Below are 54,206 nucleotides of genomic sequence, written 5' to 3'. Positions count from 1 at the left end.
ATAAAATCTTCATCCTGATCTTTTCTTGTCTTTTGCAATTTACTTTTTCCTTTTCTTCAAAGTTGTTCCGTAGCTTGACACCAGAAATAGATATACAGAAACGTTCGTCTGTTTAATCTTTTAAAGTTATGTTCCCCTCTTAATTGATAACCTCCCTCCCGATTTCTAAATAAATTTTGTATATTTTCTGGTAATTGTTTTTTTTTTGGCTTGTACATGATAATTTCTGTTCCGTAAGATACAATGTCAGTGATTTCAGGAGTTCTGATTGTATAAAAAGTGGATTTGTTCATTCCAAGTAGCTGACCTTGTGAATAGTCCTTATTGCTCTTTTCTGCAGGATAGTAAGTGACCGTAAAGAAGTTTTGTAAGTGTTTCCCCAAACCTCAGCGCAGTAATGTATATATGGCCAGGTGACAGTACAGTGTGCGAAGAGAATTATGATCCAATTGTTTTGCTTTGTGTATGACTGCAATGCTTCTTGAAACTTTTGACTGAACATGTTTGATGTGTGGTTTTCAACTCAGTCTGTCATCCACTATAACCCCAAGGAATCTGTTTTCATGCACCCTTTCGATTTCAACACCATCTAATTCTATTCGCACCTTTGTGTTCCATGTGCATTTTCCAAACAACATGAACTTAGTCTTACTTACATTTAATGATAATTTATTCCAGTCAAACCATGTCTTTAGTTTTTTCATTTCCTAGTTTATAACTGTTTCCACTTGTTTAATGTTTTCTCTTGAACCAAAAAATATTTGTTTCATCCGCGAAATTGTTAACCACCTAGATACTTTACACATCTATCTATAAATACGAGTAACCTCTGTCTGTCTGTCTGTGTGTGTGTGTGTGTGTCTGTGTGTGTGTGTGTGTGTCTGTGTGTGTGTGTGTGTGCCTCAAATATCTCTGTGGATCAGGATCACACTGACCTGAGAGTTTCAACATGGCTGCTGCGTGGTTCAATGGTTTGATATTTTGCATTTGTTTGGACTGCAATGATACCGTTAATAAATTATTTCATAAATGCTTTACAAATTCCATGAGCATTGTCCACCGGAGCCACTACAGTCACGTGCGCACCAGAGCCAATCACTGCACACCGTGGCCACACGCGCAAACACAGCCTCATTTGGCCATCCATGAAAAAGCTCCTTAACCTCCCACTTTTTATAGGAATACACTTTTCTTACGGGCACTGCACTAGTATCATTGATATACAGGATAAACAATTTTGGGCCCAATACTGACCCCTGGGGGACCCCGCAAGCAATGTCCAAATATCTCAAGCAGTGATTACTCAACTTTACAAAGTGTTGCCTGTCATAACTCTGGTTTTATGTCTCGGTATTCATGTTGTTGTGTGTCTTGTGTCTCATGTTTTGATTTTCCATGCCCTCTTGTGTCATGTGTCCTTTAAGTTTTCCTGTGTATTTTCCTAGTTGCAGTCTGTCTCCCTCTGTCTGTCAGTGTTTTGTCCTCCATGCTCCTCCCTCTCGTTACCTCACCTGGGCTCCTCTCTCCTCACCTGTTCCTTGTCTGGTCATTACTCTGTGTATTTAGTCTGTGAATTCCCTGCACTCCTTGTCCGTTCATTGTCTCTGCCAGTGTCCATTTATGCGCCTGTCCATGTCTGCGTGCGTTCATGTTCCTGCCTTGCCTCCTTTCGTGTCTCGTGGTATGTGTCGGATTTTGAGTTTTGCAATCTGCCCTTTTGCTTGCGCTTTGTTTAACTCTCTTGGTTGCTACTTTGCTTTTGTCTCGTTTTTGGTCTTGCTCCTTTTGGTTTTTGTACTTCAGCTTTAGTTTTATTAAAGCTCGCCTTTCGTTCCCCTCATTGCTGCCTCTTGTCCTCTGATTATCTGCGTTTGGGTCCAACTCCTATATTTCCATAGTTTTCCCCTTTTTACCCTGACCTGACAGAATGAACGGACCAAAAATGGACCCAGCAGTTGATGGCTTGGCAATAATTCGATGGTACCAAGACTTCATGACAAATTCGGCTAGCAGGGCTCGTCAAATTGCTGCTAGCAACCTTTTTTTTTTCAAGCCACAGCCAAGCTACCAGCCGAAACCCATGCCACAGCCACAGTCAAAGCCACAGCCAAGCTACCAGCCTCAGCCCATGCCTCAGTCTCATCCACAGTGTCTGCCAATCCTGATATATCCCCTTTCTGGGGAACCCGGCTGGCCTACAAGGCCCCACAGAGAAAGCGACGAGCCCGTCCACGTCCTGGCTCCTTGAAGTCTGGCAATGGAGCCCCAACTCCATTGTCAACTGCCCAGCCAGCTCTTGCTGGGTTTGTACTGCTAAAGGTGTGGCTGACACCCACACCTGCCCGTGGCCCTCAGTCGGTGGACTGGCCGACACCTGCCCGTGGCCCTCAGTCGGCGGACCGGCCAACACCTGCCAGTGGCCCTCAGTCGACAGCCCGGTCGACACCTGCCTGTGGCCTTCAGTCGGCCCCCAGCTCTGGGAACCTCTGTTGGTGGTCCGGCCAAGACCCATGAGGGTTCCCCAGCCAGCTATCCGGCCTCAAGAGGGCTTCAGCCTTTGCCTCCGCCGCCGGCCTCCAGTGGGTCCCAGCCCACGTCTTCGCCGCCGAGCTTCTCACCCTATCTCTAAGGGAGACCCCAGACACCCTGCGAAGAAAACCTGTTTCCACTTGTACTCACGATGTCATTCTTTCGGCCATGACCCATTGCTCATGACCATAGGTGAGGGTAGGGACGAAGATTCACCGGTAGATCAAGAGCTTTGCCATCTGGCTCAGCTCCCTTTTCGTCACAACAGTGGTGAATCGCATGCAACACCGCACCTGCTGCTCCGACTCTCCTGTCAATCTCACGCCCCATCATCCCCTCACTCGTGAACAAAACCCTGAGGTACTTGAACTCCTTCACTTGGGGCAAGGACACATTCCCCACCTGGAGGGGTGGCCTAAATCCATCGGTTTCCTACTGAGAACCATGGCCTCAGATTTAGAGGTGCTGACCCTCATCCCTGCCGCTTCACACTCCGCTGCCAACTGATCCAGTGAGCGTTGTAGATCTACAGCCGATGATGCCATCAAGACCACATCATCCGCCAAAAGCAGTGATGCAATCTTCAGGTCACCGACCTGCGCCTCGAAATCCTATCCATGTATATCACAAACAGGATTGGGGAAAGGCACAGCCCTGGTGGAGGCCAACACCCACTTGGAACAAGTCCGACTTACTTCCGAGTATAGGCACGCAGCTCTCTCTTTGAGAATATAGGTACTGGATGGCCCTGAGGAGGGACCCCCTCATCCCATACTCCCGCAGCACCTCCCACAAAACATCCCAGGGGACCCGGTCGTATGCCTTCTCCAGATCCACAAAACACATGTGGACCGCGAGATTGTACTCCCAGGCCCCCTCTAAGACCCCTGCCAGAGTAAAGAGCTGGTCTGTGTTCCACAACCAGGACGGAATCCGCATTGTTCCTCTTCAATCTGAGGTTTGACAATCGGCCGGACCCTCCTTTCTAGCACCTTGGAGTAGACTTTCCCAGGCAGGCCAAGTAGTGTGATACCTCTGTAATTGGCACACACCCTCTGGTCCCTCTTCTTAAAGAGAGGGACCACCACACCTGTTTGCCACTTCCTCGGCAGCGACCCCGACCCCCACGCAATGTTGAAGAGGCGTGTCAACCAAGACAGCCCCTCAACACCCAGAGCCTTCAGCATTTCTGGTGCTATCTCATCGATCCCTGGGGCTTTGCCACTGTGGAGTATTTGACTACCACAGTGACTTCACCCAGGGAAATCGGCAATGATACCCCATCATCCTCCAGCTCTGTCTCCATTACAGAGGGTGGCTGAGTGGCATTCAGGAGGTCACCAAAGTAATCCTTCCGCCGCCCTATGATCCCCTCAGTCGAAGTCAACAAGGTCCCGTCCTTGCTGTACACCGCTTGGATGGTTCCCCCTTTTTCCCTTCCTGAGGTGGTGGACAGTTTTCCGACAGAGCTTTGGCACTGCCCGAAAGTCCTTCGAGAATGGAGAATGGAGAATGGAGAAGATAAACGAGTCGTTAACAACAAATCTGTCTCACAATCAGTCAAATGGTCAAAATGTTCACGACACTCTTTCTTCTTCAGTTGCTTCAATGTTTTTAACACATCAGTTTGACTGAAGGAAGCTAAAATTCACGTATTTATGGGTTCTGCTACAAACTCAAAGTGACGTCAGCAGTTTTATTGTGAAACTTCACCTGAAGCTTTAATGTTTCACCTCCATCAGTCACAGATGATCTCTGTCTGTATCTGTGTGGATCTGCTGCCTCCTGCTGGTCACTCTGCAGTCTGACACTCTGCTGCTCTGCACCAGCTCACATCAACCACGTCCTGTTACTGACCGAGGAACCTGAAGAAGAAGGAAGGCTCATCACGTCACTGGATCTCTGGTGTCAGACTGTGGTGACGGCTGTATTGAAGTCTATGGGAGATGATGGAGAAACACAGTAAAACACACAGAAGAGGAGCTGAGAGGACTGATAGAGCTTCATCACATGGTGCAACAGCCATCACCTGAAGCTCAACATCAGCAAGACCCAGGAGGTGGTGCTGGACTACCAGAGGAACAGGAGACCCCCTGCCCCCATCATCATCCAGGGGAGGAAGTGGAGAGGGTGGACTCATACAAGTAGCTTGGGGTCCACATCAACAATTAACTGGAACTGGACAGTCAGGAGACGGTGGCTGAGAGCAGGATGAAGGAAAAACCCATCTTGGATAACCCGTCTCAGCCTATCCACAACCAGCTGCTGCAGATGTGCAGCTCATTCAGCTGTCACATCGTCCCACCAAGGAGCAGAACTGAATGCTTCAGGTACTTCTTTGTACCCAACAACATCAGACTCTACAACAGCAATGGAAGCTACAGTCTGTCATCTCACTCATCTTATATCGATGTCATATGACTTCTGAAAATACAAAGACCAAAACAAAAGCTAAACAAAGTACAAATCAAGTGGACCAGGAGGCAGGGGTACTGAGCAGAGAAGTGTGGTAGTCCACAGAACAGTTCTGGAGCTTCACAGTAAGCAGCTGAGACTTGATTTAAAACAGAGAAACAACCAAAGAAACATCAGATGTCTCCATACAGCTCGTGTGCTGAGATGTCTGTAATGTAAAGTGATGTGAAAAGACATTATTTAGATCAGGAGAGACACGTGAATGAGAAAGTCAAATGTTTATTCTGACAGATGATGTGAGATGATGAAGTGTTGACAGAAAGTCTTTGGCTCTTGGACTCTACAGGGAGATTTTGTAATGGAGGTCCGTCTGCACGTAGCAGCAGCTCTATCCACTCATATACACATATTTACACATAATAACTCAAAGAAGACAAATGACAAACTTCAATGATGAATGACACATCAACAAAATACAACCTGTCTGAACAAAGATCATCATCATGATTATCTATATGCATGTGTGTGTGCAGCCTGATTTTATTGTATATACAGGCTGATTGTTGTGAGAAAACAATCAGATCACAAAGTTCAGAAAACTGAAATCTGAACGTTCAAAACAGATTTAAAGAGATTTAAAACCACTGATGTGCAGCACATTGACCAAGAAGAGACAAAACAACTCAACCATTTATGTTACTGTGATTTACAGAGAGTGTGTGTGTGTGTGTGAGTGTGTGTGTGTGTGTGTGTGTGTTTGTATGGCTATCTTTGTGAGGACTTTTTAACCTTGGAGTGAGGACCATTTTACAAAGTGAGGACATTTAGGCCGGTCCTCACTATCTTCACTGTAATAGCGTCCAGAGGCTGTTTTTATGCTTCTCTCAAAGTTTCAGATAGGTCCTCAGAAAAGTAGTAACATTTTGCTGTCTGGCACCTTAATCCTCCGTCTGTCTTTTGCTGCACCACAGCAACTAAAATTATACAGAAACAGTTGGAGGTGTTCATTCAGTCAGATCAAATACTTTTGCAAATCCAAACTGAGTTTCCTCTTCATGTACAGGCTACTTGATTAATGTTTGTGATTTTATGGTCAGACTGTACAAGCCCTGTTTTACCCCTCTGCATTTAGTCAGTGTAACATAACAGATGTGTAAACTGATATTTCAAATCCTCGTATACCCAAGTGAAGAACTGCCCTTTCCTCAATGAAATATTTTCACACCAGTCTCATCGTTAAAATTTGAATAAAAAGGACAAAAAAATCTAAATTCCAGTAGTGGACAGTTGATGCTTTTCTTGTATGTACTGTATGCATGCATGTTCTGGAGGCATTCACGTAAACACTGTAAGCTCATTTCCATCATGATTAATAACAGTAATATATCTCTTGTTATTAATATATTAAACGTAGACACTTAGTTTCAAATGGATGCCTTAATATTTCTGTAGGCCTTTGACTCACTGGGACTATAACCAACCCTTACAATAGAATTAGGCATTTAATCAGAACCAATCCAACACCAGAACACTTTTTTGGTGCACAGACATTTCATTGTGATTAGAGATCACAAAGCTAGTGAAAGTAGCTAAATCAGCATAAGTGCTATATTTCCTAACATAGCTAAGATAACTTGACTTTCTGCCCTCTGCGTTTCCCTCTAGTCATGTAATTTTAAACCATAATAGTGCCATGGCTCTTTGGCACTGTCCGTTTTTGGTCATTCACTTTGGTTCAGACTGAAATACCGTATGTCAACAACTATCAAATGGGTTGCCATGACAACCTGTTTTTAAAGGAGGTTTTGGTTTTAAGTGAAATGTCTCCGTCGATGACATTCCTATCAGCCTCAGCTGTACTTTGTGTTTAGTGCTAATCAGCATGGTAGCATGCTAACATGGTGAACTAAGCTTGTAAACATAGTAAACATTGAACCTGCCAAACATCAGCATGCTAGCCTTGTTATTGTGGGCATATTAGCATGCTGACATTAGCATTTAGCTGAAAGCACCACTGTGTCTATGATTATTTATTGGTTTATTTAATAGGAACAGTGGGAATTAATTACACTGGTATAAATGAATGTGAGTTCACCACAAAGGCTGATTTTCATCAATAGACCCACAAATGTCACAGAGTCACCATTCTCTACCTGCCATAGTACAGCCTCATAGAGCTGCTGTAGACTCCGAGTCTGGTTTGTCCGATTCTAAATGCATTAATAAAAACTAGAATTCCTTACTATAGTATCTGCAGAGAGAAGAGAAGTACTACATTCATACATTTCTATAGTTCAGTACTGTTTTTCCACATTTGCACAACTTACACTAAACTTCCAAGTTTATTGAGATTTAAGCAGCTCAAATCCTGTGATCAGCACACAGCAAAATTGGCAAACTGACAGTGCTAATCAGTAGGTGATACCCTTCCCCGACACACCTATGTACATGTCCCAAAGGACATTGTTGCAGGACGCCTTAACCATAACTGTGACATTTCTTATTCTACAATTCCATTTTATCCAGTTATCTTCCTTCTCTCCCCACTTCAATTGTCTTTTTATGACTGTATTAAAATAATGAGTAAATACACCTTTAAATTGTATGCAGTAGACTGAGTTTATTCTGGCAGGGTTTTCTCACGTTTCTCGCAATGACCTTGTTGAGTTACTGTCTCTTATCTGCACTGACTTTGATTGTGTGTTAATTGTTGGTGACTTTAACATCCATGTCGACAAGCCTGAGGACAGATGGACTAAAGAACTGTGCTGTGACCTTGATAACTTTGGACTCACTCAGCATGTGACACAGCCCACACACAACAGGGGCCACATCCTGGACTTAGTTATCACAAAGGGTCTGAACATTTCTAAGTTTCTGGTATCTGATGTCGCTCTCTCTGACCATTACTGTGTTTTCTTTGAGAGTGATATATCAGTGCACACAAATCTTCAAACTGAGGTTGTCTCAAAGAGATACATCACTGAAAACACTGGTGACATATTCATTGATGCCTTCTCTTCCACACCACCCCTCTCTAGGTTCTCTGTCAATGACCTTGTACATCATTTAAATTCCAAAATTACAAATGTCATGAATGCCATTGCACCCACTAAAGTGAAGGTGGTCTCTGGTAAGAAAAAATCTCTTGGAGAAACGCAACGCTAGTCAAGATGGAAAAAAGGGAATGTCGAAAAGCTGAGCGCAGGTGGCGAAAAACAAATCTCCAGGTTCATTTTGACATTTATAAAGAAAGACTTTACATTTTTAATTTAGAATTTAAAAAGTCAAGGCAGTCCTTCTTCTCAGACATTAATAATAATGCTTGTGCCTTGTTTGCTACTGTCGACAGGCTAATAAACCCTCCTGAGCCTCTGAACCTCTATCCACCAGGGCCTTTGAAGAATCTGCACCGTTCACTGCCAAAATTCAGAACATGACACAATTTGATCCAATCAAATCCAATCAAAAAGACATTATACAGCGTTTGAAAACTTCCTCCTGCAGCCTGGATATTTTACCAGCAGGGTTCTTCAAAAAAGTTTCACACTGCATGATTCCAGATCTGCTACAGATTGTTAACACGTCTCTTCTCTCAGGTGTCTTCCCCAAAGCCATTAAGACTGCAATCATTAAACCACTCCTGAAGAATTGAACTCTAGACACATCAGTAATGAATAACTATAGGCCCATTTCAAACCTCCCGATTTTAAGTAAAATAATTTAAAAAGCTGTTTTTCAACAGCTGAACAATTACATAATAATAAATGGCTGTTTTGATGTTTTCCAATCAGGATTTCGACCACATCACAGCACTGAGACGGCTCTTGTTAAGGTCCTCAACGACATTCATTCAAACACAAACAGCGGAAAAATCTCAGTCTTAGTATTACTGGATCTCAGTGCTGCGTTTGACACAGTCGACCATAATATACTACTGGACCGACTGGAAAACTGGGTTGGACTCTCTGGTACAACACTAAAGTGGTTTAAATCTTATCTAAATGAGAGAGATTACTTTGTGTCTATTGGTGATTACACATCTGAACGTATGAAAATGACAAGCTGAGTACCCCAAGGCTCCATTCTGCACCCACAGGAAAAGCAAGGCATTAAATGTTTGGAAGTAGCTCAGTTAGCCCTTTCACCTGCTCCTGGAAACAGGGCACGACCACAGCTCCTGATCAACCAGAAGATGCAACTGGTAGGAAAAAACAGCTTTTAATGTGGATGATGTGTTGAGGTCATGCTTCCCCATGACTGTTTGTTGACTTAGTATGTAATAGTTTAAGTTGGATAAATTTGATTAAGCTAATTTAAGCTTATGTATTTTGTTAAGACTTTGTGAACCTAATGGTTAAGCATGTATATTGGTACTTTAATCATTAATTGATTTGAAATCCTAGGTTAATTTAAATTACTTTGTTTGAAGATCGGGTAATAGTAACATTTTATTTAGGAAAACTTCGAGGGAAAATGATTATTGGAATTTATTTTGAGACTAATGCATGTCTTTTCTGTCTGTCTTGAAGGTTATCAACCTATTCCATTTCATCATTCTGTTTATGTCCACTGAAACCATCAAACCCAAAACCATCTTCAAGAAAATAAAAATCAAAGAATGAGAAGAATTGAGTTGTCCTTTGCATCCTTCAAAAGTTGACCAAGCAGTTTTTCAAGTTTAGGCAGAGTTGTGGTCAAAAACACGCAAAACTTGACAGGATCCAAGGAAGAATGACTTAAAGTCTCTGCTCAGCTTCAGTCTGTAATGTTGAAAACTACAGACCAAGCCAGAAACCTCGGTGTAACTATGGACTCAGACATGAATTTCAGCAGCCACATTTAGACAGTTATAAAGTCAGCCTACTATCACCTTAAGAATATATCCAGGATAAGAGGGCTTATGTCTCGGCAGGATTTGGAGAAACTTGTTCACGCATTTATCTTCAACAGACTCGACTACTGTAATGGTGTCCTTACAGGACTAAAAACTCCATCAGACAGTTGCAGCTGATTCAGAACGCTGCTTCTCGAGTCCTAACAAGAACCAAAAAAGTAGATCGCATCACTGCAGTTCTTAGATCTTTACACTGGCTTCCTGTCTATCAAAGAATAGATTTCAAAATCCTGTTGTTGGTTTATAAAGCATTGAATGGTTTCGGGCCAAAATACATTTCTGATCTGCTGCCGCGTTATGAACCATCCAGACCTCTGAGATCGTCAGGTACCGGTCTGCTTTCAGTCCCCAGAGTCAGAAGTAAACATGGAGAAGCAGCTTTCAGTTACTATGCGCCACATATTTGGAACAAACTCCCTGAAAATTACAGGTCTGCTCCAACACTCACCTCTTTTAAATCAAGACTTAAAACATTTCTTTTTGCCACTGCTTTTAACTGAAGCAATTCAAGTCTTTGAACTGCATTATTACTCTGACTCTACAGTCTTGTTTTTTTTTAAAGCTGATGTGCAGCACATTGACTAAGAAGAGACAAAACAACTGAACCATTTCTGTTACTGTGATTTACAGTGTGTGTGTGTGTGTGTGTGTGTGTGTGTGTGTGTCCTACAGAGACACGGAGGAACCAGGCCAGAACCATAATCCAGGATAAAGAGGTTGAGTGAATGTGGTGTTGAAGGTGTGGATGTGGATCAGTGAGTCAGAGACTCTGTAGAAGGACAGAGTGCCAGCAGGACAGTCCACATACACTGCTACTCTGTTAGAGACAGAGGAGGAGGAGGAGGAGGAGGAGGAGAAGGAGGAGGAGGAGAGGTCTGTTCTTCTGTTATTGTGCCAGACAGAATAACTACCACCATCATCATCACCAGAACAGCTCAGACTCCAAGACTGATTATTGCGTCCAAACAAACAGTTAATGTGTCCTCTCCTCCTGATTCCTCTGTAACTCACTGATATCTCAACATCTCCTCTCCACTCGACCTCCCAGTAACAGCGACCAGTCAGACCATTTCTACACAGCAGCTGGAAACAGTCAAACCTTTCTGGATGATCAGGATATGGCTGATACTCTGACACATGTGTTACCTTCCTGTTGTTGTCAGACAGTTTGAGGTTTCTGTTTACTGTGTTTGTGTCCACTGTGAGTTCACAGACATCTGATGGAGAGAACAAGACACAATACAGCAGCAGTTTATCATCTAACACAGCTGATGGTTTATTAGTTGCTTTATTAACAGACTGACTGTTAATTAGATCAAAACTTCACAATGACTCATCTTTTTGGATCTTCTTTCAAACTGACAGTTGAATGCAGATACACAAGCTTTAGATTTAAACTACTTTAACATGTGCTGCCTTGTTTTCATCAATCAAAGTGAACACACACTTACACTTCCTCAGACCAGGTTTCAGCCTCTGCTCTCCACCATGTTCCACCCTGGAGGAAGACACAGAGTCAGAATGATCCTTCAGAAGCTTCCTCATCAATGATCTTCATAAATCTTCACTCAGATCACCATTACGACAAAACAGCTATAAAACACACTTCCTACACACACTCAAACTTTACATCAAACATTCACAAACAACTAAATACTAAAAAGCTGGTTGACTGAATAACCAATAAATACATTCATTTTCCTGACATTTAATAATGTGAAGTGACAGAATTGACCGCAGTGGAAAATATATTAAACATGAAATAAAACTATGACTGAACTTTGAACCTTGACTTTTAATACAAAATAAACGAGACGTCCTTAAAGTGTTCAGAAAGAAATCATAGCAACTGGACAAACTCCCTCTGATGAATATCAAATCAGATTAGGTATCTTAACACTTTCTGACAGCAAACTTGATGCTTTTAAACATCTTTTAAAGAAAATCAAAGAACATTAAAAAACCTTTAAGAACTAATGAATGCATGTTGGAGCTGGTGGATATGAAACGATCTTGTTGACCTGAATGAACTGTGTTCTCCTGTTGTGTCAATCATGAAACAGAAACTCTTCACACGTCTCAAACTAAATCTTAAATGTCTAAATGTTGTAGCTTTCATTCACAGCTGGCTTCAAATAATTATCTTCAACAACAAAAATGTGTAAGTAATAAACATGAAAACAATATCACTGCAGAGCACTACAGCACGTTAATACTGACAGGCTGTTAAAACCTCTACATGTGAAACTGAACACTCTTATTTCTACACTGAACTTTATAATTCTGTTATATAATAAAAGCTTCAAATCACTGATGACAATACACTGGTTACCTACAAACAAACTCTGGTAATTGTGTGAACGTGTGCCACATGTTGCCATCAGCTACATCACCAGAAACTACAACACAAACATGAATGAGAGTTTAAGCATTCAGTGTTTGAATGTTGCAACACTTCACACACATCAGCAGCTCTGCTGAATCACTGATCATCTGAACTAACATGTAGCACAAAGTTTAACTAAATAAAAGATGTCGTCCAACTTCAGATCACACAGATAATTACAACCAAACAACTCAACACTCACAGAGAACTTTCAGACTGTCTGACCTTCAACTGTCTGACAGCAAATGAGATCACATCCTCACCAAAACTGACTGTTATTCTTTGACTTTATGAAAATGAGTTCTCTCTCTTTTATTTAGCTGTTAACATTAACATCTGCAGTTGTGGACATATGGTTTCTCCACTTCATCTGTTAAAATAGTTCATTAAAGTTCAGTGAGCTCCTGCTGAAGAGGTCACCAGTTTAAAAAGACCTGACTTCTCTAAGTTGACTTTGTTGTTGGTCACTGTGGTTCTTTGTTCAAAGTGGGCAGTCCCATCCAGATTCTGTTCAGAACAAAAATGTGTAAGTAATAAACATGAAAAACAGTATCACTGTGGAGCACTACAGCACATTAATACTGACAGGCTGTTAAAACCTCTCCATGTAAAACTGAACAGTCTTATGTCTAGACTGAACTTTATAATCCTGTTATCTCACAATTAAATATGATAAAAGCACTGATGACAACACACTGGTTTTAAACATTCAGGGTTCAGATATCATAACTGGTGGAGTCTTTGCTGTCTGTCCTGTATGGGGCAGTGCTTTTCATAATGTAGCTCTACTTAGAAACAAACTCTTGTAATTGTGTGTCCGTGTGCTACAGTTTCATGACCGTCAAAAACATGTATTAAATTCTACATGAGAGCTGAAAGCTGTCTGGCCAAACACATAAAAGAGTTGGGAAGAAAGTTAGACTCATCAGTGATACATAGCTTTTATATTTGCATACTTAACATTAAATAATGTGACTTTTCATGAGTCTGGTCATTATCTTAAAATGTAAGAACTTTCACAAATAACACAATAAATCTCCAGAACAAGTATTTAATGGACGTTGACCTGAGCTGTTTCTCAACTTGTTTCAACCTGTTTCCACGATCAAGAATCAACTTGATGAGATTTTATTCTGGTTAATCAACACTGAACTATATTTAACAGAGTGTGTGTTATAGTGTCATTAAATAATCAACAGCAGATGGTGGCGTGATGTTTGTGAGGAGGTCAGTATCAGTGTGGACAGTGACTCTCAGCACATGGTTCAGACTGTGAACCGATAGCTCTCAGCTTGTCAATCTGACTGAGAAACAGTGTGTGAGCTCTTGTTATCTGAAATTGCATGCGATTTCGACATGAATTAGCATTTCTTATCATTTGATCCTATTAAAGAGTACCTGTCAGAAAGATGAGGAATGGGGAATAGCAGTAGAGACGTGCCCTACATCATAGGGAATAAGGTGTGAGTGGTACCACAGTATTATCACCCTCTCCACAGCCAGCTCATCATCTCTTCGTACCTGAGAGTGTCCAATCTCCAGCCTGGATCCTCGAGTCCAGCTGACAGCAGCTTCACTCCTGAGTCTCCTGGATGATTGTAGCTCAGGTCCAGCTCTCTCAGACAGGAGGGGTTGGATCTCAGAGCTGAGGCCAGAGAGGTACAGCCTTCCTCTGTGATCAGACAGCCTGACAGCCTGGACACACACACACACATACACACACACACACACACACACACACACACAGGACAAAATATATTCATTAATGTATAGAGACAGACATCCTGTGAACTGTGATTTTCTTGTTCTGTACATGCCACATGTACTTCCTGCATGTTGGTTCTGGGAGAAGGATCCTCCTCTCCCTGATGTTTTTAAAACCTGTTAAAAGGTATTTTTCAATATTGGAAGTTTGCTGAATGGTCGAGGGGCAAAAAACACAGGATGTCGCTCATGGTACAGATTGTAAAGCCCACTGTGGGAACGTGAAAAACATCAATAAAATGTTGAAAATACAGTTAGCTGCACTGGAAAAGTAACCACATTACAAATTGTAAAATTGTGAGAAGTAAAAAAAAAAAAAAAAAGAACACTAAAAAAAGGTATGTTAGATGCAACAATTCATAGAGCTGGGGGGCAACACAAAGTAGTTTGATAAAACCCTGTTTGTTATTGACACCTGTTGTATTAAACATTTCATGCACAATTCATGAAAAATAACAGATTAGAGCTGACATGGTGATTGATGAATATAACTTTACTGTACGTTAAAATAAATAATACATTCCTAAGGACATTGTATACTGTTTAAGAATAATACACAATGTCCAAAACGGCTACAAATGTTTATATAAAGTATCTTAAGCTAATTTTAACCAGATGCCAAGAAATATGTGAGTAGTCATTTAACAGAAAGTCAGACCTGAGAGTCTTCAGTTTACAGTGTGGACTCTTCAGTCCAACAGAGAGCGACTTCACTCCTGAATCCTGCAGGTCATTGTTACTCAGGTCCAGCTCAATCAGATGAGAGGACTGGGAGCTGAGAACTGAGGACAGAGCTTCACAGCTTCTGTCTGACAAATTACAGCCACTCAACCTGAAAGAGAGTAAATGATACTGTTTCTGTCATCCACAATACAAAATCCATCACATTTTTGTAGAAACTGTTATTGTGTTGATGATTCGAACAATCAAGAGTCTCGGGTGATCAGTAGATGTTTTGACATTTAGTATTTTTCAAACTAGCATTTCGCATTTGTGAAATGTTCAGGAGGGTCAACTATTGCATTTCTGTCAATATCAGTGATTATATCCTCATGTTCAACTCGTTTTCCATGTCCTCTCTAAAACCATGGAATGCGCAGTTTACAACCAACTGTCTTCATATCTTTGCAGAAAATGACCTCCTTGACCGATATCAATCAGGCTTCAGGACTGGTCACTCCACTGAGATGGCCCGTCTCACGGTGACTGAGTCGCTCAGTGCTGCCAGATTCTTATCCAACTTGACAGTCCTCATTCTCGTCGAATTATCCTCCACGTTTGACACAGTCAACCACCAAATCCTCCTCTCCACTCTGGCTGAACTTGGCATTGCTGACTCTGCTCTAACCTCTATAACTGATAAATGGCACTTTTCAGGTCACAAGGAACAGCACCTTATCCAAACCCTGCTCTCTGGAAACTGGTGTCCTTCAAGGCTTAGTATTAGGACTGCTTCTGTTTTCACTATGCACTAGAATCTAGTGCATAGTGAAAAGTGATCTAGTGACTAGATCACTAGACTCTGCAATCACATCACATGGATTATCCTATCACAGTTATGCTGACGACACCGAACTGTTCCTCTCTTTTCCCCCCAACACCCACGTTGCGACACTTCGGAATGTTTGGCAGACATCTCCACTTGGACAGCTGCGCATCACCTCAAACTCAACCTTAGTAAAACTGAACTCTTCTTCATCCTGGGGAAAGACTGCCCTCGCATGGACCTGTCAGTCACAGTCGAGGATGTCACGGTACCACCTTTGTTGATGGCGTGAAACCTGGGCGTAATCCTCGACGACGGACTATCCTGCACACCCAACATCACTGCGGTGGCCCGATCCTGCAGATTTGTCTTCTACAACAGGATCCGTTTTTTCCTCAAAAAAGATGTGACGCAAATCCTTGTCCTAGCACTGTTCATCTCCCTCCTGGACTACTGCGACTCCCTCTTGGCTGGACTCCCAGCCTCTTCGACTAAACTGCTGCGGCGCCTAGTTTACAATCTTCCCGAATTCTCCCATGTGACCCCCCTCTTCCGTGACATCCACTGGAACTACGCCCATCTACCTCTAAACAACTGTAAAACCACATGCCTCAGCGAGAGCACTTCGCTCCTCTACATCAGCTGGCCAGTGGTACCCCGATCGCTGAGAGAAAATAAATCCTGCTAAGTCGTGTCTCTTCTCTGTTTTGGCACATTGGTTTGGCACCAAACCAATGTCAGGACAGCAGAATCACTCTCCATCTCCCGCAAAAGACTCAAGACTCACTTGTTGTTCAGACTTCACCTTACATTTATCTTATCTGATTTAAAGACAGAAATACCTCTAAAACAAAATAAGAATTTATTTAAACACTGTTCAAAGAGAATTAGGAAAAAGTAACATAGGACACAGAAATTAGTAACAGAGAGAGAAACTGGGAAACAATCTGTGTCTCATTATCAATTGTCTCAGTCTTTGAGGTCTTGTGTTCTGAAGCTACTGCTCCACCACCTGGTCACTGCTGGTACCAGATTGCATACATCTCTGTCAGAAGATCGATAAAATGTCGACTGATGTAAATTGTCTGAAACTCGAAACTCAAGGTACTTTTACCTCCAAACAATACTTGGCTAAAATACTTCAGTACATTCATTTTGTGTAAATGTGTTGTGTTGTCACATTAAACTGCAGTTCAGTGTTGACCACTTAATGTTCCTCTGTACTCTCAGTACTGATGTGTGTGTTTAGCTCCACTGTGAGCTTTTAGTTTTGTCAACTGTTACCTCTGTTAGCTCTCATGCTAAAGGGCTCGAAAACAAACAGTGTGGTGTTGTCCCCGCACTGGGGCTGACAGAAAATGACTTACATGACTACTTACAATGAACAGACAATCTCAATTGATAAATATAGTTTGTTTTGCTTCAACTATGACAAAGTGAAATCCACTTCTATGCTATGTTTGGCTATTTGATCAAATATCAACAATCATGCTCCAGAATGATTCATCCCACCTTTAAAAGAACTCAAATACAACAGATTTATTTTTCTTTTATGGCTGCATTAACATGGAGACCTACAATGAAACTAAAGAAACAATGCAGATGTTTTATTCGATCAATTATCAGAATGAAAAAGATTTCTAGCTGTTGACACAAACATACAGTAACTAGCAGATATAATTTCACTTACAGAGCTTTGTTAGAAGCTTTGACCACTGGCAGCAGCCTCAGAAGAACCTCCTCTGAAACAGAATATTTCTTCAGGTCAAACACATCCAGATCTTCTTCTGATGACAGTAAGATGAAGACCAGAGCTGACCACTGAGCAGGAGACAGTTTATCTGTGGAGAGACTTCCTGATCTCAGGTACTGTTGGATCTCCTCCTCTAGAGAACCATCATTCAGTTCATTCAGACAGTGGAACAGATTGATGCTTCTCTCTGGAGACAGATTCTCACTGATCTTCTTCTTGATGTACTCAACTGTTTTCTGATTGGTCTGTAAGCTTCTGTTCTTTTTCAGTAGTCCTTGAGGGAGAGTCTGATTGGTCTGCAGTGAAAGACCCAGAAGGAAGCGGAGGAACAAGTCCAGGTGTCCGTTTGGACTCTGTAAGGCCTTGTCAATAGCAAACCTGTGGACATTTGTCACAGACGTTTTGCTGAAAAACATTCCCACATGTTTGCCGATAGTTTGAGCTAGCTCTGACATCACATTCTTGTTTTTGTTAATGAGTGACATCTCTACATACAAAGCTGCCAAAAACTCCTGAACACTGAGATGGACGAAGCTAAACATCTTGACTTCATCATTCTTCCTGCCACGTTCCTCTTTAAAGATCTCTGTGAACACTCCTGAGAACAGTGAGGCTCCTCTGACATCAATGCCACTCTCTTCTAGATCTCTTTCATAGAAGATCACGTTGCCCTTTTCCAGCTGGTGGAAAGCCAGTTTTGCTAATGACTTAATGTACTGAATGCACATGTTTTGGTCAAACTTCTCATTTGTCTGATGATTCTGAAAACTCAGGAACTCTACATACATCTCAGTCAGGGTCTTGGGCAGCTCTCCTCCCTCTCTGGTCTTGAGCAGAACTGTGGCAGTGATCCAGCAGAAGACTGGGATGTGGCACATGATGTGGAGGCTTCGTGATGTCTTGATGTGGGAGATGATTCTGCTAGCCTGCTCCTCATCTCTGAATCTCTTCCTGAAGTACTCCTCCTTCTGTGGGTCAGTGAACCCTCTGACTTCGGTGAACACGTCAACAAAATCAGAATGAATCTGATTGGCTGCTGCAGGTCGTGTGGTTATCCAGAGGCGAGCAGAGGGAAGCAGATTTCTCTGGATGAGATTTGACATCAGCACATCCACTGAGGTGAACTGTGTGACATCAAAGTCTGTTCCTTTGTTTTTATTGGTCGAGCAGTTCAGTTGAAGGCGACTCTCATCCAGTCCATCCAAAACAAACACCAGTTTGAATTTACTTTTGTCATAGTTGGTGTTTCCTGATGACTGCAGAGTCGTAAAGATGTGATCAAGAGCCTCCTTCGTGATGCCTCTGGTCTCTGTGATACATTCATGAATGAGTTTTGTCAAACTTAACTTTTCATCCTTCCATAAGTTGAGCTGGCGGAAGGTAAAGGGGAATATGAGATGCACATCTTGATTGTTTTCTTTGTTAGTCCAGTCCAACACAAACTTCTGGACAAGAAATGTTTTGCCAATTCCTGCGATGCCATTGGTCAGCACTGTTCTTATGGATCTTCCTTTACCAGAGGGGGGTTTGAACATGTCACAGGGTTGAATTGATTCCTCTGTTGTTGGCTTCACCTCCATCTGAATGACCTCATGCTGTTTGTTAATGTTTACGTCACCCCCAGCTGTGACGTACAGCTCTGTGTAGATATCAACCAGAAGTTCCTTCCTCTGTGCCCACCCCTCTTGTGCACGATTAAACCGATCCTCGAGGTTTGACTGAAGCATTTTCTGGTAATATGAGATGGGTTGTGGCTTTGGTACTGGAACAATCTCATCTGAGTGACAAATAGAAACAAAAAACAACTGAAATGCAGGATTTTAAATTTACAGTTGGAGAAAGTTGTCTATGCAGACTATTGTAACAGTATGATATCTGTAGTTGTGTTATAGTAAAGTATCTTAACATTAATATTTGATCAGATCATTCTCTCATGTACCCACACAACATATGAATCTATCCAACAGGGAGCTGGTCAGTACAACCAACTCTGGACTGGTGACCACTGAGCAGCTGTTGGTGTTGCTGCCATCTTCTGGTTGAAACTTCATAAAGATGAGTCCTGTAGCATCAGTTTTAATATTCAAGCTCAAGCTCTCATGCATTCTTAACTTCTTTCACTCTTTCTTCTTTTGTTAGAATACCTTGATGATGTTTAAACATGTATATAATCTAAACTACTTCCAATAAAGAAAAAACAAAGCTGAGCCTGGTGGCTCCGTACAGACCATAATTTATCTGGCTTCTTTGGTTTCCACTCAACAAAACAAGGATGCAGGCCTTATCTGAACCACAGGTGAGCTCAACTAGCTTTCCACTGTCACTCCACTCTGTCCTCACAGTTATCAACCACTTTGACTTCATGGTCAGGTCAACTCCAAATCTGAGTTAAAAACCATGAACTGAGCTGAAGTCAGTTTCAGTTCATTCAGTTTGACAAACAAACACAAGCTAACAGAAATGGTTCAGAAATAATGGTTATTATTCAGTGTCCATCATGGCCTCCATGAAAAGAGTTGCTCTCTGATCTCTTCTTCCTCTTCACTCGACTCCATCTCTGCTGTCTAACCTCTGGCCTGCTCATACTACATAAGACCCGCCCTCTTAAGAAGAGCAGCCAATCAAAAATTACAAATGACCTCCTGCAACCTGGTTGCTGTAGCTGCAGTAGAGACAGTTTGATGCAGATCTGATGGTTTGACTGAAATACCTCATAAAAAGGATTAAACTGCCTCCTTCAGCTCAATCCACTGTCACAACAGTCCCACTGTAGTTTTAATCCTCCTGACAGCTCACAGCCACACACAGAATAAAACAAAAACTGATGTTACAGTCTACGGTAGCCAAGAAAAAATATTCTAGACCTTGTCAGATGGATTTTTAGACTTCTAAATAGCTTTGAGTGTCTTTCTGAAGAAACTGAATCAATACTTTATATTCAATGTCTTTCAGAGTTGCAGATACTCTGAAACTGCTTCAACTAAAGATCATCAAGTACTCCTGTCTCTGCTTTCACTCAGTTATAATGCAGTCAGTCTTACTAACTTTTAACTTTTCCAAACTAACAGCTAAACTTTGTCTTTCAGGGCTTCTGTACATTCCAGAGAATACAGCAGCTTTACCTTCACTCTGAGAGGAAGAAGGTCCTCTGTTCTCTGGAGTCTCTCCAACATCACCCACATTCACTGACACTGAGAGAGGTGAAGACAGAGATTATGGCTGGGTTGCACCAACAAGGATTCATTTAATCTAAAATCAGATCTAATCTGAGTTTAGTAAAACTAGTTTGAAATGAATTAATCCAGATTATTGATGCTTCAACCTTTTCTCCTCATTATGAAATCAGCCTCTTTGTTTCTCTTTGCTGAAAACAATGAGCTTCTGTACTGAGAGGCCTGTTCCTTTACAAGTATTGTGTGGTCGACTCACTCTCTTCTTCTGAAAATGATATTAAAATAAAGACTGTGACTGACCTTCTGGTCCTGAGCTGTTGGCTGACAGACTCTGCACCAGGTCATTCCTCTTGATCTTCTCTAAAATCTTCTTGGTCACCTTCAGAGCTCCATCAAGTGTAAAGGTGTTCACCATCAGATCCACTGTGTCCCGTCTTTCTGCTCTCTCCAGCCTGGACTGTTTGATGGGTTGGTAGCCTTCCAGGATGTCAGGCAGCTTCAGATGCCATTTGAAATCCTTGAATTCATCAACTTTTAGATCCTCCAGAGTGTTGAAAATGTCCTCTGGTGTCATCGTGGCTCCCTGCTAAAGACAGGCAGTGTTATCAGCTGAAGGAAAACCAGCCAGACTTCCATCAGCTGGGAAACATCAGGGAAGACCGGTCTGAACTGTTGAGAAGCTGCTGCATTTATGACCTGACACACTGCGACCTGTACTGACAACATACACAAACTGCTGACCTTTTTATTCTCTGCTCTGCTGGCAGAGATGATTCAAACACAGAAACATGACCCTGGTTGTACAGACTGACCAATCAGTGGTCTGCACTGTTTTAACTCCACCTTTTAGTATCAGATCAGTGTGCTAGCTACGTCAACAGGACAGTTACATGCACAGCTTTCTTCTCACCTAAAATGTCTTTAGAAATTTCACTTAGCTATTTTAGATATAGAAGAGAAAGTTTCTGTAGACAGTTGTGTTACACTGACCACACTGTGTTGCCGTTCCTGGCAAGAGTCTGGCGAGAATTAGAGAGTTTACAACGGGATTTGAGTCTCTCTCTGAAGTTGTTGTACACATGGTGGCCGTACCTATGTTTTCCTGCTGGCTCCTACTGTTATGAAGAAATGTCGTTCAACATTTCACATGACTCTCAGTCATTAAACAACAGTTTCCAAGATGATAGAGAGTCCAGGATGGCGGCAGAGTGACACCGACTGTTCTCTCCGAGCGTCCATAAATGGATTAAATACCCTAACGCCAGAGGGTTTTTTTTCTCTCTCTCTCTTTTCGATGCATCACTGTAAGTAAATGAGCGATACCTGAGATTTAATAAGAAGGAAGCGCAAACATTGCACAATTGATGCGCAATGAGCCAACTTTCCAACGCTGCTCTTGACTGCAAAGACTCTGAATCACTTGCAAAATTCGTTGAAACTGTGCTGTCCAAGCACTTTCAAGAAGCGGATGATGTAGTGATTTAGTCGGCTAGAAAAAAAGTCGACACAATACTACTACTACTACTTCTACTCTGAATCGCCAAGCTGAGCAGCTAAAATCACTGCATATTGCTGTGGGGAAGATTGAATCCCGTGTGCAGAAGCTCGAGACAGATTGTGCACAAAATCAGACTAAGCTGACCGAATACGAGGACAAACTTGTCCAGATTGAAGATTGAGCATGTAGAGATAATATACTCTTGATAAATCTCAAGGAAGGAATCAAAACATCTAACGCCAGGCAATATCTGTTTGCCAGTCTCTCAAAATGGTTTCCTGCACTGGCTGAGCAACCTCCAGAAATAATGCGTGTGCACAGGGTTGGTGCGCCGAGAGATGCATCTTGAAAACCTCTATCACTAATCTTAAATTGTTTTGAGATTCACTGACCGGGACAGAATCCTCAACAAGTCAAGAAGGCAGCCAGTCACGGTAGCTGGTCGTCAGATAAAATTTGCGCCAGACTACAGCGAGACTACATCCAAAAGCAGCAAGCCCTGCTACCCGGTCCTAAACAGGGTGCGTCAGGCCGGCTTCCAGGCTTTTCTGCTTTACCCAGCGAGGATCTCTCTAAACCGGTGATCTGCACCTTGATGCAGCGGTAAGACTGTTGCTGGATTTCCTGCTTAAACTACTGATCTGACCTAAGTGTAGACAACAATAAGGCGGAATAACTATAAACAATACTCTATGGTCAGAATTTTGTTAGTTTATTTTATTTTTTTCCCCTTTATTTACATATCTGGGAAACGTTTGGACAGCCGAGGAGAACAGATTATGGCTTATATCCCTATGAACAGGTTTGTGTTTGTTCTTTGTTTGTTTGTTTTTTCTCTGCTTTTTTCTTTAATGTGTATTTATTTGCTGTTCTTTTTGTCTTATGTGTGGTACCTTCTATGTGTGGTGTGTGTGTTGTGACGTTCACGAACGAACCGATTCTATTGAACGGCTCATTAACATGAACGATGGGATCCAAGTCGCAACTGGGAACCGTTCTTTTTTTTTTTTTTTTTATATCAGTGTGCTCCTCCTTTGCTCCTCTCCTGAGTGGGACAGAGAAGTTACATGGGGAGGAGCGCAGCCCAGCTTATTAGATATGCAAATGTAGCATTAGGCCACCTGAGTTGTGTGCTGCCTTTGCTAAAAAAATAAAAATAAAAAAACAGAAACACATGACTGTCCTGCCTCCGAGAGCAGAGCAACTGCAGCGTTCTTAATTAGGAGGAAGACAGTTTTGTTTCATATCTCACCCCATCATACCTCCCAGTGATTATTTCCAAGATAAAATGAGTTACCACCAGGCTGGCTTCTTATAACATAATAAATGTAAAAATCAGTCAAATGAGCCAGTTTTATGAACGGCTCTTTGAAAGAAACGGCTCACTAAGATCCGGCTCCCCTCAAAGAGCCACAAATCCCATCTCTTGTGGGAGTGGGTGCGAGGAAGGACGGGAGGGGAAAAGAGAGGAGGGAGGGATAGGCGGGAAAATGGAAACTAAGAAGGATGTTTTTTGTTTTATCGATATGTACTTGGCAATGACAAGAAGAAATATATACTTTCTTTAGATTAGTCGAATGAATAGCACGAAATTGAGAATTATATCCTGGAATGTGAACGGAACTAATAATCAGGGTAAACGTGGTAAAATATTAAAGCCTTTAAAAAGATTCTCCCCAGATATCGTCTTTCTCCAAGAAACACATGTAAGAATAGAGAAACTTGGTCATCTAAAAAGAGAATGGGTAGGTGAGGTACTTGGTGCTGGACAATCTTCAAAGAGAGCTGGTGTTGCTGTTTTATTAAATAAGAGATTAAACCTCATAGTCAACAATGTATTACGTGACCCTCTTGGGAGATATATTATTATTAATGTTTCTGTGGATTCAAACAACTTTACTCTAGTAAACGTATATGCACCTAATGAAGACTGTCCAGGTTTCTTCAGCGCAATCGAGAGTAAATAAGTAGATTTTTATGACTCAACAATTATAGTCGGGGGAGATCTAAATTTAACATTAAATCCACAGGTTGACAAGAGTGGGAAGATAAACCAACCAAAAAAAATCTGTATTTACATTATCCAACTTAATGCATGATGTTGGGCTTGTTGATATCTGGAGAATACTACACAGTGATGTAAGAGATTATACTTTTTACTCCCACAGGCATCAAACCTTCTCAAGAATTGATCTGTTCCTAATTTCTCAAGACATTATTAAAAATGTGACACAAAGCTTAATCCAATAGTGATATCTGATCATAGTCCTATTCAGATTGACCTTGAATTAAAATCAGCACAAGTGTGTTTTAAACAGTGGAAGGTCAATGATTCTCTGTTCAGAGAAAAAAAATAAGTGAATACATTCATACATTTATAGATATTAACAAAAACTCCATAAATGATTTGCAAATGATAGGGGAAGCATTAAAATGTTTCTTCAGAGGAGAGTTAATTAAGATTGGTAGCTTCAAGAAGAAGACACAGCAGCAAGAGGAAAGCAAATTGTTAACAAGAATTAAGCTGTTACAAAGTTCACTGTCAAACGAATATAAGAATTAAATATGGACGAAACTGTGTAAACTAGGGGTGTCAACGTCTACACGTGTAAACGGATACACGGATAACAAATCATAACCGTTTAGAAAAATCAATAACCGTTTACACGTCTATTTTTCTTCCTCCTCCTCCTCCTCGTTCATTTCTCATCAATATATATAGTATTCAGGGTTTCCCCTACATGTAATTGACTGTGGTGCACCGCCACGGCAAAATAAAAGCCGCCACACCTTAAAAATTCAGGCATAAATAAATCCAGTGGAAATATTTTACCGTCGTCTTCCACCGCAGTCTTTGACGTTAACTAGCATGTTGGATATTTAGCTTGATAATTGGCTAGAGGATTAAAATGGTCACTTAGAGCAGAGTCCTGCACGGGTCACCGCATCCAACCCGTTTTCCGACAGTAGCACAGATTACATTCCGTACCAGAGCCGACCCGCTATAAATTGATACCGACGCCCGAAGGAAAATTGGACGGACGCAATTTTTAAAAGTGAAAGTAAGATAATGTTGCCTGAAAGCTTCAGATAATAACATTAACTAACTATACAATTAAATGTTCCCACTAGTGCAGTTATCCGCATACATAATAGATGAATGGGGCACAATGTTACGTTGATATAAAAAAAAACAAAAAACCTGCAGCCACAGCCAGTGTCGCGTCACGTCACTTCAAGTTGACTGGGGGACACGATGGCGGCGGTTAACAAGCGGAGCACTGTTTGTTTTTTGAACAAACTGCCAGTGGAAATCAAGTTGAGTGTAGGCTATGTCAGGCAAAGTTGGCTTACAACAACAGCACGGGATCCATGCTAAACCACCTGCGATGGAAACACCCGAACAAGTTGGAGGGAGAGACTGCTGCTGGCATCGGTGCTACCGCCACTGCGATAGAAAGAGATCATAAATCTCCGACGTGTAACCGGGTACACGTCGGTTAGAAGCCCCGTTTACACGTGTAGAAAAAATTGTAAACGTTGACACCCCTAGTGTAAACTAAAAATGACATGATGACATTATAGGAAAAATGTTTTAATATAAACTAAAGAGAGCAAAATTAAATTATTATGAAAGTGGGGAAATGGCAGGAAAGCTGTTAGCCTCAAGACTGAAAAAACAAATGACAAAAAATTAAATTTCTAGTATCAGATTACTAAATGATTCAATATCCTCTGATCCAGATCAAATAAACAAAACTTTTACTGAATTTTACAAAAACCTTTATGAGTCTGAAGGTGATGCTAACCCTGAGTCACTAGAAAAGTTTTTTAATAATGTAAAGCTTCCCTTTTTAACAGAAGAGGAAAAACACACATTAGAACAACCAATAACTCTATCTGAAATAAATCAGGCCATAAATTCTTTTGCTAAAAAAATCTCCAGGGCCTGATGGTTATAAAGCAGAGTTATATCAGGAGTTCAGTGGGGATCTGTCACCCCTTCTTTTGCAGATGTATCAAGCATCATATGAAAACATAAGTTTCTCACCATTATTTAATCATCCGAATTATTACGTTAATAGTAAGATCCTCTCTTCTGCAAGAACTATCATCCAATATCTTTAGCCAACCTGAACAATAGAATCCTGGCTAAAGTTCTTGCAGCAAGATTATTTAAGGTAATTGGAAAGCTGATATGGGTTCGCCACCTACTTTATACAGTGGATCAAAATGCTTTACCACAATCCTACGGCTTCAGGAAGAACGAATGACTTCTTTTCAAAACCAATTACTTTACATCGAGGTGCAAAACAAGGGTTCCCAATTTCAGGTCTCTTATTTAATTTGGTTATTGAGCCATTAGCTGAGAAAATAAGATCTGAAAATAATATCAAAGGCATTTATATTGGAAGTCAAACATATACAATATCACTGTACTGTGATGACATAATTTTGTATTTAACAGATGTAGAATCCTCTCTTCTTCATCTCACACAGATCATCACTCAGTACGGCTCTCTGTCAGGATATAAAGTAAATTGGGAGAAATGTGAATTGACGTCCTTAAATAAAACCTGTACTATCACATGTGTACGGAATACCAAAATAAAATGGCAACAACATCTGGGACTAAAAATTACATCAAATATCTATCAAACAAGAGATATGAATCTCAAACCTAAAACAAAATAAGAGCAAATATTGGTCGCTGGTCAAGCCTTCCTATATCTCTGTGGGGTCGAGTAAATATTGTAAAAATGAATATCCTCCCTACTGTCAACTACTACCCATTGTCATACAAAAAGCCTGGTCTGATGACTTACAAGGCAATCTCAGCATTTATTTGGCATAGTAAAAAGGCCCGATGCTCATACTTGATGATGTCTAATCTATACAAGAAAGGTGGTCTGCAGCTCCCTAACTTTTTTTTATTATTATTTATCATTTGGTTGTCAGCAAGTAAATATGTTTTTGGATCCTGATGTGATTAAAGACTGGAAAACCATTGAGGAGAATATGTTACAAAGCTTGAATATTGACTCAGGATTTCTTTATTATATGAAAACACTTCCTAAGGTACTGATTGGAACTCCCATTGAAGTGTCTTTCAACATTTTAAAGTCATGTGCAAAGGTCTTAAGATTTGACACAGATACTTCAATAAATCAGCCAATATGGCAGAACCCAAATATAACAGTGAACAGAAAGGTTATTAATTGGAAAAAGTGGAAGGACAATGGAGTAACTAGGCTTTGTCACATATTCTCTAATAATAAAAATTGCAATTGTTTTAAAAACTTTGATGAGTTAATCACTGATATAATATTCCAAAGAGTGAGTACTTTATTACCTTACGACACTATTGAAAAATGTGTGTCGATAGAAAAGCTGAGAATTTGTGTACACACATTTGAAAATGTTCTTTACAGTCATAACCTGCCAAATAAAAATGTAGTTAAATTATGGTATTCATTCATTTGAATGATAGCATTGGTGATCAATTTGATGTTTGTGCAAAAAAATGGGCCAGAGTTCTGCATAAACGAGAGGAACAGCTGTCCAATTCCAAATACTCAACAGATTATACTTCACACCGTCAAAACTATTTACAATGGGCTTACAAGAAGACAGTATATGTCTAAAAAGGCTATACTGATGGAACTTTGTTTCATTTACTCTGGTATTGCCATAAAATAAAAGAAATTTTGTATAACAAATATACATGGTTTAACAAAACACGCTATGAACCACATTAACATAACTGTTCCACTAACACCAGAGTCATGTATATTAGGAGATCTAAATAATTTTAATAAAGTTCCACCAAAGGAAAAAGAAAATGTTCCTCTCTTTATGCATGATCACAAAAAAGGTGATCATCAAAAACTGGATCTGTGCTAAAACTCCATCGGAGAGGGAGTGGGTCACCGAGGCCATGGAGACAGTGAATTTAGAGAAAGTAGCCTTTAGTTTGGAAAATAATGATGCGAGTTATGTTGAAATTTGGGCTCCAATGGAAAATTATTTGATGTTGCTGTAATGTACATGTTTTTGTCCTCTCGACATTTCTTTTGAATTTGCTTATGAAGTTTGTAGTTATAGTGCCTGAGACCATTTAAGGGGTGGGGGTTTTGGGAGGGACTGGAGGTGTGCTATTTGTTTGTATGCTTGTGTTTTGCTTTCTTTCTTTCTTTTTTTTTCTTTCTTCATAGTATTATTATTAGTTGGAATATGTTTGAAAAATAAAATAAAATAAAAAATACAACAGTTTCCAAACCAGACACCATGTTGGTCCAGTTTTAAATGTACACGGCTCACGAGTGGTGTTCGTCCAATCAGGTGCAGCCAGTGAGTGTTTGCGTGGTTGTCGGACGGTGTCGCCTGTTTTGGTCGAGTGTTCAAAGCTGGGAAGCGTCCTGTGCTCTTGTGTCAAATGAACCAAGACTGAACACAGTCGTTCAGTTTGCAGCCTGAACACATTTATAGTCTACTAATGTTTATTTTCAGGCTCAGCTGGACAATAAAGTTGTAAAGCAACATTACAACATTGCTCTCTTATTGTGAGCTAACGTTACTTTGACATGTTGGAGATGATGTGGTGATAAGAGTGATACAAACACACAGCAGGACCTGACACTCCCTCATCTCTCAGCAGTAAAGTCAGCTCACATTAAAATCACTCAATTAAACAAAACATGAAAAGACTCATTTTGTTGAGAAAGTCACATTTCATAGAATAACTAGTGAGTTCATTCATGAACATTCAGAACTTCAAATCGTCTTCATTCACTTCATCACTGCTCTCATCCACAAGTTGATGTTGTAGTTTGTTCATCAGAGGTGTGTCATGTTACCTGTCACAGTTCTCACCTGTTAAAGTCCAGATGAGGTCAAAGAGTGGTTCTTCCTTCGTCTACAGACTCTGACAGACGCTGCTGGTGTCTGTGTTCATCTGACCGACAGCCGTCACATCCTCATACCTTCAAATCCAAATCCAGACACATCAATGAGGTGAGAGCAGAAAGCCAGTGTGAGCTGTAGTGCTGCCAGTCAGCAGCAGGTGTCAGTGTTACAGAAGCTCTGTCAGTCAGCGCTCTGATGGGAGAGATTTCACAGCAGTTAGACACACTGACAGAGATCCAGAGTCCAAACTGCAGGAACAATGAAGCCCCGACAACAAGAAGACAAACAACAACAGGTTGATGATTGAATGAGGGAGAGAGAACAGTCTGTAAACTCATGACAACATGTGACAAACACAAAGTGCATCAACAAACAGACAGAGAGGTCGACTGAAAGCAACAACACACATCTCACACACATTTACAATAAACTGTCTCTTTCAAATATCTGCTCTGTTTCCATTCAGTAACAACACCATTAATGTTTGGTGGCTGAATTTAAAGAGTCCTTCACATGTTGTCACATCTCAGTGTCTTAATACACAACTCACATGCTGTATGTATGTTGACAGAGTTGCTGGTTCTGCAGAACTGGACCTTGTCTTATTGTCACATTATAATATGAATAAAATCACAATCAGCTGATCAAACTTTGATGAGCTCATGATTTTGGCTCCGTCTCTCTTGTTGAAACTAAACTTCTCTCCACAAACATGTTACATTTAGAATAACGAGCTCGTTCTCTACAAAAATACATCTTTATTTTTAAAGCTGCTTCAAAATAAAATCATTCTTGTTGGTGGACTAAGAGACTGGAATGTCAGGCTGCACAACTCTTCACATTATTGGAGGAAACAGAAGAATGAAAGAAAAAGCAGCTGTTTGTGATGTCATTCTTCTGGATCAGAACCTGCTGAGGAGTATTAACCTCCCATGGCCGCTCACTCACACTGTCACTTTGTCTCATACTGCTGTGGCTGCTTTGTGCTTTTCAGCAGAGCGTCTGGATCAGAACACAAACATCAGAGCTTCACTTCTTCATGTGGTTCCATGTTTGAATGGTCCAACAGAGAATCTGATCCCTGCCTCTCAACTAGTTTCTTATTAATAAAGACACAAGTTGTGTCTAAATGAATTCACTGTTTCTACACAACTACATCTTTCCTGAGGAGAGAAACAGGACGTTGAGTCTGACTGAACATTTTACAGTTCACATGAAAATGTGAAAAGACTGAAGAATTAAGAAGCACCGTTTCAAACTGTTCAGGTCTAGAAGAGCCGAGTGTTTGATCCTGTTGACCAACGAGCTCGACACCTCTACAACAATTTCTACTGCGATGATTGAGTCAAACTAATGAAGACACAAACAGTCTGATAACACGAGTCTTTACAGCAGGAAAGACACAAATCACACATGAAAAAGTGACATTAAAAACACACATTTACCTTTTTGTCTGCAGGCAGAAATCATGTGAGTCTCACAGAGACAGGAAGTGAAGTTAGAGACGGAGAGAGAAGCTGGTTTACTGTCAGGCTAATAAGTTCCTTATTTTTTTCAATTATCTGTAAGATAATGATCCTGTAAAGTGTTTTTTACCACCAGCTGTCAGCTCATCAACACAGGAAAGAAAATAAATTAGATCAGACAGAAAATGGATGTGTGTGTGTGTGTGTGTGTGTGTGTGTGTGTGTGTGTGTGTGTGTGTGTGTAAGTCTCGGACGTGGACTAAATACTGAAGTGAGGTCACTAGTAACAGTCATATCCCAGACTCCATTAGCAAACTGCATGATTTTACCAGTTGTTGCCTCACGAGGAGAAACTTAATAAAGTTTGTGAAACAGCTGCAGCACATTTTAAATCTCTGGACTTTGGGGGACAACACCAGAAGACAAACTGCTGTTAATAATGGCCAGAACCAACTGTCCTATACAAGGGAATACCTCTTTGGCTTAATCTGGCCAACCACATCTTCTAAAGCCATCAGAGACATAGGCTCAAACAAATCAAGCACAGCTGAGCAAAGAACATGGTCAGAGGGGTCAGATACAGGTGTGGTAATCAGAGCCCTTGCAAAAGCAACCTTATCAATGAAGAATTGCAGGAAGCTATTGCACATTTCAGGGGACTCCTCTGTGCGCGCAGGCTGAGGTGAGCCAAGAACAGATTCGATGGTTTTAAATAACACACGTGGGTTGTGAGAATTTGATTCAATAATGTTTGACAGGTGCTCTCTTCTGGCCTCTTTAACAGTGCTCTGGTAGCAGCGCCAGCAGTCTTTTAGGATTTGACGAGACACATGCAGCTTGTCCTTTTTCCACCTGCGTTCAGCTTTGCGGCACTCCTGTCTGGCTGCGCGAGTTCTCCCATTGAACCAGGGCTCAGGTTTAGCTTTGGGCTGCACCGTTTTAAATGGAGCCACAAAGTCCAGTATGTTTCAGCAGGAGGAGTGAAACCAGGAGCTGAGCACCTCCGTGTTTGCAGATGTTAAGTCAGAGGGGACACAGAGCTGGTTGAAGGCAGCGGAGAACTGACCGGCAGTGATGGGGTTAAAAATCCGACGGCAGCGAGCAGGAGCGGCAGATTTAACTGCAGCACAGGAGACAGCAGCTTCAAACAGTACCGGCAAATGATCGGAAAACACATTGTCACAGATTTCCATGTTTGACACAGACAAACCATGACAGAGGACGAGGTCTAATGTGTGTCCATGTTCGTGTGTGGGACCAGACATACACTGCTCCAAATTAAAAGAGTCAATAAGGCTTAAAAAGTCCTTCACCAACGGTTTTTCAGGACAGCACACATGAATGTTAAAATCCCCTACAAGGAGGACACGATCATACTTTGGCATAAATTCAGCCAGAAGATCAGAGAAGGGGGCTTCAGTTTGGCGGATCGAGGAGCCCATGGCAGTGTCTTCAGGAGCCGGAGGTTCACGCCGCACTAAGAAAGCCAGAGGCCGGAGTCCCTCAAACGAACCGGTGACAGGTACGAGGCAGGCGTCAATGGGATCCAGGAAACGCAGAGGCACGATGAAGGGATGAATTAAACCATGTCCTGCCCTGGAAATGGACGAAGATCATGCCAGCCAGACTTTCTGCTTCACCAGCCGGCCGCCAAGTTTGACGCGGGGACGCTTCCGCCGAGGAGGTGGAGCAGAGGCCTGGCACAGGTGAGTCGTGATCCCTGCCAGTAGCGGGGGCACAGTTTTCTGCCCACTATGTCTAAATGCACCTACATCTCCAACATTATGTCGAAGATCCAAAAGAGCCTGGCGATCATACACCAGCAGAGACTCGATCTGATTAGTGCCGAGGGTTATAAACAGCAGAAACATCAGCCATTATAGCAGCATCAGGCGACCAGCAACACACAGTGGCGCCATCTTCCTCCCCTCAACAAGTGACATGTAACCGGAAATTCAACAAAGGACGGAGGGTAAAACCAACCAGTCTGTCTCTCAGGACGCACCTGTCTGTCTGCGTCCTAACGCTGGTGAGGGTTAGTTCATCTAGAGACCAACAAAGCTCAGATTATAACTCCACCCCTGGGTCCTCTGACTGAACTGTCCATGACAGGTGATGGATTACTGTTACGTGTGCCTGGCGTGTGTTTCGGTGTGTCATTCTCTCACTCTGTTTCTGGTAGCGCCCTCCCCCCTCTCTACCTGAGCACACTTGAGGGTAATTGGTGCTCTGGTAGAGTGGGGAGGGGTGTTATAAGGGCAGAGAGTGCAGGGACAAAGGGGAAGAGATCACACAGACTCACAGCAGCACACCTGTGAGGAGGGTTCTCTCTTCACCCCTTTTGCTCCAAGCAGGTTGGGAAAAACCTCCATGTGCTTTAGGCGCTGGGGCGTTTGTCGTCTTGGTTGTATTTCTTTTTGGGCTGGAGTACTGGTAGCTCAGTTATTTGTTTCTTTTGTTTTAGGTCTACCTATCCGTTAGGTAGTTTAGGGGGAGGTGCGGCTCACTGTGCGGCTGGTCCCGCATCTTTCCATTTTTTGTTCTTTACGTACTTTGTAATATCCCTTTAACAAATACTTATTGAGGTATTTGCAAAAATCCCCTCTGATAAACTCTGGCCTCTTTAAACTTCCTCTGTCCTGCTCATGAGCAGAGGAAGTCATGTGACAGAGGAGGACAGGTGGAGCCTCCACAGGTTAACACCAGAGGCAGCTGCTCACTTCCTGTTTCCTGCCCACAGTTATATACATATATAACATGACCACGTCCCTCACTGACCTCATTGTAACCATGACGATAAAGCTCTTCTGAACTGAACTGAGTCATGTGGACCTAAAACCCAGAATGCTCTCTGAGCTCTACGTGGTCTCTAATGTCGTCTTCCTGAGCTTGTTTGTCAGAGCACTTTGTAAAGGTGAAATATAAGTCAAGTTCATCTTATTCTTTTTATTAAAGACAGAATCAGAGTATCTGGACTGGAAGTTGATTTCTTTGTGTCACACTGAAGCTGAGCAGACTGTTAAAATACTTCTGACTGCACAAAGAAATCCACCTGGACTACAGCTGTTATTAAAACCAGCTGTACTGAGATCAGTCTGTAAAACACTGACAAGAAATGATTATATACACAGATTGTTGGATCAACCGGCTGCTTTGAGCAGATATTACCAATCAAAAGACACAGAAAGAGAAAAGAGACAGAAAGCAGCTGCTGACACACAGCTGGAGGATCTAAAATCTCTTCTGATTGAACTTCAGTGTAACTCAGAAGCTCCAGCAGGTCAGACTGAGAGGAAGCTGCACATTTCAAATGTCTCGGCTGTTTGTTTCCTGTGACTGAGCTGAACGTCGAGCTGCAGCCTCGTCTTCAGCCACGACTGAGTCAAACTAACGAAGACACAAACAGTCTGATAACACGAGTCTTTACAGCAGGAAAGACACAAATCACACATGAAGAAGTGACATTAAAAACACACATTTACCTTTTTGTCTGCAGGCAGAAATCAGGTGAGTCTCACCGAGAGAGAAGAAGTGAAAGTTAGAGATGGAGAGAGAAGCTGGTTGTCTTGATAATCTGTTTAAGTTTCTTAATTTTTTCTCATCTGTAAAAACATTCAGGAGAAAAAAAATGTTTTTCATGTGTAAATAATTGTTTTTCACACAAAATATTTTTGTTATGGAATTAAAACCTGGAGCCCCTGCAGGTTTGAGGAGGAAACCCCTAAATCTGATGTATGATCAGCTGTTAACAGCTGTTATACCGTGGTCTGGGTGAATACTAGATTGTGATTGGCTGGAGGATTTTAATGACCTTCTGATGAACAGACAGCTGTGAAACTCCTCCTGCAGCTCCAGTGTAACTGCCTGTTCACTGTTCTATATCTATGTACAGTAGATGTTTCACTGTCACCTGACACACGTCTCCTCCTGTTTACTGTAATGTGCTCCACTGGACACATGATGGAGACACACAACCACATATGGTTCTAACACAGGGTTGGAGAATGAAATGACAGTCTGTAAACTCCTTCATGCTTCACTAATGACACAACATATATACAGTTATTAATGTTAAAGTTACTTCGAGGTTGTCTGTAGCTTCATGGACCCAAAGACAGACTCAGACACAATAAGGTGGAGGAAGGTGGAGGGTTATTAATAGAAATCTGAGGAGGCGACGCAGACATCAGGTATGTGGCAGAAAAAGTATAAATCATTCTCATGTTATATTGACTATATTGACTCTTCACCAACACTGACACAGCCGTCATGTCTGCACATCTGGAACTGGACCTCTGAAACAAACCCAACAGAACATCTGCATTTTAACAAAGACAACCACTGGAACATGTTGTGTTCAGAAACAATATGATCTGTGTCTGATCAGACTTCACTGTCACAGGTTGTCATCACTTAATGTTCCAGCAGGTTCTCTGATAGAACACTGAGGATGGTTAAATACAGAGAACTCATGTCACTGTATCAGGTGAACTTGTATCACTGTATATGTGATCAATACGTTCATTTACCTTCACACAACTTCTCCAAACACCACATTCATTTCCATCTGATGCAGCTTTACATTTCTCCTCCACCACATTGATCTGACAGCTTTAGTTACTGCACACATTGTGTCCACAGGAGAGCTGCCTCCATCCTCACAGACTCCACCACAGACTTAATGCAGCAGTGTAACAGGATGGAGAGACTGTGTGTTTGAATACAGCTGCAGGTCAGCAACAAGCAGCAACATGCAGCAACAAGCAGCAACATGCAGAAACAAGCAGCAACATGCAGCAACATGCAGCAACAAGCAGCAACATGCAGCAACACGCAGCAACACGCAGCAACAAGCAGCAACAAGCAGGAAAAAGCAGCAACATGCAGCAACATGCAGCAACATGCAGCAACAAGCAGCAACAAGCAGCAACAAGCAGCAACATGCAGCAACAAGCAGCAACAAGCAGGAAAAAGCAGCAACATGCAGCAACATGCAGCAACATGCAGCAACAAGCAGCAACATGCAGCAACATGCAGCAACATGCAGCAACAAGCAGCAACATGCAGCAACAAGCAGCAACATGCAGCAACAAGCAGCAACATGCAGCAACAAGCAGCAACATGCAGCAACATGCAGCAACAAGCAGCAACATGCAGCAACAAGCAGCAACAAGCAGCAACATGCAGCAACAAGCAGCAACAAGCAGCAACATGCAGCAACAAGCAGCAACAAGCAGCAACATGCAGCAACAAGCAGCAACATGCAACAACATGCAGCAACAAGCAGCAACAAGCAGTAAAAAGCAGCAACATGCAGCAACAAGCAGCAGCAGCAGCAGCAGCACATCCAGTTCACCACCTACCTGCAGTGAAATGCAGCCTGACGCAGGTGACTTCAGTTACCTGTATGTTACTGTGGGCTTTGTCCACTGTGCTGTTTTGTTCAGTGTTTTTGTTTGAGAAGTAATCAAACTGTTGATGATGTTTCCGGTGGCTATTGTCTATATATTGTGGTGAAGTCAAAGACCAAAGTCAGACATACAAACGGCGTCAGCAGAAGTCTTAAAGTATCTCATATTAAATATACTTAAATATCAAAAGTAATATTGACCCGACCAGGTGACGTCATTTATGTGCATTTCATATTAAATTCACAGATAAATGGTTCAGTTAACACAAAAAACAAGTGATTTCCTCCTGAATGTCACATCCGAGTCGAGCTGCTGACACCTGCAGGAACATCCCAAACAGCTTTATGTATTTTTATTATTATCAAACATTAGACGGTCAAAATGTATTTAAGAATTCACTAATTAGATGTAATAAGATTTACTAATAGAAAGAATGTGGTCTTCATTAGATAGTAAATACATTTATAAGGACACTAATAACAAGTCATAATCCATACTTTATATTAAATTAGGCAAAACCTAGAAATATGTTCTTTATTAGAAAATAACCTACCTGAGACGCAACAAGCTGAATTTTAATATCCTATCCTCATAGTAAACTGAGAGTCAAGTGTGTGTTCACCCTGTCAGATCATGTCCAGGACATGTGTGTCAGTGACCATGTAGCTGCGCTGACACACAGCGATCACTCACACACACTCGTGTTCCTGTCTGATGTGCGTCTGCAGATACCACTTCACTTTATTACTATAACAGAGTTACAATAACACCTCAGCGTCCTCGTTTCTCACGTCTGATCACAGCCAGCAGCCAATCCAAACTACCTTTGAGTTCACTCTGACTTCCTGGTTGGTCGACAGGAAGACGTCACTGCAAGAATGATAAGAAAACAACCAAGTGTCTGTTGATGTTTCATTGTGTTGAAAATGTAGAAAACAGAGAGAGAGCTCGGTGTCAACAGGTTGGTGGACGGTCAGAGTTAAATCAGGTTTTAAAGAATATCAGAGCTCAAATGTTCTAAAGGTGATCCATTAGAAACCTGACCAACCAGTACACACGCTCAGTAATGTTCTGGTTCTGATCTGATACTTAAAGGTTCAGTCTGTAGATTAAAGGTTCAGTCTGTAGATTAAAGGTTCAGTCTGTAGATTAAAGGTTCCGTCTGTAGATTAAAGGTTCAGTCCATAGTTTAGTTGTAATAAACTCTCTTTGCTTTCATGACTGAACAAACAAACTGACCTTAAAGGAAACACAATTTATACTGTTTAACCTTGTTTTTATGTGGCGGACCCTGCCACCATTCTGGCTGCATACAGTCTTCTGGGCTTCTGGCCCTATTCTCCTCAGAGAACAGCTTGTTTATTAACTAATGGAACAAAGTTTGTGTTATTACCTCATAAATATTGTAAATATTAAAATTCTCAGTTTGAATTTCCTCTGTCAAACTACACAGAGCTGCTTTAAGGAGAAAAATTCAAACGTCACACGTTAAACTACCTAAAAGTAGTGAATGACAGAAGTCAGGCAACAATATTTATTCATCAAAATATGAAATAACATCATATATGGCAGAAAATGATTAAAACCCAGATCAAACCACAACCAAGCTTAAATCAAACAATAAAATCATTCATCACACAAATTAATGCTGTCATTCTCAATACAAATACAAGTAAAACTCCTGCAGACAAACAAACAGCAGGAAGCAGATTTCAGGAACTCGTCAGTTTAAATCAAATCAGACGAGACTCTGAGCATCTGAATCAGAATATTAAATATAATCTGCAGCTCACTTCTTTCTTTTACATTTTTAACTTTTCATTCAACAAATATTTTCACGTTTTTATATTTCTTTAAGTCGTCGTTACCTCATTTTGTAGCTGTTGATATTTTAATAAAGTGCAGAGTGACATGAAAGGTCCGTTGTAATAAATTTGGGAAATCTGAATTTCTTTGCAGGTAGATGATAACTGTTGTCTTGATCATCAGCAGCTCTTTAACAACAATAACTGACCTGAAATCAGTCTGCGTCATGTTTCATCAATCTCAGTGATTAATACGTTTTGATATCGATAACACTTCTCTTCCTCTGTGAAAGTCACATGTTCAGACCGATTCCTCTGATGTCTGTCTGAAGCTACAGCCAGCAGCTGGTTAGCTTAGCCTAGCTTAGCTTAAAGAGTGAAAACAGGGGGGAACGTTAGCCTGGCTCCGTCCAAAGGTTACATAATCCTCCTTCCAGCAGCTCTGAATCATTTCACATTATTAGATGTGAGTCTGATTATTTCTTGTGACATGTCAACATGATGTCACTGCTCACAACATGTTAACAGACTGAACATGTTTCTTTAAGGTCGGAGAACTCATTCAAGATTTGTGGATCAAACAGAAATTGTTATGTTTTGTCACTTTTAATGTGAATTCTTTGTGACATCACATTAGCATCATTCATTGTGGTCAACTCTTTCATCCATCTTTTAATTCTTCAGTTAACTAAAGACAACACGTCTCTTTAAACGTAACGTTTCATTTCATGGCCACAAACGTGTTTAAACCACGTTTATCTAAACTGAAACTTAACGAGGTTCAAAGCATCACAAACCGTTCCGTCTTACATTGTTTTCTTAGGAAGACTAATGATTAATAATTAGGGATCTATATATTTTACCTCAGACCTCTGCCAGCAGCATAAACAGAGATCTCTGTCAGGCCACAGAGGGTCAAACTGAAGCTTACAGAAGGCCGACGTTGACCCGCGGGCCTCGGTTCAGACAGCAGAATCTAATTTCTATCATATCGTTTGGATTTAGTTGAACTCTCAGGCCTGTTGGTTTTACTTTGGCAGCTACTTCCTGTCATTCTTACAGGCGGCAGTTAACTTATTTATCACATACTGCATGTACAAAATAAAAGCACTCATATATTACAACTGGTCATCTTCAGGGTAGTTTCCTCCACAGCTGAATTGTAATATTCTGTGAGAGGAACCTCCGATCATTTTAAAGCAGAATCATGAGAAGGCACATTCAGTGATTGAGAGTGATCGATGCTCGGACATTTAATCTTCTGTGCTAAGCTAACGTTAGCAGTGGTCAGTGTTCTCAGCTTTGGGGATGTTGACATGGACTCGTTTGTCTTCACCTCAGAGCTTCTGTAATGAAGGCTGATGTGACAAACAGTCGAGTAGATCAGATCTCCAGCAGCAGTCGGCAACAGCTTGTTATTGTTTCACTGTCGAGCTGCAACGATTGGTCGACACAGCGATAAGTCGATTATCACAACAATTACTAATTATCTTGATCACTGATTCTTCGTTAAAGATGTTTTCATGTAAACTTTTTCTCTGTTTCATGTTGGTTGTAAACATCCCCTGAGACTTTGAGAAACTGACACTTAAAGACCAAACGATGAGCTGATTAAGAGTTTAAAGGCCACAGTCAGAAACCTGACGTGGTCTGATGTGGTCTTCAGACTTTAAACTGAAACTCTCTCCAAAATGCAACATAGGGTCCTTTTGTGAATGTATATGAGTCAAACCTTCATGTAAAAGCAGAATTACGAAGATTTAAAAGTGCCTCTTTCATTGTAATTTTGCTTTTACACTTTTACAAGGTTTGACTCAGATACATTAACAAAAAAAGCCTTGGTTGCATTTTGGAGAGAGTTTCACTTTAATGGGTCCTGGATTCTTCAGGAATCGCTCTCATTGATTTTCAACCTCGACCTCATGACAACTTCCTGTTTCCAAAACGGATGAAGCCAAGAGAAACAAGCTGACAGCAACCTAAAGGAGGTGAAGACGTCACACTGGAGTGTTTGAACCCAGTCAGACTCTGATATGTATCTCAGTAAAGTCTTCTCTGACCTCGTTTAATGATCTGAGTGCACAAACTGAAGAAGTCCTCTAAAGATCTCAGCATTACCATCAGAAGAAAACCTCAAAAAACTCTTTATGCTCCAAACGTTGTTTTCAGGCAGATGATGATCCCGGTGGATCCTGACAGCATCGGATTATTTCAGAACATTTTCATGATCTCAGGCAGTAGAATTAATCCAGCAGTGGTGACACGTAGAAGACTAAATCAGCAGAATGAAGAAGTTTTTCCAGCAGCGACGACATGAAGTCAAACATTACAGCTGGTTGAAAAGTGACACTCTTGTCGTCTAAAAGTTTCAACAGCATTTCACTCCATCAGGTCCTTCAGTCGACTCTGACGTGGAACAGCCAGTGAGCAGCAGCTCAGAGCTCCATCTGGGTCTACACAGGAGGCGTTCAGGCACAGGACTGAGTGTAGGACAACTCTGTTTAGGCGCACTTTGAGCTCAACACACTATATCTGTAATCAAGTGCAACAAATAAACAGGATCGGGTGAAAACCTCGTACGTTTCTGGACGAGTGACGGTCAGGATTGTCCTTCTTTCATCACACGATGAGTCAGGAATGAGTTCAGTTGTTATTCACTAGTTTCATCCACAGAGTTCTTGTTTTCTTGATTTCACTCATCATCATATCAGCTGACAACTAAATCTGTATTGCTCATTATTTCCTCTTGATTTAATGAACAAGTTTCAATTTAAACTCAGCGATTCCTCATTTCAACTTTCATCAAAATTTCTGCTTTTGCATTTCCAATTTTCACGTCATCATCTTTTTACGTTTTTTAATTCTTTTTCAATTTATTTTTTAACGTTTAATTATGACCTGATTGTGTCTTAATTGTTAATTATTTGTTCTTTTCTATTGCAACTAGGTTTTTCAATTAGGACCCAAAACATCATCCACACAGAAGAAGCTCTGAAACTGGAGCTGTGAGTACGAACGCTCCGAGTTTAAAGGTGAACAATCAGCCGGCTGAAGGTCGTTTCATCATCAGCCATGTGTGTTTAGGATATAGGTCGACTGACGTGGGTTTTTCAGGCTTTATAGATTATTAGAAGACTGAAAACTGATATTTCTGACCGATGTACTAAAAATTCAAATCACCAGTGATGAAATAAAAGTACAATTTACCCACGGGCTGTTCTTTGGTACAACTTTCAGGTAATTTACTAGAACATTTCCATTTTCAGCTCTTATTCTTCCTCTCCATGACATTTATTTGATAAATCAGTTCCTAGTTACTGTGCAGATTGTGATGATCTGGAAATGCTGAATATCGGCTGATAACCGGTCGAGCCGGTCTGTAGGACTGTGTGTTGTGTCAGGTCTGTGCGTGAGACGAACAAATGAAACCCAGTGAAAACATCTCCTGTGTAGACAAGAGCTGTAGCTCTGAATTACAATATGCACATTTAACACTTTTCAACCTAACAAAAATGAGTTTCCATCTTGATGATGACGTTTCACCTGCAAATCACCAAACCGACACTCACTGAGCGACGTCTCCAGCTGTCTGAGGAGCGACGAGGGCGACATGGCAGAGAGGAGATCCACGTGAGGAGTAACTTGATTAGATCCAGCATCGTTACACCCTCCTCCTCCTCCTGGCTCCTCCATGTCAGAGGAGTTTGGGCTTGGATGGGTTGGCCCTGACTGAGGAGAAGGCGCCGATATGTGTGATCAGGTTGGGTTCCACGCTGTGAGACCTTTCCCCCGGTATCGTCCTCGCCATCTGATACAGGACGATGTCTTTGGCGTTCCCCTTGACGCAGAACGAGCCATCCAGATATTCAGCCACCCTGAGCGAGGCGTTGCCGGGGAAGAGCATGGCCGGGGTGCAGCACTCTGTGGCTGGGGAGACGGCGTAGAGCTGCGGGGAAAGTCTCCGCACCTCCAGGAGGTAGTGCCGCCCCAGCAGCTCCGCGGCAGCCATGAAGTAGAGGGTGAAGAAGAGAAGGTGGCCGAAAGACAGCGTGAAGGAAAAAGAACAGGGGTTCCAGTAAGGAAAGCTGAGGAGGAGGGCTGTCGCGCCCACCAGCCCGAGTCCCACCCACTCCAGGATGCGGTAAGGCTCGGGGTTCCAGTAGCGCTGCAGCCTCTCAGGGTGGTACAGCTTCACGTACAGGGTCTGGAGGGCGAACCGGCGTGACAGCAGGTCCTTTATCACTGTGAAGAAGTCCTGCTTCGGCAGAGCATCGTCTTCCAGGACAACCATGTTTCTGGGCTTCACCAGCTCCCATCCTTTACGCAGACAAAAGACGTAATCCCTCTTCTCCCTCTCGAAGGTGTTGACTTGTTCCCTGTTCCTTTGCTGCTCCTGAGGCGAGCGCCGGATCACCTTGAAGTGGGCCTCCAGCAAGTTGGCATCCTGGTTCTGCTGAGGACTGCTGTCTACATCACAGATCAACACCTCTGCACACCGCCGCTCCCCACAGCCTCCCAGAATGCCGCTCAGCTGCCGCATCACCTGGAGCAGGTAGTGGAAGTCCCGTCCCTCATTCCTCCGGACTGTCACTACGGTAACCAGCAGCTCAGGATGCTGAGCGATGCCGGTGAATCGGGAAGACATGGCTGCAGCGGTGGAGGTGCTCTGCCAGAAATTCAGAGCGTCGCGGCCGCGGTCGAGACTTTCCCGCAGGACCTCCTCGCTCATGGAGTCCAGGTACATGGAGCGGATGAAGAAGTACGAGTACAGCAGCCGGTGGCAGCACAGAGGGAGGACGACACAGAACGTGATGACGGACAGGACTAGCGCCTGGCTGACGGTGCTGGACCATCGTAAGTGCTGACTGAAGAACGCTCTCCATCGAGGCATTGGTGAACCAGCCGGCTGGAAGCACACTGACTAAATGATCTGTGCTCAGGAGGTCAACATGTACCGTGTCCCAGCATGCAGCTTGCTTCAGACAACCCACAGCAGTGACGCCTGAAGAGTCTGCGGTGAGCTGAGCTGTGTGGACGCTGAGTCAGCTGATGGTCCCGCTGCTGGTGAACAGCTGAGAGGTGCAGCGTGGTGCTGGTCGTCTGCAGGAAGACAGGACAGGAGACCGTTAATACTACAGGACTACAGTAATACTACACACAACTACAGTAATACTACACACAACTACAGTAACACTACACACAACTGCAGTAATACTACAGGACTACAGTAATACTACACACAACTACAGTAATACTACACACAACTACAGTAATACTACACACAACTACAGTAACACTACACACAACTGCAGTAATACTACAGGACTACAGTAATACTACACACAACTACAGTAATACTACACACAACTACAGTAACACTACACACAACTACAGTAACACTACACACAACTACAGTAATACTACAGGACTACAGTAACACTACACACAACTACAGTAATACTACAGGACTACAGTAACACTACACACAACTACAGTAATACTACAGGACTACAGTAACACTACACACAACTACAGTAATACTACACACAACTACAGTAACACTACACACAACTACAGTAATACTACAGGACTACAGTAACACTACACACAACTACAGTAATACCACACACAACTACAGTAATACTACAGGACTACAGTAATACTACACACAACTACAGTAATACTACACACAACTACAGTAACACTACACACAACTACAGTAATACTACAGGACTACAGTAACACTACACACAACTACAGTAATACTACACACAACTACAGTAACACTACACACAACTACAGTAATACTACACACAACTACAGTAACACTACACACAACTACAGTAATACTACAGGACTACAGTAACACTACACACAACTACAGTAATACTACACACAACTACAGTAATACTACAGGACTACAGTAATACTACACACAACTACAGTAACACTACACACAACTACAGTAATACTACACACAACTACAGTAATACTACAGGACTACAGTAATACTACACACAACTACAGTAACACTACACACAACTACAGTAATACTACACACAACTACAGTAATACTACACACAACTACAGTAACACTACACACAACTACAGTAATACTACACACAACTACAGTAACACTACACACAACTACAGTAATACTACAGGACTACAGTAACACTACACACAACTACAGTAATACTACACACAACTACAGTAATACTACAGGACTACAGTAATACTACACACAACTACAGTAACACTACACACAACTGCAGTAATACTACAGGACTACAGTAATACTACACACAACTACAGTAATACTACACACAACTACAGTAACACTACACACAACTACAGTAACACTACACACAACTACAGTAATACTAAACACAACTACAGTAATACTACAGGACTACAGTAATACTACACACAACTACAGTAACACTACACACAACTACAGTAATACTAAACACAACTACAGTAATACTACAGGACTACAGTAATACTACACACAACTACAGTAACACAACTACAGTAACACTACACACAACTACAGTAATACTACAGGACTACAGTAATACTACACACAACTACAGTAATACTACACACAACTACAGTAACACTACACACAACTACAGTAATACTACAGGACTACAGTAACACTACACACAACTACAGTAATACTACACACAACTACAGTAACACTACACACAACTACAGTAATACTACAGGACTACAGTAACACTACACACAACTACAGTAATACTACACACAACTACAGTAATACTACAGGACAACAGTAATACTACACACAACTACAATAATACTACACACAACTACAGTAACACTACACACAACTACAGTAATACTACAGGACTACAGTAACACTACACACAACTACAGTAATACTACACACAACTACAGTAACACTACACACAACTACAGTAATACTACAGGACTACAGTAACACTACACACAACTACAGTAATACTACACACAACTACAGTAATACTACAGGACTACAGTAATACTACACACAACTACAGTAACACTACACACAACTTCAGTAACACTACACACAACTACAGTAATACTACACACAACTACAGTAATACTACAGGACTACAGTAATACTACACACAACTACAGTAACACTACACACAACTACAGTAATACTACACACAACTACAGTAATACTACACACAACTACAGTAATACTACAGGACTACAGTAATACTACACACAACTACAGTAATACTACACACAACTACAGTAATACTACAGGACTACAGAAATACTACACACAACTACAGTAATACTACACACAACTACAGTAACACTACACACAACTACAGTAACACTACACACAACTACAGTAATACTACAGGACTACAGTAATACTACACACAACTACAGTAATACTACAGGACTACAGTAATACTACAGGACTACAGTAATACTACACACAACTACAGTAATACTACACACAACTACAGTAACACTACACACAACTACAGTAATACTACACACAACTACAGTAATACTACAGGACTACAGTAATACTACACACAACTACAGTAACACTACACACGACTACAGTAATACTACACACAACTACAGTAATACTACAGGACTACAGTAATACTACACACAACTACAGTAATACTACACACAACTACAGTAAGATTACACACAACTACAGTAATACTACAGGACTACAGTAATACTACACACAACTGCACTAATACTAAACACAACTGCAGTAATACTACACACAACTACAGTAATACTACACACAACTGCACTAATACTAAACACAACTGCAGTAATACTACACACAACTACAGTAATACTACAGAACTACAGTAATACTACAGGACTACAGTAATACTACACACAACTACAGTAATACTACAGGACTACGGTAATACTACACAGAACTACAGTAATACTACACAGAACTACATTAATAGTACAGGACTACAATAATACTACACAGAACTACAGTAATACTACACACAACTGCAGTAATACTACAGGACTACAGTAATACTACACAGAACTACAGTAATACTACACACAACTGCAGTAATACTACACACAACTACAGTAACACTTCACACAACTACAGTAACACTACACAGAACTACAGTAACACTACACAGAACTACAGTAATACTACACAGAACTACATTAATACTACAAATAACTGTATTAATACTACACAGAACTACAGTAATACTACAAATAACTGCATTAATACTACACAGAACTACAGTAATAATACACTACAAGTTGAATTGTGTGTCATCTCAGCTCTGTGCTTGCCTCTGATTGGCTGAGCCTGAGGTGTTTGTTTGGTGGAAAAATGTTGAAGTTTTTAAGATTAAGCCAGTAAAACAAAAAGCGTTTTAACAATTCTCATTTCTTATCTGCATGTTTGTGATAATAACAGCCATCACCTGTCTCACCTGGAGACAAACCACACACACACACACACACACACACACACACACACCGACTGTACACTGTGTGTGTGTGTGTGTGTGTGTGTGTGTGTGTGTGTGTGTGTGTGAATACAGAGAAGCAGCCTCACAGTAAGGAGTCGTGCTCTGAGCTGGTCACAGGTCCACACACCTGGACGGTGTCCTGTCCTCGCTCCAGCCGCCACTCGGCTGCTTCCGGTGCAGCGTGTCAGCCGTGTGTGTCAAACCGGAATCAAAGATCACCGTTAAACTGGTGTGTTCACGACGGTTAGCGGCGGGCTAACTAACGAGCTAACAGACAGTGTGGCGGACCCTGAAGCAGAACAGCTGAGAGAGGCAGAGGAAAAAAGAGGAAGACTCACCGACAGTGACGAGCCGCTGCCTGCTGCTCCGTGACGTCACAGGGACGGGAACACAGCCGAGGACCGTAATACTCAGACTACAGGCGCACGTGCATGATCTGCTGCTGACCAGCAGGTGGCACTATAGCTCCTCACATTACACAGGTAGTACAGTAATATACTGCACTACTACTGCACACATTACACAGGAAGTACGGTAATATACTGCAGTACTACTGCACACATTACACAGGAAGTACGGTAATATACTGCAGTACTACTGCACACATTACACAGGAAGTACGGTAATATACTGCAGTACTACTGCACACATTACAGAGGAAGTACAGTAATATACTGCAGTACTACTGCACACATTACACAGGAAGTACGGTAATATACTGCAATACTACTGCACACCTTACACAGGTAGTACAGTAATATACTGCAGTACTACTGCACACATTACACAGGAAGTACGGTAATATACTGCAGTACTACTGCACACATTACACAGGAAGTACAGTAATATACTGCACTACTACTACACACATTACACAGGTAGTACAGTAATATACTGCAGTACTACTGCACACCTTACAGAGGTAGTACAGTAATATACTGCAGTACTACTGCACACCTTACACAGGAAGTACAGTAATATACTGCAGTACTACTGCACACGTTACACAGGAAGTACAGTAATATACTGCAGTACTACTGCACACATTACAGAGGAAGTACAGTAATATACTGCAGTACTACTGCACACATTACACAGGAAGTACAGTATATACTGCAGTACTACTGCACACATTACACAGGTAGTACAGTAATATACTGCAGTACTACTGCACACATTACACAGGAAGTACGGTAATATACTGCAGTACTACTGCACACATTACACAGGAAGTACAGTAATATACTGCACTACTACTACACACATTACACAGGTAGTACAGTAATATACTGCAGTACTACTGCACACCTTACAGAGGTAGTACAGTAATATACTGCAGTACTACTGCACACCTTACACAGGAAGTACAGTAATATACTGCAGTACTACTGCACACGTTACACAGGAAGTACAGTAATATACTGCAGTACTACTGCACACATTACAGAGGAAGTACAGTAATATACTGCAGTACTACTGCACACATTACACAGGAAGTACAGTAATATACTGCAGTACTACTGCACACATTACACAGGTAGTACAGTAATATACTGCAGTACTACTGCACACATTACACAGGAAGTACGGTAATATACTGCAGTACTACTGCACACATTACACAGGAAGTACAGTAATATACTGCACTACTACTACACACATTACACAGGTAGTACAGTAATATACTGCAGTACTACTGCACACCTTACAGAGGTAGTACAGTAATATACTGCAGTACTACTGCACACCTTACACAGGAAGTACAGTAATATACTGCAGTACTACTGCACACGTTACACAGGAAGTACAGTAATATACTGCAGTACTACTGCACACATTACAGAGGAAGTACAGTAATATACTGCAGTACTACTGCACACATTACACAGGAAGTACAGTAATATACTGCAGTACTACTGCACACATTACACAGGTAGTACAGTAATATACTGCAATACTACTGCACACCTTACACAGGTAGTACAGTAATATACTGCAGTACTACTGCACACATTACACAGGAGGTAGGATATATACTGCAGTACTACTGCACACGTTACACAGGAAGTACAGTAATATACTGCAGTACTACTGCACACCTTACAGAGATAGTACAGTAATATACTGCAGTACTACTGCACACATTACACAGGAGGTAGGTTATATACTGCAGTACTACTGCACACGTTACACAGGAAGTACAGTAATATACTGCAGTACTACTGCACACCTTACAGAGATAGTACAGTAATATACTGCAGTACTACTGCACACATTACACAGGAAGTACGGTAATATACTGCAATACTACTGCACACCTTACACAGGTAGTACAGTAATATACTGCAGTACTACTGCACACATTACACAGGAAGTACGGTAATATACTGCAGTACTACTGCACACATTACACAGGAAGTACAGTAATATACTGCACTACTACTACACACATTACACAGGTAGTACAGTAATATACTGCAGTACTACTGCACACCTTACAGAGGTAGTACAGTAATATACTGCAGTACTACTGCACACCTTACACAGGAAGTACAGTAATATACTGCAGTACTACTGCACACGTTACACAGGAAGTACAGTAATATACTGCAGTACTACTGCACACATTACAGAGGAAGTACAGTAATATACTGCAGTACTACTGCACACATTACACAGGAAGTACAGTAATATACTGCAGTACTACTGCACACATTACACAGGTAGTACAGTAATATACTGCAATACTACTGCACACCTTACACAGGTAGTACAGTAATATACTGCAGTACTACTGCACACATTACACAGGAGGTAGGTTATATACTGCAGTACTACTGCACACGTTACACAGGAAGTACAGTAATATACTGCAGTACTACTGCACACCTTACAGAGGTAGTACAGTAATATACTGCAGTACTACTGCACACATTACACAGGAAGTACGGTAATATACTGCAGTACTACTGCACACATTACACAGGAAGTACAGTAATATACTGCAGTACTACTGCACACGTTACACAGGAAGTACAGTAATATACTGCAGTACTACTGCACACATTACACAGGAAGTACGGTAATATACTGCAGTACTACTGCACACGTTACACAGGAAGTACAGTAATATACTGCAGTACTACTGCACACATTACACAGGAAGTACAGTAATATACTGCAGTACTACTGCACACATTACACAGGAAGTACGGTAATATACTGCAGTACTACTGCACACGTTACACAGGAAGTACAGTAATACACTGCAGTACTACTGCACACATTACACAGGAAGTACGGTAATATACTGCAGTACTACTGCACACATTACACAGGAAGTACGGTAATATACTGCAGTACTACTGCACACATTACACAGGAAGTACGGTAATATACTGCACTACTACTACACACATTACACAGGTAGTACAGTAATATACTGCAGTACTACTGCACACCTTACAGAGGTAGTACAGTAATATACTGCAGTACTACTGCACACCTTACACAGGAAGTACAGTAATATACTGCAGTACTACTGCACACGTTACACAGGAAGTACAGTAATATACTGCAGTACTACTGCACACATTACAGAGGAAGTACAGTAATATACTGCAGTACTACTGCACACATTACACAGGAAGTACAGTAATATACTGCAGTACTACTGCACACATTACACAGGTAGTACAGTAATATACTGCAATACTACTGCACACCTTACACAGGTAGTACAGTAATATACTGCAGTACTACTGCACACATTACACAGGAGGTAGGTTATATACTGCAGTACTACTGCACACGTTACACAGGAAGTACAGTAATATACTGCAGTACTACTGCACACCTTACAGAGGTAGTACAGTAATATACTGCAGTACTACTGCACACATTACACAGGAAGTACGGTAATATACTGCAGTACTACTGCACACATTACACAGGAAGTACAGTAATATACTGCAGTACTACTGCACACGTTACACAGGAAGTACAGTAATATACTGCAGTACTACTGCACACATTACACAGGAAGTACGGTAATATACTGCAGTACTACTGCACACGTTACACAGGAAGTACAGTAATATACTGCAGTACTACTGCACACATTACACAGGAAGTACAGTAATATACTGCAGTACTACTGCACACATTACACAGGAAGTACAGTAATATACTGCAGTACTACTGCACACATTACACAGGAAGTACAGTAATATACTGCAGTACTACTGCACACATTACATAGGAAGTACGGTAATATACTGCAGTACTACTGCACACCTTACACAGGAAGTACAGTAATATACTGCAGTACTACTGCACACATTACACAGGTAGTACAGTAATATACTGCAGTACTACTGCACACCTTACACAGGAAGTACAGTAATATACTGCAGTACTACTGCACACATTACACAGGAAGTACGGTAATATACTGCAATACTACTGCACACATTACACAGGAAGTACGGTAATATACTGCAGTACTACTGCACACCTTACAGAGGTAGTACAGTAATATACTGCAGTACTACTGCACACCTTACACAGGAAGTACAGTAATATACTGCAGTACTACTGCACACGTTACACAGGAAGTACGGTAATATACTGCAGTACTACTGCACACATTACAGAGGTAGTACAGTAATATACTGCAGTATTACTGCACACATTACACAGGAAGTACAGTAATATACTGCAGTACTACTGCACACCTTACACAGGAAGTAGAGTAATATACTGCAGTACTACTGCACACCTTACACAGGAAGTACAGTAATATACTGCAGTATTACTGCACACCTTACACAGGAAGTACAGTAATATACTGCAGTACTACTGCACACCTTACACAGGAAGTACAGTAATATACTGCAGTACTACTGCACACCTTACACAGGAAGTACGGTAATATACTGCAGTACTACTGCACACATTACACAGGAAGTACGGTAATATACTGCAATACTACTGCACACCTTACACAGGTAGTACAGTAATATACTGCAGTACTACTGCACACATTACACAGGAGGTAGGTTATATACTGCAGTACTACTGCACACGTTACACAGGAAGTACAGTAATATACTGCAGTACTACTGCACACCTTACAGAGGTAGTACAGTAATATACTGCAGTACTACTGCACACATTACACAGGAAGTACGGTAATATACTGCAGTACTACTGCACACATTACACAGGAAGTACAGTAATATACTGCAGTACTACTGCACACGTTACACAGGAAGTACAGTAATATACTGCAGTACTACTGCACACATTACACAGGAAGTACGGTAATATACTGCAGTACTACTGCACACGTTACACAGGAAGTACAGTAATATACTGCAGTACTACTGCACACATTACACAGGAAGTACAGTAATATACTGCAGTACTACTGCACACATTACACAGGAAGTACGGTAATATACTGCAGTACTACTGCACACATTACACAGGAAGTACGGTAATATACTGCAGTACTACTGCACACATTACAGAGGAAGTACAGTAATATACTGCAGTACTACTGCACACATTACACAGGAAGTACGGTAATATACTGCAGTACTACTGCACACATTACACAGGAAGTACGGTAATATACTGCAGTACTACTGCACACATTACACAGGAAGTACGGTAATATACTGCACTACTACTACACACATTACACAGGTAGTACAGTAATATACTGCAGTACTACTGCACACATTACAGAGGAAGTACAGTAATATACTGCAGTACTACTGCACACCTTACACAGGAAGTACAGTAATATACTGCAGTACTACTGCACACGTTACACAGGAAGTACAGTAATATACTGCAGTACTACTGCACACATTACAGAGGAAGTACAGTAATATACTGCAGTACTACTGCACACATTACACAGGAAGTACAGTAATATACTGCAGTACTACTGCACACATTACACAGGTAGTACAGTAATATACTGCAATACTACTGCACACCTTACACAGGTAGTACAGTAATATACTGCAGTACTACTGCACACATTACACAGGAGGTAGGTTATATACTGCAGTACTACTGCACACGTTACACAGGAAGTACAGTAATATACTGCAGTACTACTGCACACCTTACAGAGGTAGTACAGTAATATACTGCAGTACTACTGCACACATTACACAGGAAGTACGGTAATATACTGCAGTACTACTGCACACATTACACAGGAAGTACAGTAATATACTGCAGTACTACTGCACACGTTACACAGGAAGTACAGTAATATACTGCAGTACTACTGCACACATTACACAGGAAGTACGGTAATATACTGCAGTACTACTGCACACGTTACACAGGAAGTACAGTAATATACTGCAGTACTACTGCACACATTACACAGGAAGTACAGTAATATACTGCAGTACTACTGCACACGTTACACAGGAAGTACAGTAATATACTGCAGTACTACTGCACACATTACATAGGAAGTACGGTAATATACTGCAGTACTACTGCACACCTTACACAGGAAGTACAGTAATATACTGCAGTACTACTGCACACATTACACAGGTAGTACAGTAATATACTGCAATACTACTGCACACCTTACACAGGAAGTACAGTAATATACTGCAGTACTACTGCACACATTACACAGGAAGTACGGTAATATACTGCAATACTACTGCACACATTACACAGGAAGTACGGTAATATACTGCAGTACTACTGCACACCTTACAGAGGTAGTACAGTAATATACTGCAGTACTACTGCACACCTTACACAGGAAGTACAGTAATATACTGCAGTACTACTGCACACGTTACACAGGAAGTACGGTAATATACTGCAGTACTACTGCACACATTACAGAGGTAGTACAGTAATATACTGCAGTACTACTGCACACATTACAGAGGTAGTACAGTAATATACTGCAGTATTACTGCACACATTACACAGGAAGTACAGTAATATACTGCAGTACTACTGCACACCTTACACAGGAAGTAGAGTAATATACTGCAGTACTACTGCACACCTTACACAGGAAGTACAGTAATATACTGCAGTACTACTGCACACCTTACACAGGAAGTACAGTAATATACTGCAGTATTACTGCACACATTACACAGGAAGTACAGTAATATACTGCAGTACTACTGCACACCTTACACAGGAAGTAGAGTAATATACTGCAATACTACTGCACACCTTACACAGGAAGTACAGTAATATACTGCAGTATTACTGCACACATTACACAGGAAGTACAGTAATATACTGCAGTACTACTGCACACCTTACACAGGAAGTAGAGTAATATACTGCAATACTACTGCACACATTACACAGGAAGTACAGTAATATACTGCCGTATTACTGCACACCTTACACAGGAAGTAGAGTAATATACTGCAATACTACTGCACACATTACACAGGAAGTACAGTAATATACTGCCGTATTACTGCACACCTTACACAGGAAGTAGAGTAATATACTGCAATACTACTGCACACCTTACACAGGAAGTATGATAATATACTGCAGTACTACTGCACACATTACACAGGAAGTACAGTAATATACTGCAGTACTACTGCACACATTACACAGCAAGTACAGTAATATACTGCAGTACTACTGCACACATTACACAGGAAGTACAGTAATATACTGCAGTACTACTGCACACGTTACACAGGAAGTACAGTAATATACTGCAGTACTACTGCACACATTACACAGGAAGTACAGTAATATACTGCAGTACTACTGCACACATTACACAGGAAGTACGGTAATATACTGCAATACTACTGCACACATTACACAGGAAGTACAGTAATATACTGCAGTACTACTGCACACGTTACACAGGAAGTACAGTAATATACTGCAGTACTACTGCACACATTACACAGGAAGTACAGTAATATACTGCTGTACTACTGCACACATTACACAGGAAGTACAGTAATATACTGCAATACTACTGCACACCTTACACAGGAAGTACAGTAATATACTGCAATACTACTGCACACATTACACAGGAAGTACAGTAATATACTGCTGTACTACTGCACACATTACACAGGAAGTACAGTAATATACTGCAATACTACTGCACACATTACACAGGAAGTACAGTAATATACTGCTGTACTACTGCA

General features: G+C 41.4%; 2 protein-coding genes across 9 annotated transcripts; both read right to left on the bottom strand.

Annotated features, from left to right (window-relative positions):
• Window positions 1-17,163: 17,163 nt before the first annotated feature.
• On the bottom strand, window positions 17,164-33,791 carry LOC115576424 (protein NLRC3-like). 5 transcript variants are annotated; one of them, XM_030409074.1, is made up of 5 exons: window positions 33,756-33,791; window positions 28,775-28,999; window positions 20,704-20,989; window positions 20,353-20,421; window positions 17,164-19,007 (listed from the first exon to the last, which is right to left on the bottom strand). In XM_030409074.1, the coding sequence occupies exons 3-5, from the start codon at window positions 20,975-20,977 to the stop codon at window positions 17,164-17,166; spliced, it is 2,187 nt and encodes a 728-aa protein (XP_030264934.1). In that variant the 5' UTR covers window positions 20,978-20,989; window positions 28,775-28,999; window positions 33,756-33,791. The 5 variants fall into 5 exon arrangements, with proteins under 5 accessions (XP_030264934.1, XP_030265002.1, XP_030264900.1 ...); XM_030409142.1 differs by lacking the exon at window positions 33,756-33,791 and adding an exon at window positions 30,253-30,297; XM_030409040.1 differs by lacking the exon at window positions 33,756-33,791 and having other exon boundaries at window positions 28,775-29,923.
• A 738-nt stretch (window positions 33,792-34,529) lies between these two features.
• On the bottom strand, window positions 34,530-46,396 carry pgap4 (post-GPI attachment to proteins GalNAc transferase 4). Of its 4 annotated transcripts, XR_003983460.1 has the most exons (3): window positions 46,338-46,396; window positions 41,033-42,589; window positions 34,530-34,568 (listed from the first exon to the last, which is right to left on the bottom strand). XR_003983460.1 is itself a non-coding variant. In XM_030411410.1 (2 exons), exon 2 carries the CDS (start codon window positions 42,378-42,380, stop codon window positions 41,184-41,186), a length of 1,197 nt encoding a protein of 398 aa, XP_030267270.1. In that variant the 5' UTR covers window positions 42,381-42,589; window positions 46,338-46,396; the 3' UTR covers window positions 37,176-41,183. The 4 variants fall into 4 exon arrangements, 3 of the variants coding, with proteins under 3 accessions (XP_030267270.1, XP_030267279.1, XP_030267286.1); XM_030411410.1 differs by lacking the exon at window positions 34,530-34,568 and having other exon boundaries at window positions 37,176-42,589; XM_030411419.1 differs by lacking the exons at window positions 34,530-34,568; window positions 46,338-46,396 and adding an exon at window positions 46,086-46,321 and having other exon boundaries at window positions 37,176-42,589.
• Window positions 46,397-54,206: the final 7,810 nt, after the last annotated feature.

This window comes from Sparus aurata, chromosome 1 (genome assembly GCF_900880675.1).
Source record: "Sparus aurata chromosome 1, fSpaAur1.1, whole genome shotgun sequence".
Taxonomy (NCBI): domain Eukaryota; kingdom Metazoa; phylum Chordata; class Actinopteri; order Spariformes; family Sparidae; genus Sparus; species Sparus aurata.
This window is presented reverse-complemented; position numbering and strand designations above follow the sequence as displayed.

Coding starts and splice junctions, on each gene's coding strand:
- LOC115576424 (XM_030409074.1), bottom strand. CDS start 20,977: ATGACACCAGAGGACATTTTCAACACTCTGGAGGATCTAAAAGTTGAT. Junction 20,422..20,703: donor CAACAGCTCAGGACCAGAAG/GTCAGTCACAGT, acceptor CACCTCTCTCAG/TGTCAGTGAATGTGGGTGAT. Junction 19,008..20,352: donor TTCTTCCTCTCAGAGTGAAG/GTAAAGCTGCTG, acceptor TTTGTCACTCAG/ATGAGATTGTTCCAGTACCA.
- pgap4 (XM_030411410.1), bottom strand. CDS start 42,380: ATGCCTCGATGGAGAGCGTTCTTCAGTCAGCACTTACGATGGTCCAGC.